The sequence below is a fragment of the Centropristis striata genome, chromosome 18 (genome assembly GCF_030273125.1).
Source record: "Centropristis striata isolate RG_2023a ecotype Rhode Island chromosome 18, C.striata_1.0, whole genome shotgun sequence".
Taxonomy (NCBI): Eukaryota; Metazoa; Chordata; class Actinopteri; order Perciformes; family Serranidae; genus Centropristis; species Centropristis striata.
Window position 1 is genome coordinate 31809465 of NC_081534.1, and position 72089 is coordinate 31881553.

General features: G+C 36.1%; 2 protein-coding genes and 1 long non-coding RNA gene across 3 annotated transcripts; 1 reads left to right on the forward strand and 2 right to left on the reverse strand.

Moving 5' to 3' along the window:
• Positions 1 to 13359: 13359 nt before the first annotated feature.
• On the reverse strand, positions 13360 to 26718 carry LOC131991281 (paired box protein Pax-1-like). The gene is made up of 5 exons (XM_059356632.1): positions 26662 to 26718; positions 22639 to 23220; positions 18640 to 18776; positions 17438 to 17684; positions 13360 to 13683 (listed from the first exon to the last, which is right to left on the reverse strand). The coding sequence occupies exons 1-5, from the start codon at positions 26663 to 26665 to the stop codon at positions 13625 to 13627; spliced, it is 1029 nt and encodes a 342-aa protein (XP_059212615.1). The 5' UTR covers positions 26666 to 26718; the 3' UTR covers positions 13360 to 13624.
• Positions 26719 to 37947: 11229 nt separating this feature from the next.
• Positions 37948 to 40052, forward strand: LOC131991398 (homeobox protein Nkx-2.2a-like). Its single transcript, XM_059356801.1, has 2 exons — positions 37948 to 38517; positions 39217 to 40052. The coding sequence occupies exons 1-2, from the start codon at positions 38106 to 38108 to the stop codon at positions 39735 to 39737; spliced, it is 933 nt and encodes a 310-aa protein (XP_059212784.1). The 5' UTR covers positions 37948 to 38105; the 3' UTR covers positions 39738 to 40052.
• Positions 40053 to 53683: 13631 nt separating this feature from the next.
• LOC131991587 (uncharacterized) lies at positions 53684 to 54673 on the reverse strand. The gene is made up of 3 exons (XR_009396149.1): positions 54567 to 54673; positions 54453 to 54481; positions 53684 to 54290 (listed from the first exon to the last, which is right to left on the reverse strand). It is a non-coding gene; the product is annotated as an uncharacterized LOC131991587 (long non-coding RNA).
• Between the last annotated feature and the right edge of the window lie 17416 nt (positions 54674 to 72089).

The window sequence follows — 72089 nt, forward strand, 5'->3', positions numbered from 1 at the left end:
CTATGAGCAGCTAAGATTTTATCAAATGTTAATCCCTGAATCAAGACTAACAATTTACATTTTTACATATTTTTGATTCACAAATTCATTACTGTAATGCATCTAGATAAAAATGTCATGGTTTCCCCCACACACTTATATACAATAAATATTTAGTAAACTTAATAAAAATAAATATACATTTGTTTAAAAACGTATAATTTAACAGAATATAATCAAACATAATGGTTTCTAACAATGTATAAAGAACAAAATCGGAATGAAAATGGATGAAAAATGGTTAAATGTTACGGTAATGATAGAATTTCATTAAAATATGTGAATATTTTAATAAAATACATTTTGGTGATACCAGCTACCTTTGAGCATATTTAAGGGCTTGCCAAGGAAAAAACAAAACAAAAAAAAATCTTTCGTTGTTTTTTATTTTAATTTTAAAATATGTTATAGTAATGAATTTTGCTCACAGTGTCTCTAAAATGTCAGAAATTACCTTAAATTTTTAAAAATAGATAATAAATTCATATTAACAGTGACTTTAGATGGTATATGTTATAAAGGGTCAAAGAAAATATGTATTCAATGCTCTTGGATTATTTCTATGAGCTGCACATGTTCAAGAGAATCACCCAAATGCTGCTTTCATTTGCATGACAATTCTTTCATTTATTGTAATTGTAAATTTTTCCTGATTATTTATCTTATATAACAGTTACAAGTCACAGAGGACACATCAGTCATGCTTTCAAGGAGTAACTAACCATTTAAATTACACATTATTTTGAGTATTAAACCCTGTAAAGCCGTAAAGGCATTAATATCTTGTTTTTGTTAACAACAGATCATTATTTCCATTTTGCGTCTCATACTTTATGAAGAATAAAAGTTTTTGTATTATTAGCTAAGCTAACTACTTAGCCAAGAAGTGAGCTAGGTAGTTAGCTTAGCAAGCTACTTAGCTAACTACTTGGTTAAAACAATAAGCTAACTACTTAGCCAAGAAGTTAGCTAAGTAGTTAGCTAAGCAAGGTGCTAAGCTGACTACTTAGCCAAGAAGTTAGCAAGTAGTTAGCTTAGCAAGCTACTTAGCTAAAAATGGATATGGGTCAATTTTGACCCATGTTGTGCATTAGAGGAGTAGTGACACAAAAAGGGATGATTTTATTAAAAAATAAATAAAGGAAAACATAAAAATTAGGATGTATGATGATCAAAAACAAACTAATTGAGGAAAACCTGGAATTCTGAATGATGAAAATCATTTATTGCAAAGATATAGAACATAAAAACTCTGTCACTGGGTCACTTTAGACCATGTTGTTGTGCATCAAAGGGTTAAACGCTCCGTTTCCTCTTGTTAAAGGCTGATTAAAGGCCGTTTTCTATCAGCAGACGGGACGTTAATGTAGCGATTCACAGCGACGTACAGTACATTCACTCTCACATTTAATCTGTTTTATTCCTGCTAATGAGTGCCGCTGAGCCGCTTTGGTGCAGAGGAGGAATTTTTATTGTTTTTCCAGACTTTGGATCAAGTTGACAATACAGGAGAGCTGGAGAGCTTTTAAACGGAGCTAAAGCACAAAGAGTGATCAGCTGAGATTTACTGTAGCATCAACCAGGAGGAGGAGACGAGATCAGCAACTAATGAAACACTTCCAACCCTCCGTTTCCTCACAAGCATCACACAAACATTTCTCTGCTGTGAGACTCAGATATTCTTCTATCCTGATGACTAAGAGTGGAAACTTATCAACTATTTACCTACATTAATGCAGTAGTTCTCAACCTTTTTGAGTTTCGACCCCCAATCTAACATCATGTTGAATCTCACACACAGTTCAGATCAGACAAACTCAGTTGATACGACGAATTTTGGACAAATAATGAAGCAGACAACAACTAAAACATCTCTCTGTCTGTGCATTTATATATATTTTTATATTTTATTGTTACTTTTAATCTAAGTCCTTTGCTATCAGTTTAAAGGTCCATTCTGACCTCCTGAGTGTGTAACAGTCAGCTTCAAGCCAGAGACTGCTTGGACAGTAAGAACTTGATACTTTGGGATTTGTCAGAAAAGACACAAAATTACCCAAAAAGGACTCAAATTGACCACAAAATGGCACACAATGATAAAAAAAAGACACAAAATGACCAAAAAAATTACATAAAATTAAGCAAAAAAGGACTCAAGTTGACCAAAAAAGACACAAAGATGACCAAAAAAAGGGAAAAATGACCAAAAAAAGACACAAATTGACCACAAAAAGACACAAATTGACCAAAAAAGACACAAAATTATCAAAAGAAGACACAAAATGATTAAAAAAAGACACAAAATGACCAAAAAAGACACAAAATGATAAAAAAGACACAAAATGATCAAAAAAAGACACAAAATGATCAAAAAAAGACACAAAATGATCAAAAAAGACACAAAATGATCAAAAAAGACACAAAATGACCAGAAAAGACACAAAATTATCAAAAGAGACACAAAATGACCAAATAAAAACACAAAATGACCCCAAAAAAGACACAAAATGACCAGAAAAGACACAAAATTATCAAAAGAGACACAAAATGACCAAAAAAGACACAAAATGATCAAAAAAAGACACAAAATGATCAAAAAAGACACAAAATGACCAAATAAAAACACAAAATGACCCCAGGAAAGACACAAAAAAGACCAAAAAAGACATTAAATGACCCAAAAGACTAAACACTTTAACACAGTGGAGACAAAGCTGACTTCCAAAATGATTTGGCGACCCCCAGAAATCATCTCGGGACCCCAATTGGGGTCAGGACCCCAAGGTTGAGAATAGCTGCATTAATGTCTCAAGACAAACTGTGTGGTCTCGTTTTTTCTAATCCACTGGAAAACATTTTACTGATGAGTTTGCAGCCAAGAACGCAAGAGAAGCCTCATTTATTGACATGGCTAATTACTAATTATCATGCAGAATGATGTAATCAGACTCCAGGTTTTAACGAGGGATGAACTGGTCCTGGTTGGACTCATAAACATGTTTTTTTTCTCCTCATATTCAGAGAAACACAGATTTTCCTCCAACAAACAGACCAGGTTTTTCTCCCTCAGCTGATGTTTTAACGGCTCGGAAACGGAAAAGCTTCTGAAAACAAGCACGGTGATGTTAACGGGAGCTGAGGGACTCTCAGCATGAAGAAGCTGTGTGACATGTGTTTCCTCTCCTGGTGACCCCTGGGAGGTCACGGCGGGGTCACGGGCACCAGCACAGGTCACAGCCGGGAGAACCACCACAGCAGACCTCCATCACCTCCCACAGGTGGAGGTGTTACTAGTGAACTACACACAGATACACAGACACCAGCGCTACAGGAAGGACTCCGTTTTTAGTTTAAATGGGCTGCATTTATAGTTATGTTGACGGGATCATTTGTTTGGGGGATGGGCAACTAAAATTACCTGGGGGCTGCTGGAGGCAGTGTCAAAATGGCCAAAAAAGACACAAAATTACTAAAAAAAGACACAAAATGACAGAAAAAAACCCTAAACTACTTAAAAAAGGCACAAAATTACCAAAAAAGACACGAAATTACAGAAAAAAACCCTAAACTACTTAAAAAAGGCACAAAATTACCAAAAAAGACACGAAATTACTAAAAAAAGACACAAAATGACAGAAAAAAACCCTAAACTACTTTAAAAAACACAAAATGACAAAAAAGACACAAAATGACTGAAAAAACAGTAAATTACTTAAAAAAAGACACAAAATGACAGAAAAAAACCCTAAACTACTTAAAAAAAAGGCACAAAATGACCAAAAAAGACACGAAATTACTGAAAAAAAGACACAAAAAGACAAAAAAAAGACACAAAATGACTGAAAAAACACTAAATTACTTAAAAAAGACACAAAATGACAAAAAATACACAGAATTACCAAAAAAGACACAAAAAGACAGAAAAAAACCCTCAATTACTTAAAGAAGAAACAAAATGTTATTACTATTTAAATCATCTTTTATTTGTAAACCTTATTATTATTGTTTCAATATTTGATTTGACTCCACCTAGGTTTTTGTTTGTTTGGGGGTTTTCTTTGCTTTTATTTTTCTACTATTGTTCTGTTCTTTCGTGTTGATTTGAAGCATAAATTAACATGTTTTTTCTTTATTTTTAGAAAAAAAAAACCAATAAAGAGAAGTTATAAAAAAAGAAAACATCTGATGAGCTGCCCAGTGACTCCGCCTTCCTCTGCTGGGAGCTTTTAAACGTCAGACAGACTGACGTGAAGTAGAGAAACGTCTAGTTTTGACCTGTGTGGTCCAGTTTATGCACGGCTCCTTTTTTTTCTTCTTCAAACCCTCAGGGAACTTAAAAAACTATTCTTTTTTTTTTTAATTGGCTGCACAAATTAAACCATTTTGGCATTAAAACATTAAACTTTGAGCTCCAAACACTGAAATAAAACAAAAAACCAAGAGTATAGTCACCACAAAGCTTAATACTGACATTAAACCCAAGAGGAGTGAATGTAAAGAGCTACCTCGGCTCTTCTTCTTCGTGGGTCCCGACCGGCTGCAGCACGCCTGGAGAGCAGCTGATCACGCTCCACTGCTCCTGTAAAGAAGGAAAACCTGAGCAGGAGAAGAAAGTTTCATGCTTTTATGGTTGTTGAAGGGAAAAGGAAAGTCTGGGATGAAAGGCAGAACAAATTCACTGCCAGTTATCTCCACAGTGATACATTCAACTGTAAACAGGGAAGATACTGTAGGCCAGGGGTCTCAAACTCCCGGCCTGCGGGCCAATTGTGGCCCTTGTGACGATATTTTGTGGCCCCCACCTTGATATGAAAGTTTAATGTGAGTTTTATATGAATGGCACTTTACCGTGTTGTGTGTGGAAGGTCCCTTTAATTACTTTTTTGGTAATGTTGTGTCTTTTTGGTAATTTTGTGTCTTTTTTGGTAATTCTGAGTATTTTTTTGGGTAATTTTGTCTATTTTTGGTAATTTTGTCTTTTTTTTAGTATTTTTGTGTCTTTTTTGGTAATTTTGTTTTTTGTGTGGTAATTTTGTGTATTTCTTGTCATTTTGTTTCTTTTTTAAAGTAATTTAGTTTTTTCTGTCATTTTGTGTCTTTTATGGATCATTTTGTGTCTTTTTTAATAATTTTATTTCTTTTTTGGTAATTTTTGTATTTTTTTGGTCATTTTGTGTCTTTTTTGTCATTTTGTGTCTTTTTTTTGTCATTTTGTGTCTTTTTTGTCATTTTGTTTCTTTTTTTAAGTAAGTTAGTTTTTTTCTGTCATTTTGTGTCTTTTTTAATAATTTTGTGTCTTTTTTTGGTAATTCTGTGTATTTTTTGGTAATTTTGTGTCTGTAATTTTATGTCTTTTTTAGTAATTTTGTGTCTTTTTTAGTCTATTTGATACTGCCTCCAGCGGCCCCCAGGTAATTTCAGTTTGAGACCCCTGCTGTAAGCTGAGGGCTTGTCAGCAGCGTGATGCGTTCAGGGACCCAGGGAAACGTCCATCACCTCTATACTTCACTGTGAAACCTGAGATTTTTACTCAACCGGAAGAACCACTTCCCCCACCCCACCACCACCTCTGCTGAAGTATTTTAAAAGCCTTTCTGTGTTAATCCTCAGGTCAAATATTGTGAGAGTTTCTGTTGATGTGTATCCTCCTTTTAGATCTGAAAGATTAACAGATCAACAGGTAAAAGATCAGGTGAACAGTAGAGATCCAGGCTGCTGTTGGAGGCGTAATGTGAGCTGTCAAACAGTCAGACAGGCTGTCAATAAAACAGGATTAACCTAATTAAACTTACATGGAAATAAATACAAAGACACAATGAAACAGAATCTTTAAGCCAGAGTTGAAACAGGATGTACTATCAACAGGAGAGAATGTTGTAAACTAACTGTTGATTTAAAAAGGTTTCTTTAACATTATAATCTGCACACAGGACTGATGTATTATTGGAACCAGAAATGGTGCCCATTCATTATTATCCCACATACAAACATAAAGTTTATTTGATTTGCATGTCTTTCTGTCAACTTACCTGCTTGTCCACTGGACTAAAACACCTGATTCTAATGTTATCAGACAGCTGAATAGACGTTTATCAGCCGTTATCAGACAAATCCAGATTTTCTCCCAGGACTTTGGGATTTGTGTCCCATGCAGGCGGCAACCTCCGTGTCTGAGCAGGGAGGCAAACCAGGAAGTGCCTTAAACTGCATTCTACCAAAAATTCCAGCAGGGGGCGCTAATTGTGGCTGCAAAAGCATTTCTGTCCATTCATTTCAATATATGATGAGAAAACTTCTCACTTGAATTATTACCTCAGAATTTTTTTAGGACAACACTATGGTCTCAATCACTAGTAAAAAATCTTCTTCAAGACAATTTGATGTTAATAGTGTAAATAATGGCCCCATTTAGAAGAAAATAGAAGATAAAGAATCGTATGATTTGGGGCGGGGCTACCTTTGATTGACAGGTCACTAACAAGGCGAGCCGTCATCAGGAGAGAAGCAGAATAATGCGAATCCACGCCAACGTGTCAATAAAGTTATATATAACGTTATATAGATATAAACGTTTAGCGGTTTGGTCTCATAACTTTGACCCTTTCACTGTATTTTCACTTAATGACATCTTATTTGAACGTTTTGTTCATTAAATGACTTGTTCAGCGTTTGGTTGGACTAACAGGCACTCCAAGGAGTCGCTGCTCAGTTTTCTGAGGTAAGTAACGTACATTTTGTTGTTTTTTGCCAAAACTAACATCAGTTAATGCTCCAGTTAATGCTAACATGAGTCAGTCAGGTGGAGGTGTTGCTCACAGTCCAGATATGGTCTGCTCCCCGTATCGGAAACGAGATGGCAACGAGTGTAACGCTGAATTCGATGCTTCCAACGGGCCACAAACCAACGGGTGACTTCACGGTGACTACTTCTATTATTTATGCACAAAAGACTTTCACCCTTCCATTGCTTGCATTATACCTTAACTAACAAAAAGTTGATCTTAGGGCGGGAGGAAGGGTAAAACAAATCAAGGACTTTCAACCAAGATACTGCCGTTTGTGTCCCATGAGTAGAGACAAACGTCGATGATGTTATTTGAAGTAATGCCTGTGCGTTATTTTTTTGCCGTGGTCCTCGTAGCACCTTAACTTCCAGCATTTACTTGCATTTCTTTTACTTTTTAAACTCTCTTTTCTAACGCCTAACTAGGACAGTTTTTGCCCTCACCTTAGAGAAGTATTTGTGTATTGTAATCTTAAGGAAACTGCAGCCTTTTAATTACACATAAACGCTTTGTTTTCAGCAAGCTGCCATTGAACGTGCTGATAACCTTCTCTACCTGCTGACAGGTGGAACAGGCCCCTACTGGCCCATTCTTCTGATCTGATAACCGCTGATAACGACTATTCAATTGTCTGATAACATTTGAAAACTGGTGTACCTGATGAACTTAATCTCCACAGTTAATTTTAAAAATACATAATTCTGGGATGAATAAAAGTTGAAACTCCTAAGTAGTATCGACTATTTTGTTTTGCTGCAGCACCAGAACTGACCCACTGTGTTATGTATAGCTCTTTTAACCCATTTAAGGCAGGAAAGCATCACCGTATTTCTACCATTAAAACCAGGAGCATGTACACCGTCCATTGTCATGACAATAAAATATTGTAAAAAAAAACAACAAAAAAACCCCAAAAAAACTGGGAGCACTGTTGCGTTATTCTACCATTAAAGCCGGGAAAGCGGATAAAAAAATACACAAAATTACTAAAAAAAAGACACAAAAAGACAGAAAATTACTAAAAAAAGACAGAAAATGACTAAAAAGACACAAAATGACCAAAAAAGACACAAAATGACTAAAAAAGACACAAAATTACTAAAAGGACACAAAATTACCAAAAAAGACACAAAAAGCCACAAAATGAGAATACATGTATGAGTGTTGCAATGCATCATGGGACTTTTCCAGAACTGAAATCATGGTGGAAGACGACTATAGCGGAGGGAGCTCAGATATAACTGCTATAAGCTCTCAAATAATTTTTGAATTTCATTTCTATCTTCTACAGAGGCTGAAAAATCTATTATTTAGTAGGAAGAGTTGACACTTCTGTTTAATTTACAGAAAAACTTCAGGTTTTAGGGGCTGATTTTTAAATCACCCAGAGGTTTTACAGGCATTTTTTCCAGGCCTAGTTCTTTTTCTACAATCTATAAGAGGTGTTTCTTTGATTCACACCAGCATGTTTTTCTGCCTTCTGCTGTATCTTTGCATGCATCAGACAGACATCTGATGGAGATCTGCTCACTATCACTGGCCGACATCAAAAACAACACAAAGACAAGAGTTGACAGGGTTTGACTGTCGAGCAGCTGAATCTGAATCTGGACGGTTAAACTGAACTATTTCATGGGATTGTGCGATTAAACATGGCATGTCAGCAGGGTGTGTGGAAGACAGTCAGAAGGTTAAGATGGCATTCGCCCACACAACACCAACCTGTTTTTCTGACTGCTTTGTTAGTGCGTCTGTCAGCGAGCCATTCATGAGAGATGCTATCAGATGGCAGAAGGCAGCAGGAGGTGAGATCTGTGGGAACCATCTCCGATCTGACGCTGAGCCAGTTTGGCTTTTTGCAAACTCATTGTCTTTCTTTGATGTGCAGAGTCAATACGCCACAGACGAACGTCACGTCTTCTTTTCCTTTCTGGCTCTTTAACTTTATAACTAGCTGTGACTCTTCACTGGGACGGTCCCGCAACAGACAAACAACACATATTATCTTTAAGATTGTATCTAATGGTTTCACAGGGCGACAAAACATGTTTGTTCTGCAAAAGCAACAAGAGAGGAGCTGTTAACTGTCACAGCAAAGGACATTTTTCCTACTTTTGTTGTTCCAAAGAGCCAGATGATGACTCACACATCACCAGTTTCATCTTGAACCATGTAATTAATCAGCCCTAACCCTAACAGTGGTAATATATGACAATATGAGATGATAAGAGCAAGTTTTCCGGAAGTGAGTGGAGGGATTATAAAGTAGTATTAATTGAATTTTAATCATGATCATTATTTCAGCCTGGATTGCTGATTGGATAGAACGCTAAGCAGGATGTGACGTAGTACTCGACGCCATAACAAAACACGCCATTTGTAAAAGCAGGCGAAGCAGTGTTGCCAACTTAGCAACTTTGTTGCTATATTTAGCCACTTTTCAGACCCTCTTAGCGGCTGGTTACAAATCCAGCGACTTTTCTGATGTTATTGGAGACTTATTCATACTCTTTAACGAGCGGCGAGGGCGGTTGCTCGTCTTAACGAGCCGCGGGGGCCTGTGGCTCTTCTTAACGAACCGCGGGGGCCGATGGCTCTTCTTAACGAGCCGCGGGGGGTGGTGGCTCATTTTAAGGAGCCGCGGGGGCCGGTGGCTCTAGCCGCCAGTAAGAGTAAGAACGAGTCGAATCGGCACAGTCCTCCTGCAGCAGTCTCTCAGTCAGTCCCAGCTGCAGTGCCGGAGGGGATGTTAACCCCTTAGTGTCCGGTCTGCAAATTGCTAACAGGCTAACAGTTAGCTCTGTAGCAGTACAGTGTGTATGTGCTAACAGGTTAACAGTTAGCTCTGTAGAAGTACAGTGTGTATGTGCTAACAGGCTAACAGTTAGCTCTGTAGCAGAACAGTGTGTATGTGCTAATAGGCTAACAGTTAGCTCTGTCGCAGTACAGTGTGTATGTGCTAACAGGCAAACAGTTAGCTCTGTAGCAGAACAGTGTGTATGTGCTAATAGGCTAACAGTTAGCTCTGTAGCAGTACAGTGTGTATGTGCTAACAGGCTAACAGTTAGCTCTGTAGCAGTACAGAGTGTATGTGCTGCTGCTGCAGGAGGTGTTCACTTAGCGATCTCTGTTTGTTTACAACAAGCACCAGACACTAAAAACTGTTCCTATTGTTTGTTTAACAGTAGTGCAATAAAAATACAGATGTTTTCCCTAACATGATGGATAATGGTGATGAATAATCGTGATTACAATATTGATCAAAATAATCAAGATTATAATTTGGCCATAATTGTGCAGCCCTAGTATAAAGAGCGACAGAGTCCGTTCTTGGTTGACGGGTCATTCAAACAAGAGTTCTGTGTCCTATGTGCAACAAAAGTCAATATTTAGTTATTTGATTGTATTATATGAGTTTTTTTTTGTTAAGTGGTTACATAACTCACATAGATATATCGGTCTGATGGCCCAATAGTCAAAATATACACAGTAGAGTCCAGTGACTGCTGACGTGCTTCTTAAGTTAAAGATTAATAATGTTTTATGGTGTGACAACGCTGCGGTTAAGGAATGGCTACGTTAAGGAACAAAAACCACTTGGTTAGGGTTAGAAAGAGATCACTTCTTTGAACTATTGGCCACCCCAATGTGGATCGCGCTCGCATCACTGTGGCTAATTAAGTTAATCTCAAACAGATATTTCCGCCCATTGACCAATCGATTGGTTAAAGAGTAGATAAGTTGACTACAGCCTGAGAGGAAAGTCTCAAACTGAATATTCAAACCTTCATTAAGGATTTCTTGCAAACTGTATGGGCTGTACCTAACAACCTGGCAACCACGTGTTTATAAATGGAATATTTTGAAGACAGGGATGTCAATTAATTGAAATGGGCCACACAGAAAAAATCAAATAAAAGTTTTAGTTGAAAACTTCCGTCACCAGATAGAGAGAAGGGAGACTTTCTGTCTGACACGTTAAGCCGTCATAGCTGATTGGTGATGGTTGCAACACGTTGTGTTTTTGCAGTAATTAGCTCAGTGACACGCTTCATATCAGGTCACGGTCCGCTGACTGGGACTGCAGCCGAGCGTTCTCATAGAACCATACGGCGTGCAGTCACGAAGCTGCAGCGAGAGGTGTTAACAATGAAAGATTCAGCTGTGATTCATAGAGATAATGTTGGATCATTAACAAGACGAGACAGAGTGGAAGAAACTTCACATTCACATCTATTGAAGACAGAACAAAAAGCATCTATTGGAGTCATTTCTCTTCTTCTGTCAGCAGGACGATATTGCAAAATTTCGGTTAATTTGTTCAATTTGTTGTTTGGGACAGTTTGGCAGGAGTGGAAGAAGAACTTTAAAAGTACAAATCAGCACTCAAAGTGTATTATGTATATATGCTTATATATCATACTTATATTTCTTTCTCTTCATCTCTGTCATATTGTTTGTGTGTTTTATACGTTTTGGACGGGTTGATGGCAAATCTCGTTGTACTAGTACTTGTTACCCTGTGCAATGACAATAAAAGCTTCTGATTCTGAAAATAATTTGGAATAATTTTGGAAGTCAGCTCTGTCTCCACTGTGTTAAAGTGTTCATGTGTTAATGTGTTTTAGTCTTTTTGGTCATTTAATGTCTTTTTTTCTTTCATTTTGTGTCTTTTTTTGTTCAATTTGTGTCTTTTTGGTAATTTTGTGTCTTTCTTTGATCATTTTGTAGTCATTTTGTGTCTTTTTTTGGTCCTTTTTCCCCTTTTTTTGTCATTTTGTGTCTTTTTTTTGTCATTTTGTTTCCTTTTTGTGGTCATTTTGTGTCTTTTTTTGATCATTTTGTGTCATTTTGTGGTCAATTTGATTCTTTTTTGTGTAATTTTGTGTCTTTTCTGACAAATCCCAAAGTATAAAGTTCTTACTTTCCAAGGAGTCTCTGGCTTGAAGCTGACTGTTACACACTCAGGAGGTCAGAATGGACCTTTAGACTGATAGCAAAGGACTTAGATTAAAAGTAACAATAAAATATAAAAAATATATATAAATGCACAGACAGAGAGATGTTTTAGTTGTTGTCTGCTTCATTATTTGTCCAAAATTCGTCGTATCAACTGAGTTTGTCTGATCTGAACTGTGAGATTCTGTTCAGTGAGACAACATGATGTTAGATTGGGGGTCGAGACTCAAAAATGTTGAGAACTACTGCTTTAGAGGATCCTTTAAAGTCCCAGAAGTGACTCCAGGTGGATGTGTGCAGACTGAAAGTCTCCCTGAGTGACTCAGAGCAGATCACAGAGAGAATCAGGACTTAACGGGCTTCCTAAATGACTCCAACGCTTCCTAAAGAGAGTTTTAAACAAAGAGCTGATGTTTGTTCTGTCAGACCCTTCACCTGGTAATGGACCACCTGTTTACTTTGAGGATCTTCTTACACCTTCATGTTTGCTTTCCTGCAGGAAGCTTCGTCTTACCTGCAACAGCTCATGACGTCAAAACTAAACGGTTTTTTTTCAGGTTTGGATGTTTTTTTGATGATGTTGTGTCTTGTTTTAAGTGTTTTAAAGAAACACGTTTATATTTCATGTGTAAAATATCACACAAACATCAATTTCATACATGTGAGTGGCTGTTTCAGGTGTTAAAAACATTCATAATAGAGCGTGTGTTTGGGACATTTAACAACAAAATATAATATTTAGCATGTGAACATGTTTGTACAGGATTCTTTCAATTTGGTTAAACAAAAAAAGGTTTAACTCCATGGAGTTTTGGGCTATTTTGCCCATTGTTGAATCCTTTTCATCCTGCCTGTATTCACCACTTAAAATATGTTTAAATGCCATGTTGGTATATTTATATTATATTATATATATATATATATATATATATATATATATATAACATTTAGAACCAAAAAGAAACAAAGAAAAACCTGTTTTTCCTTGTAGTGTGACTGTATTTTATTTGTGTCTTGTGTGTTTAGCGTAACAATTTTGGTCATTTTGTGTCTTTTTTTAAGTCATTTTTTTTGCCATTTTGTGTCTTTTTTTTTGTCATTTTGTGTCTTTTTTTTTGGTCATTTTGTGTCTTTTGTGTCTTTTTTGGGTCATTTTGTGTGTGTTTTCTGGTAATTTTGTGTCTTTTTTAGCCCTTTAGTCCAACATAAAATTTGATTTTGAATCTTTTTTTTAATTTCAAAACACTATCATGCTCAATAAAGAATTTTAAATGTTGCATATAAAAAAAGATCCATATTACCATCACAGTAATTAGCCTACACCATAAAACATGAGACTTTGAGGAGTTTAACTCGGTGGTGGAGTAACAAAATGGATTTAATATCCATCAACTCTGTCTCCAGAAATAGGTTCATATTGGGCGTTTCTGCAAAACTTTGTATTACTTTTACCGTGTATAAACGCTGTATATTTAACAGTTGAAGTTTATATTAAAATTATACTTTCATTGGACCATCTGTTATTGCTTTCTGCTCTGAAAAGATTAAAATAAAACACTGACATACATTTTCCATCGCATGTCTTTATTAAGCACATTTATAGAAAAATATATTTACAGCTTTAATGTTCCCTTTCAGTACAAAAAGATGGGAAAAAAGATTTAAGAGCTTAAAGCAACAGTTCAACAGAGGGAAGAAGGAGATGCGTTTGTTCGTTTTCTAGTCTTCAGGCTGAATCTGCAGCAGTTAAAGTCACTTTGTCTCTTCGACTCTGCAGGAAGAAAAGCTGATTTTCAGACTTTCAGCGTCCCAACAAACCTTCTGCTGTTTCCTCAGAGTCGTCACGAGGCTGAAGACAATCTGTGGTGTTTGTAGAGAGGACTCAGAGGTTTACGCTCCTCTGCAGACAAAACAACAAGTAGTTATTTATTTATTCAAAATTACAACAATCTCTGCAGAACAGAACAAGCACCGTGTTGTATGTTAGAGACAGAGACAGGTCAGTAAGGTTTTTGTGGTATTTTCGTTTGAGTTTGTCTAGGTTTCATGCTGTTTTGTAGCCGTATGGGCATTAAGTAGACTTGTAGAATAAGGAAGTGACTTAGAGCTTGCTATGTCACCGATTGGCTAATTCGCTTGAGTGACGCGAAGGGGCGGGCTCTTCTGCCGCCTCTTAAGAAGTGTAGCAACAAACATTTTGTTAGAACAAGCACTGTGTTGTATGTTAGAGACAGAGACAGGACAGTAAGGTTTTTTTTTGTTTGTTTGAGTTAAATGTGATGTGGATTTAGACCTTAACGCATATATAGATATAGTTCAATTTGTTTCTTTCTTTATATATAAATGCTGCCCTTACTAGGGTTTGTCATATTTAGTTCTTTTGTAATGTTCATTATCCTTTTGCCATATAAATATATTTATTTCAGAAAAAGATTGGCCTATTTTATTTCATAGGCTAATTCAATTTTTTAATTTAAATGTGCACTTTATAGAGCTTTGATTCTTTCTCCTCTTGTTATACAGTATTTGTGTTCACTTAAATTAACAGTTTTAATAAAACTACTTGTGACATGTCATATTTGGCTTTGACTGAACATTTGCTCTCACTTTGTGATAAAAATATCAGGATCATTTTATACACTGAGCTCAAGTTTCACTCACTAACATCATCACACATGAAGAACATTGGGCTCATTGAATCCACAAGAGTCTCAGCTTTACACTCAGACCCCATTTATGCAGCTCACAGACTGTTTAGGGACCCCAGGATGCAAGAATACTCAAATACAATAGGTCGAAATAACAGATTTATAAAAAAAAGAACTTCATGCTCGGCAAATTGTTAAACTAAAAGAATAAAAATAACTATAAGAGAATAAGTAAATTGATGCAAGAAGTGTCAAGAGAATAAGTCTCTTTTGTGTTTTTTTCATAGGGCAAATAATTGTTACTTTTTTATTGTTTTTTTAGCTTTTCTTGCCCATATTTCTTTTGTTATTATTTGATCGTTTATAAGATAAAACATACTTATTATAGTGACATAGAGTGTATTCAGAGTGTAGTAGTGAACGTGTTGAAGAACTGGTTCTACCTGCTGTGTGTTTCTGAGCTGCTGTAATGAGGCGTGAACGGCTGGTTGGAGATCAGATTAGTATCTTTATTTTTAACTTTTACCTGTTTAAATTACGGCTGCTGCTCACAGTTGTTTTTCTGTCTGTAAAAACTGAAATGTAATAATGTAGATTACAGAAGAAACCTTTAACTTAAATCCCCTATCATTTTTTAATCAGACACGTATAGAATATATCTATTAAATGTATGCAAATAACTTTTCTGCACCTCTCATAAACAGTCAAATTAATTTTACGGGACACTTTTGTGTCTTTATTATGCAATTAAACAGAAGACTTTCAACGCTGCACCAAAAACCAGATTTTAATGAAAAACTATCATAACTGCATGTACAATTGCAGGTTTGATTGCAAGAAAAATAAATTGTTATTAAATATGCATTAGGTTTTGATTGAAAATTAAGAAGTTCTTTTTACACTAAAGAACTTTTTCGTGCACATTTTTAATCATACATTTTTTATCTGCATTTTAAAAAAAGAGTCAAATCTATTTTTGATCGTATGGAAAGTTTTCCTGTCTGATTGCATGATAAAGAAACAACACTAAGCCCACATATGTTCTCTATGTAATTTGGGACCATTTTAATCTGAACGTGTCTCTTAAAAACACAAACATCAGCGGTTGCTGAGTAGAGAAAATAAATCTGTTTTTATAGTTTAAAAACACTGGATGGAAGCGCTGCAGCTTTTTTCAGTCCGGCCACAAAGTTAACCTCCGTTCAGTGTCTCAAGACTGAAATACGACTGAATATCAGCAGGAGGCCGGAAGGAAATGTGGTGCTGGAACTTTGAAATCATCACCAAAAAAAGACACTAAATGACCAAAAAAGACACTAAATGACTAAAAAAGGCACAAAATGACCAAAAAAGACACAAAATGACTAAAAAAAAGATGCAAAAAGACAAAAAAGACACAAAATGACTAAAAAAAGACACAAATTCTGGGGAAATTCTGAAAGGGCCACGGGGGCTACTGCCGGTGTGTGTACACTATGATGAGATTCTTCAGAGATTTATAACTACGCCCTTTAACCTCAAAATGTGTGTGTGTGTGTGTGTGTGTGTGTGTGTGTGTGTGTGTGTGTGTGTGTGTGTGTGTGTGTGTGAGTGAGTGTGTGAGTGCGTGTGAAACGTGTATCTGTAGTAGTGTGCACGCTTAAGCGCGCATTTGTGTGTGTGTAGCGGAAATCGCATAGTTACCTGTGTGTGTGTGTGTGTGTGTGTGTGTGTTTGAAGCATGTGTATGCATGTGTGAGGAGTGTGCGCGCTTACGCGCATGTGTGTGTGTATATTTGTAACTGTAATCACATCAAAGATCAAAAGCAATCAGATCAAAGCAATCAAAAGAATTAACTACCACCTGTTCCGGCTCAGTGACAGCAGAGGTAGACAGACTGAAATTTCTGGCCTCGAACAGAAAGCATTTTTGGCAAAACCATAATACCTATTATTGATCCGACTTCACTTTGAGCGTCCTGAGTTCTTCCTGAACAGCTACATATGTTTTTTTTTTAAAGAAAAATGAAAAAATAGCTTTGTTAGAGCGATCTAAAAAAACTGTTCCATCTCCCTTTTTCAGAAATCTTCCAGCGTTTTTAATATGGGAGCAAATGAGGCTGTTGGTGGTGTTGGTGGATCATCTGTGCGTCGTACGCCCAAACTATAACTCTGACAGCTTTACCAGAGGATTGTGAGGGAGAAGACTAATTTTCCTACGTTTCTATGTATAAATTATTTCTGTAGAGTGGAATTTGCGGCCTGGAGCGCAGTTTTCAAATTTATTTTTTGACAGTTTTTTCTCTCCCTCTACACTCTGGCGATGATGTCACACACTGTGACACGAACATTCCGTGCAATACACACCCATTATAATCTCAGAATTTCTCCAAAAATGATCATGGTCATTGAACAGGGATTAATAAAAAACCATATGACCTATCGAAACGTGGATTAATACATTGATACACAAGACTTGTGTCTACTGTTTAAAGTTTAAATGGAGTCTCTAGGTGAAGTTATGCCGGAGAAGTAGACCTTTAAAAATCTCCAATTATTGTTCTTTTTCGCTCATTTTTTTTGGGCCGTCCCATTCATTTCAGTGCAAAATTTTGACCAAAAAGCCACAAAATGAGTTAAAAAACAGACACAAAAAGACACAAAATGACCAAAAAAAGACACAAAATGACCAAAAAAGACACAAAATGACAAAAAAAGACACAAAATGACCAAAAAAAGACACAAAATTACTAAAAAAAGACACAAAAACACTGGATGGAAGCGCTGCAGCTTTTTTCAGTCCTGCCACAAAGTTAACCTCCGCTTCAGTGTCTCAAGACTGAAATACGACTGAATATCAGCAGGAGGTCGGAAGAAAATGTGGGGATTTGGAGCCGAAGAAATACCTTTTTAAAGTCCCTGATCTCTGTATGTATGGTGTTAAAAACATGGTAATGCTGTTTTTGTGTAAATAATGAGGATTTGACAGGTTATAATTAGGGAAACAAGTGTTGAAATCCATCTCACCGTCTCTTTGTAGAAGTTTTAAAGATGCTGCAGGGTGGAAACCTGCAGCCTGCTGTGGTGCTGCAGGGCCGGGATGAGTCTGGCTCTGAGTCAGACTGGGAGACAGACTGGGAGACAGGCTGGAGGACTGGGTCTGCCAGTGGTGTCCGGAGCTCATGTAGTTTGCTGCTGGACCTCCGTAAACGCCGTACTGGTTCGTTGGAGAATACGCACAAGCTGAGAGGTAACCAGGCAGACTGGACGAGGACTGAGGGGAGAAACTCCATTAAGTTAATATAAAAATATAAAAATATAATTCCTTTGTTATTATCAGCTGTGCTGTCTCTCTTTCTGTCTGTATTTTACTTCGACACCAGCTGGAAAACAGGAAGTGGGCCTTGATGACGGCCAGTCACAGAAACATTTTGGTGTGCCACAAAATAAAAACAGATGTAAAAATACCAGCTGGTGAACAGAAACGCAGAATGAACAAAAAAAATCCTGTTTTTCAAAATGTCTTTGTTTGTAAATTAATCCATCGTTTCCTCTTCGTCAAACAGCCTTTAATTCCAACCGATTCCTTTAAAAAACACTTTAAATTCACTCGTTTGCTGATTTATTTGTTTTTCTGTTAGCAGTCCTTGTTTTTATTGTCAAATTAAACACATAAAATGAATAATTCCTGCAGCATGACATCATTATTTCCTAATTATAACAGGAAACACTAATGATGATAATTGAGTTTTTATTCTAGTGGGACTCTATTTTATTTGTGTCTTGTGTGTTTCGCGTAAACATTTTGGTCATTTTGTGTCTTTTTTTAGTCATTTTGTGTCTTTTATTGGTCATTTTGTGTCTTTAGTCATTTTGTGTCTTTTTTTTTAGTAATTTTGTGTCTTTTTTAGTCCTTTAGTCCAACATAAAATGTGATGTAGAATCTTTTTTAAAAACGCAGAATGAACAAAAAAATCCTGTTTTTCAAAATGTCTTTGTTTGTAAATTAATCCATCGTTTCCTCTTCGTCAAACAGCCTTTAATTCCAACCGATTCCTTTAAAAAAACACTTTAAATTCACTCGTTTGCTGATTTATTTGTTTTTCTGTTAGCAGTCCTTGTTTTTATTGTCAAATTAAACACGTAAAATGAATCATTCCTGCAGCATGACATCATTATTTCCTACAACAGGAAACACTAATGATGATAATTGAGTTCATTTTATTTACCTGTTGTTGGTATTTGAGCTCCGGCTCGTTGTTGGTTTTCTCAGCAGGAAACGTTCTGCCGCCACTCATACTGGTCATACTGGTCATACTGGTCCAGTCCTCCATCTTGGCTGGGTGTCCATCAGATCCACACAGGGCTGGATATGAAAACAGGGACACTGAATTAAAACTAATTTAATCCTCTGGGCTCTATGATAACGTGGCTTTTTTTCAAAGCGTCGTAACAAAAAAGAGTGCTGAGGTCGACTTCACTCCAGATTACCGACTTGAAACTTTCTCCAGTTTTTTGTTTGCATGTTGTTAAAATAATAGATTATTTTCTATTTTGGAGGCAACAGATTGCACACAATATTATTAATTAAATCTAACTACGTTACAAGTTGAGTTAATAACTTAACAGGAAGTGTTAAGTGTCAATTAAAAACGGACTAATTCTATTTTGTTGGATTCATTAAAAATTCTCTTGATTTAGAAATACATACACATAAAGATTATTATTTAATGTGAAAATCAAAATAAGTAGATTCTATCTCAAACATGTTTATATTAAAGTTACTTAAACAACTGCCTTTAAAATCAAGGACACATTTATATTTAATACATTTTATCAAATATATTGAGTAAAACAAAGTGACTAGAACAAGTCAAATAATCACCTTTGACTGTAAAAATAAAATACAATAAAAACTGAGCAGGTAAAATTTTAACCAAAATAGAAGCTGGCAAAGCTGTTTTACTGGACATGAATATTTCATTAGACTGTGCAGCTGTCCCAATTATTTTATTACAGATCTGGAATAGTACTTTTCAAATATGTAGTGAAAACTTATAACCCTCTTTCAACATTCATTTTAGAAATCACACACACAGAAACTCTTTAACTTTGAGCAGTGGTGTGAGGATGATTCATACCCTTATTTAAATGGAAATCAAACCTGAATCACCTGAAACATCTAAACCAAAGATATGATGGTTTTAATTTGATAGTACAAAAATATTTATTCAAGTGTAAAAGTAGTATGGGGTGCGGCAGACGTGGCATTCAGGAAAAATGGAAAAAAATGGGTCTAATCATCTAAAACTGTTCCTATAAATAAACATGTTTAATGGTAGTTTTTTGCTTATAGTTTTATTATATTTGAATTTTACCTTTATATGTTCATATTTGTAACCTTTGTTTAGATTTTTCAGGTCTGAAACAGTTCATTGAGCATATTTGAGGTTTTTTATTGTCATAAATAGTAAAGTTTTATTTCAGATTTCATGATTTTTTTGTCTTTTTGGGCTCAATAAGTTAATAAAGTGGGTTAAAGTGAAAAAAATAATAGTCAGATCATGTTGAAGTTGTGCTGAGAAAATACCAAATACCAAACATGAGTATAGTAAATATGATGTGGTTTATAAAGAGCAAATAGGCTCAGACCCCAGAGGGTTAACTGCTAATAATTTAATAGTTTTGGCAAATATCTGCAGCTGTTTGTGTGGATTTTTAACACAATTCCACCTTAAATCCGTTTGATTCGTTGTCATTAGAAATTAAAGCAGTTAGTGAAGTGATATCCTGTTTTTATAAAGGACGAGCCCCAGTTCAACTTGGGAAAATTATGATGAAGTAAAAAGAAAATATTTGTTTTTCAATAATCAGAACTAACATGCAGATTAATCTGGATGTTTTTGGAGTTCAGAGCAATTATATGTATAAATAAAGTGAATTTAATCACGTTTAAGTGGATATGGCAAAAAAAATAATTGTATTGCATTGTGTTTATACATTTTAGTATTTTCTTATTTTATTTTTTAAGTTTTTACCCTACAGCACTTTGGTCAACCCGTTTTTAAAAAATGTGCTTTATAAATAAAGTTTGAGTTGAGTAAAAGTAGATGTTAATTTATTAAAACTTTCTCCATATCTCATATATATATATATATATACACACAACTTAAACAAATATTATTGTATAATAATAAAGCATTATATTAATAATTATTATTGTTATTATCATGAAATTATGGCAGAGGAAGGTTAATTTCAAACCTAAAAGGTAAATAAAATGACAAAAAAATGCATTAAAACAATGACGAAAATATCTATAAAATAAAGCTTAGATATAATAAACTGAATTATAAACAGTTTAAAAATAAAAAAACAATCTATTCAATAAAAACACTTTATTTACAGGCTTTTTTTTGGTATGTTGATCAAACTCTGGAAACTTTTTTATTTTTATTTTAATGTTTACAAACTATTTTTATTTAAACAAAGATATATGCTAAGATATGTGATTGTAAATTTTACTAGTATTCAGTGTGCAATAAATAATAACTGAATGTTAATTTACTGGTATTCAATGCACAATAAGCAAAATCTGCATGTAAATGTTGCATAAATAATTAGTATAAAAGCATCATCATGCTGTTAGATTAGCAGTAAAGGACGCTATAATCTACAACTTTAAAATGTTTTTTTGTTTTTAAATTACTGCAGTTTTAGGATGTAAAATGTACAAGTTGTTCTGTAAAGTTGTTTACATTTGTACTGTATTTTTTGCAGAATTATTCTGGTAACCACAGCTGACATTACAGAAAAGATAATTACAGAAAAAGCAAACGTTTCATCTTCAGTCAAACTTAGAATCAGGACTTTTTTAGAGTGTTTTCACCGACCTGCCGGCTCCATGAAGCTACCTATATGACCTAATACTACTAATAATAATAGATTTTTTATTCTGACTTATTGGAAAGAAACAAAGAAAAACCAACATAAATGTGATCTTGTGATTGTGTGTGATCCTGTCATCAACTCTGGTTTTTATTCTAGTGGGACTCTATTTTATTTGGGTCTGGTGTGTTTAGCGTAACAATTTTGGTCATTTTCTAGGCATCTTGTGTCTTTTTTTTGGTCATTTTGTGTCTTTTTATTTTTTTTTTTAGTAATTTTGTCTTTTTTTGTCTTGTTTTAGTCATTTTGTGTCTTTTTTTAGTCATTTTGTGTCTTTTTTTTGTCATTTTGTGTCTTTTTTTTTAGTCATTTTGTGTCTTTTTTTTTAGTCATTTTGTGTCCATAAAGATTATATTTAATGTGATCAAAATAAGTAGGATAATGTTTAGTTATAGGAGTATACACATGTAAAGATAAACATGATTAAGCTTAACTGTCCCACTTTAACCATATTCACCCTCGGTTATATCTCAAACATTTTTATGTTAAAGTTACTTAAACAACTGCCTCAAAATCAAGGATGCATTTATATTTAATACATTTGATCAAATATATTAAGTAAAATAAAATGACTACTAAATAATTTATTACAGTGTAGTCCAACATAAAATGTGATTTAGAATCTTTTTTTAACTTTCAAAACACTATCATGCTCAATAAAGACTTTTAAATGTTGCAAATGTGAACAAAGGTGTCAAATATAACTTAGAATCAGGACTTTTTTTAGAGTGTTTGGAAAGAAACAAAGAAAAACCAACATAAATGTGATCTTGTGTCATCCAACTCTGGTTTTTATTCTAGTGGGACTCTATTTTATTTATTTGTTGTCATTTTGTGTCTTTTTTGTTATTTGTGTCTTTTTTAATAATTTTGTGTCTTTTTTTAAATCATTCTGTGTCTTTTTTAGTAATTTTGTGACTTTTTCCTGTCATTTTGTGTTTTATTTTGGTCATTTTGTGTCTTTTTTAATAATTTTGTGTCTTTTTTAAATCATTTTGTGTCTTTTTCAAATCATTTTGTGTCTTTTTTAAATCATTTTGTGTCTTTTTTTAAACCATTCTGTGTCTTTTTTAGTAATTTTGTGTCTTTTTTTTAGTAATTTTGTGTCCATTTTTAGTCCTTTAATCCAACATAAAATGTGATTTTGAATCTTTTTTTTAACTTTCATAACACTGTCATGCTCAATACAGAATTTTAAATGTTGCAAATGTGAACAAAGGTGTCAAATATAACTCTTTAATATATAATATAACACTTTATAAGTGTTTTCCTGCACCGACCTGCCGGCTCCATGAAGGCCCGGATGCCCAGGATGTTGTGCCAGCTCCGCGGCAGGCCGACCGGCCCGCTGCCGCTCCGGGTCCCGGTGTGGGTCCCCCCGGGCCCGCTGTAGGAGGAGTAGGCCGGGTACCGGGCCCCGTACTGGAGCTGCACCGGGGCCGGTTTACCGTCCTGCTGCTGAGGAAACCCGCCCACTTTATTCCTCAGGATGCGGCTGATGGAGCTCACCGACGGCACGTTGTACTTGTCGCAGACCCCGTCCGCCAGCAGCCGGTCCCGGATCTCCCAGGCGAAGATGCCCGGGTCTCCCTGCTTGTAGTCCCGGATGCTGCTGACCACGGCCGGGGTGGTGACCCGGGGCTTGCTGCCGCCGATGGCCCCGGGCAGGATGGAGCCGGTGTCGTGGTAGCGCGCCAGGATCTTGGACACGCAGCCGTGGGAGACGCGCAGCTGGCGGCTGATGTCGCAGGGCCGCATGCCGAGCTGCGCCAGCTCCACGATGCGGAGCCGCACCGGGGCGGGCAGCGGGCGGCCGTTCACGAACATCCCGCCGAGCTGGTTCACCTCCCCGTAGCTCTGCTCTGCGGGGCGGGACACGCACACAGCCCGTCACCCGTTATTATCAGTTATTATCATTGATCAGGTCATGATTAGTTATCATGTCCCGTCTGTTAGTGCAGAAAGAGTGCATTGAACCTGAAAGTCATCGATTGTTGCAGCTTCTCTAAAGAGATCTGGATTAATTTGCAGAAAGATACCGAGGCCTACATTTTATTTATTCTTCTTTACTGAAAAAAAATGGAGTGAGATTTACTTAAAAAAAAGCTAGGCATGTTTTTCCACACAGAAAGTGTTTGCCATACTAGTAAAATGTACAATAAATAATAACTGAATGTTAATTTACTGGTATTCAATGCACAATAAGCAAAATCTGCATGTACATTTTGCATAAATAATAAGTATAGAAGCAGCATCATGCTGTTAAGGCAGTTTTAGGATGTAAAATTTACAAGTTGTTCTGTAAAGTTGTTTACATTTGTACTGTATTTTTTTGCAGAATTATTCTGGTAAAAACAGCTGACAGTCTTTTCTATAAAAGCAACAGACTTTTTTTTTTTTACAGAAAAATCAAACGTTTAGTCTTCAGTAAAACTTAGAATCAGGACTTCTTTAGAGAGTTTTCATCCACCGACCTGTCGGTGCCAAAATCTGCATGTAAATGTTGCATAAATAATTAATATAAAAGCAGCATCATCCTGTTAAATTAGCAGTAAAGGATGCTATAATATACAACTTTAAAATGTTTTATTTTTTTAATTACTACAGTTTTAGGATGTAAAATGTGCAAGTTGTTCTGTAAAGATGTTGACATATCTACTGTATTTTTTATGGAAATATTCTGGTAACTACAGCTGCCAGTTTATTTCTGTAAAAACAATGGGACGTTTTTACAGTGTGTATTAATTATTAATTAATTATTTCACAGTACCTACCCACAGAATCCTATCTGCACTGAAAAAAAATGCTCGGCAAGTTTTTCCACACAGAAAGTTTTCCTCAGGCTGTTTCTAAGTAATATTTATTAAATAGAACCACTTTTTTTATTTTTATGAAAATACACAAGTAAATTGCAGATTCACTGATGTCCCTCAATTACATTTTACTATGAAATATCAATTAATGAATCCAATGAACTGGTTTAGTGAATATTACTTGGAACGAATGATTCAATTTACATACAGAACTGAGGACACATAATAACAAACAATCACTAAGTAATGCACCACATGAAAAACTGATATTTCAAAGTAAAAGCACTGAATTCATATTTCTTTGTAGAATTTATATAGATGATTGAAATAATAATTACAGGGCCAAAACAATCTCTTTTTTTCAGTGTTGTTGTTGTTTTTTGTGCAAACCAGGAAATATAATGTAACTGGTGTTGGCTTGTTTTGATAAAATCTCTCTCTTTTTAAAATTATAATCATTTTTTTTAACTGTGCACTCAAATGAATATCAGTTAACCTGGTGATGGCTTAATTACTTTTGAAATGTATTTTATGCTTTTGCAAAACAACTATTTTTTACATAATACATTTCTGAAAATGTTTGAATATAATCTAGAAGCAGAAGAAATATATGACGAGAAGCAGCTGAGGATTTATTTAGGCTACATTTATAACACTGATATTAAATAAATTGATAAGTGATTGATTTTGTGCCTGTAAGACGCTAGAATAAAGTATAAACAATAGGTTTAATAATAATAAAAAATAACATCTTAAGAAAATAAATAATCTACAGGAACTATTGTCAGTAGTTTGTGTAAATAAACATTTTTACAGCAGACAGAGACTGATTATAATTTAATTATTGCTGTTTTTCTGTTTTTTCCGTGAAGTTTTAAACCTAAAAAATAAATAAATAACCAATATTTTAATAAATACAACTTACCTGTGTTTTTTTAGGAAGAAATACACATTTATATAATGCTATTAAAAACAGTGTTGTGCCAATTAGTGTTTGTTTTTTAATAATTCCAACTCAAGTTCATTACTGAATGCAAACACACATTTAACAGAATTTAACAGAATAAACTATAAAATCACATCAAATAAAAAAACAATCAATTAAGTCAATGTATTCAAGTTTAGGAGAGACTTTTTATCTTATCCAGCCAATCATCTATCTACCTATTTATTTATTTATTTAGACATTTAGAGCAGCAGCAGATGAAATTTAGGTATTTTTCTTCTTCTTTTTTTGATATTCTCTGAAAAAACATGCAACTGCACGCACAATTTTAATTTTATTCTAACTTATTTTCCTGCATTTACTGTATCTGACTTTTTTTTTAGAATGCTATAAATCTAAACAATCAATCCATGCAAGTAGATATTTTTTACTAGATAAAGAAAATTACACTCAATTTCCAGTCGGAGGACCAATTTTTCCATATAATTTACCTTTAACGAAGTTTAAATTCATACAGCAGAATAACAGAATAAACTCCAGACTTGTAGTTTTTTTTCCATCAGGCGTTTTTTTAAAAGCACCTCAGACATGAATTAATCTACAGAAATATAATAAAGTTCTTCTTTTTTGTTGTCGTTGTTGTTGACTTATGGCTTATTATTATTATTATTATTATTATTAGCTTTATATAAGCCCATATAGGGGTTTTTTAACCTTTGCCGCACTTACTATTCTTGATTAATTTCTGTTTTTTGTTATTGTCTTCTCTTATGGTGCAAAATAACTAAATAAAATAAATAAAAATAAAGTTAGTATTATGAAATGATATGTAACGTTGTAGTTGTAGCGGCTTAGAATTGGTTTATTAGGGCACCACTCTCTAAAAAAATGAGACTGGCTCAACTTTAAAAAGTTGTTGTAACAATTTGCATTTATCTTTTTAAGTAATTACAACTAAGACATTATTGAGACTTTTATAGCTGAAATAACTCTATTAGTCTAATACAACCAACATGATTAGTTTTGTCCTCTACAAGTTTAATTATGTTGAACCAACTCAAGTGGTCAAATGACTCTATTTAAGTTGCTATAACTCCTTTATTTTACTTTATTTCTACTCAACACAGTCCATGCAAATTGTTACCTCAATGTTATTGAGTATAAGTAACTTATTTCACTTAAGTCAGACATATTGTAATAAAATATTTAGTTTCATTACCTTAATACTTTTCCTTACTTAAGTGAAGGCAGAAATGCTTCTCCAAAATCAATATATTTCTGAGTTAAGACATCTTTTTGAAATAAGTTATCAACTTAATAAAACAATGGACATGTAACAAATTGTATTTTTTATGCTGAAAAAGTTCATGTTTTTAAGTCATACTAACCTCCTGAATCTTTTCTTACAGTGCAAATGTTTGTTTTTTTGCTGTAAATTCCCGCTGCTGATGCCTTAAAGGACTCTAAAATAGAAGCTTTTCACAATAAAAGCTTCTTGCTGACATGAATTCTCTCTGTTTAGAAGTTAAATCTCATCGTCTCACCCATCAGCTGCCGTCCACAGCGTCTCTCCGCTCCACCATCTCACTCTCCGACTGCAGCCTGCCCAGATCTGACTCATCTCCTCCTCCTCCTCCTCCTCCTCCTCCTCCTCCTCCTCCTCCTCCTCCTCCTCCTCCTCCTGTCTCTCAAGAGCAAAGGACTCTGACAGAGGAAAACTGTCTTTTCACTGACCAACTGGTTGACTATGTCCCTGATTCTGATCAGTTTCGAGCCTTTTTTTTCCAAAGAGAATGTTTTATTTTATATTAAGTGCTGTATTTATTCCTGTTATGTTCTTGAGAATTTATTTTTGTCAGAGAATTATGACAAAATTACTTTAAAAAAGACACAAAATGACTAAAGAAAGACACAAAATTAGCAAAAAAAGACACAAAATGACTGAAATACACTACATTACTTTAAAAAGACACAAAATGACCAAAAAAGACACAAAATTACTAAAAAAATACACAAAATTATTTTAAAAAGACACAAAATTACCAAAAAAATACACAAAATTACTAAAAAATACATAAAATTATTTTAAAAAGACACAAAGTCACTAAAAAAAAGATACAAAATGACCAAAAAAAGACACAGAATTACCCAAAAAATTATTAAAAAAGACACAAAATGATTTAAAAAAAGAAACAAAATGAACAAAAAAGACACAAAATTACAAAAAAAAAGACACAAAACTTCCTCCTCCTCCTCCTCCTCCTGTGGGCTGTGATGTCATGTTTCCTGTTTGCAGAGCAGGAGGATCATTTAGCGTCAGCAGCGCCCAGAGGAACGAGGGCTCCTGAAGGCCTCCTCGGTCCACATGTTGACACTGAACACGTCACAACAGGATGATGAAATGTTTGACTCAGTAATGCTTCAGTTGGGCTCTAATGAAAGTACAATATAAAATAATTAAGTGTTGCTTTAATTAAAGCCGTAGTTTCATAACAATCCAGAGCTGTAAGAGTCCCACCAGGGACTAGCAACTGAAAAGTAGACTATAGACTTTAAACTAGGGGTCTCAAACTCTAATTACCTGGGGGCCGCTGGAGGCAGTATCAAAATGACCAAAAAAAGACACAAAATTACTAAAAAAAGACACAGAATTACCAAAAAGACACAAAATTATCATTGTAAAAAGACACAAAATTATTTTTAAAAAGACACAAAATTACCCAAAAAAAGTAATTAAAGGGACCTTCCGCACACAAAACATTAAACTTTCATACCTTCGGGCCACAAGTTTGAGACCCATGCTTTAGTTTAGACTATAAGTATTACTTTCCTCATTTTAATACGTTTCATTATGAAATATATCGCCTACAAAGTGTTATTACGTGAACATCACCATCATGTAAAATTCCTTAGAACTATAAAAAATAAAAAATGTATCCTCACCTCAATGTTTTTCATGTCTTCCATAAAACGGCCAAGGAGAAATTTGCAGGACATCATGCAAAAATGTTTGATAACAACGATGAACGGTTGAGATTGCGAAAAGTATACTGAGTGAACCACTGAAAGTAATCATTAACTGTTGAAGCAGCTAAAAATAACAGGTGAAGTAGCTTCAAGTACTAGATAAACAGCTGAGCTAGCTAAAAGTAATGGATTTACAGTTGAATCGCTAACAGGAGCAGTTGAACCAGCTAAAAGTAACAGTTGAACTAGTTAAAAAGTAACAGTTGAACTAGTTAAAAAGTAACAGTTGAACTAGTATAAATGACAGGTGAAGTAGCTTCAAGTAACAATTGAACTAGCTAAAGGTAATGAATAAACAAGTGAACTAGCTTAAAGTAACAGTTAAACTAGAAGTACAGAACAGTTGAACTCCAAAAGTCGCTGAACAAGCCAAAAAATAATAGATCAACAGTTGAACTAGCTAAAAATTACATTTCAACTAGTTATAAGTAAAGATTAAACTAGCTAAAAGAAACCGTTTAAGTAGTTGAAGAAGCTAAAAGTAACAGTTGAACTAGTTAAAAAGTAACAGTTGAACTAGTTAAAAAGTAACAGTTGAACTAGTTAAAAAGTGACAGTTGAACTGGTTAAAAGTAACAGTTGAACTGGTTAAAAGTAACAGTTGAACTGGTTAAAAGTAACAGTTGAACTAGTTTAAAGTAACAGTTGAAGTAGTTAAAAAGTAACAGTTGAACTAGGTAAAAAGTAACAGCTGAACTAGGTAAAAAGTAACAGTTGAACTAGTTAAAAAGTAACAGTTGAACTAGTTAAAAAGTAACAGGTGAACTAGTTAAAAAGTAACAGTTGAAATGGTTAAAAGTAACAGTTGAACTAGTTAAAAGTAACAGTTGAAGTAGTTAAAAAGTAACAGTTGAACTAGTTAAAAGTAACAGTTGAACTGGTTAAAAAGTAACAGTTGAAGTAGTTAAAAAGTAACGATTGAACTAGTTAAAAGTAACAGTTGAACTGGTTAAAAAGTAACAGCTGAACTAGTTAAAAAGTAACAGTTGAACAGTTCAACTGTTACTTTTTAACTACTTCAACTGTTACTTTTAACTAGTTCAACTTGAACTAGTTAAAAGTAACAGTTGAAGTAGTTAAAAAGTAACAGTTGAAGTAGTTAAAAAGTAACAGTTGAAGTAGTTAAAAGAAACAGTTGAACTAGTTAAAAGTAACGGTTAAACTAGTTATAAGTAACGGTTGAACTAATTAAAAGTAACGGTTGAACTAGTTATAAATAATGGTTTAACTAGTTATTAGTAACTGTTAAACTAGTTATAAGTAACAATTGAACTAGTTATAAGTAACAATTGAACTAGTTATAAATAAAGGTTTAACTAGTCAAAAGTAACGGTTAAAATAGTCTTAAATAACGTTTGAACTAGTTAAAAGTAACAGTTGAACTAATGTTCGCCAAACGATTGATATATCAGGCTAAAAGTGTTGGAAAACGGCTGAAATATACAGTTTAAAGTAACGTTAATATGAACAGGAGTAATGAAAAAAAGTTGGGGTTATCTACCTGAGTCCACCTGGCGGAGGAAGACAACTGGGGGGAAAAACGGTTGAAAACAAAACATTATTTAGATATTTTCACCAAATATTTCTATGACTCATGATACAGTTGTAGCCCACTCACCCAGTTATGTGGGAACACAGTGACACCTGGAGTCAGAAACACAGCAGTCAGGTGATCAGACAGGTTATTTATAGCTTTATGACTATAAACTACATTAATAATATCACTGTTTGTCACATTAATGCAATAAGTAATTTGAATCATTATACAGTTATAAAGCAATATGCATGTCAAAATATAGGTAACAGCTTTAAGACGAGTGCAGTATAAAACAATAATTATACAAGTTAAATCTCCCACACTGGTTCCTTATGTGAAGGCATCATTTATAATGCAATGGCGCCTCCTATTGGAAGAAATCCTGCATTACAGTTTTCCTCCTCTCTGGTGAAACCTAATTATCATTTAACTCTTTGGAGTTTGGGGCTATTTTGTTGGTTCTTGACTCTTTTTCATTCTGCCTGTATATTCAGCTTAAATAATGATCACCATGTCATGCTGCTATCATCTTTTTCAGCACAACCTCACCTGATTATTATTTTGTCATTTTGACTTAATGGATCAACATTTTGAAACACAAAAAAACACACATAAAAACCACACAAAAACACGCCAAAATTTTCCAAAAAACACATAAATACACACAGAACACACATTAAAACACAAAAAATGACAAAAAACACATAAAAAACACACAAAAATACAAAAAAAACCCCACAAAAAAATGAAAAAATAATTTTAAAAAAACATAAAAACACAAAAAATGACAAAAAAAACACACAAACAATTGACAAAAAAACACATAAATACACACAAAACACACATTAAAACAAAAAAATGACAAAAAAACACATAAATACACACAAAACACACATTAAAACACAAAAATGACAAAAAAAACACATAGAAAACACACAAAAATTACAAAAAACACATAAATACACACATAAAACACAAAAAAAATACAAAAAATGACCAAAAAAACACAAAAAACACAAAAAACTGAAAAAATGATTTAAAAAAACACAAAAAAAATAACAAAAAACACAAAAACAATAAAAAAGCATACAAAAAATAACATAATATAAATATAAAAATGTAATAATAATATAAAATATAATATAATATAAAAATCCCACAAAAAACAACAACAGTAAACACAAAAGATAGCATTAAAAATGTTAAAAACGCACACTGCAAAATTTGAAAAATCTCTGCAAAAAAGTAAAATCATGTAACTAAACTTGGTCAAGGTGTTTTTTTCACCTTTGCAGAAAAAGAGTTGATGCATTGATTGGACATTTGTATTAAATGGAAACTTGTGGAAAAGCCAAAACTTTAGAGTTGAGCTGTCAGCAGAAACATGCTGCTGAACGTTTCTACTTGATGAATGAATCTTGCTCCGGTGCTTTTCTGGACTGCAGAGGGTTCACAAACTTAATATATTGTGGAATATTATTTTATTTGAAACGTTTTTTAAATAAAGGGAGTCAAGGGAGCTTCCTGTGAGGAACCATGTCATTTGATATTAATTAAGAGCAATTATTGCTGCTCAGCTACCGCACTTAAAATACATTTATTAAGGCCTATTTATTATACAATTACTCAGCTCACAGCACGTTAGTTGGGTGCTATCCACAAATGTTTGAATCTGTCTAGAGTCAAGCAAATAATTTAATATTCATGAAGACTAACTAACTAAATAATGATTTTGATAAAATTATAAATATCACTTTTGAGAATAAATGGAGCTGTATTAAATTGATAAACTAAATTAACTAATGTCTCACAACATTTTCTCTGTTTTCTCAATAATTTGCAACAAATACATAGATGAAATAAGAAATTTGGTGAATTTATTAAGATTTTTTTTGCAACTGCACACATACAAACAAAAAGATTTTTAAATTAAATAATAATAATAATAGTAATAATAATAATAATATTTTAAAAGATAGATAACACTTAATTTCTCAATTTAATCAGTGAACATTAAGCTTTAGGGAAGAATCTTTTTTTTTATTATTTTTTAAATAGCTACTAATAAAGAAATTGTGAGAAATAAATAAATTAATAATATATCCGAAAAACACCTTTATTTTTAGGCCAAATTTTGTTTGTTGATATATTTTTACACTATTCCTTTCCCACATATTTTTTTGTAAATATTATTTAAATGTTTTCAGGTTATGAAAGATATTACTAAACTGAATTATATTGATTTATTTGCATATTTCTTTTTTTAAAAACTTCTCTTTATTGTTTTTTTTTGTCTTTCGTTCACATAAAATGTTGTTCTAATAAAGAATGTATATGTTCATTTATGCTTAAAATCAACACGAAATAACTGAATGATAGTAGGAAAATAAAAGCAATAAAAAACACAAAAAACAAAACAAACAAACAAACAAAACAAAAAACCTAGGTGGAGTCAAATCAAGTATCAAAACAAAAATAAGGTTTACAAATAAAATAGATTTAAATATTAATAATACAACTCGGACGATGTCAAGTTTTCAAAAATTTACATTTGTTAATTTTTCATGGGGTTATATTTAGTATAATAATCCATAAATGGCTGCCATATTGTGTAAAATGTATTTATCTTACCTCTCAGGGTGATTTTTATTTTTTCTAACTGCAAATGTTTCATTATATCATTCATTAAAGTTTGATAGACTGGAGGATTTTTTTTACTTTTACTGCAGAGCTGCAGTTCCTGTGTTCGCCAGCAGGGGGCAGTGTGAGCTCAGGGTTAAACACAGATCAGTGTGTTTGAGCTGCTGGAGGGACTCAGGGAGGTTTTTACTCTAAAGTGTTTGTCTTTTCCTTTACAGGTTTTCAGGATAATCTGATTTTATTCATCTTTCAGAGTTTTCCCTGTACAATAACAAATAATAGTCTGGTTCATTACATACTGTTGCTATGCACTTTGTTTTTTATGCACACTGTTCATTGCACCTTATTTGTTTCATAGCACCAACATTTTTATACTGTATATTCATATTTATTCTGCACTGGAATTCTATTCTACTCCTTAATACATACTCCTTCTTTAGACACTTAATTTTTTATTGTATTTTTATTGTATTTTTATATTTTATTGCTTGAAGTATGCCTATGTTGTTCTTTTTATTATCTATCTATCTATCTATCTATCTATCTATCTGACAGAAAGTCTCAGAATAACAACTCTACATCACTTTATAATCTACTGAACATGTTCAAATTATGACATTTCCACCAACTGTTTTCAATCAAAGCTGCTATTTTTATATTCAAATATTATTATATATATTATATTCATATGTTGTATTTGCAGTCTGTAAGGAAGAAGATTCCAAACCCACTTAATGGGCAAATATCCAATAAAACCTTTATGTTTTAAAGGGTTTAAATAGAGCTGCAACAATTAATCGATTTATTGAACAATATTAAATTTTTTTAATTAATCGTCAACTATTTTGATAATCTAATAATTGGTTGGAGCAGTTATTTTTAAAGACAGTAAATCCAAATTCTCTGATTTCAGCTTCTTCAATGTGAATATTTCTGGTTTCTTTGTTCCTTTATGACAATAAACTGAATATCTCTAAACAAGAGATTCAACATTTTATGGACCAAACAACTAGTCGATTAATCGATTAAATAATCGACAGATTAATCGATAATGAAAATAATCGTTAGTTGCAGCTCTAGGTTTAAATAGTTTTGGAGGATTATAATTGTGCCAATTAATAGCAATTTAAAATGCACAGGGGATTTAAATTTTAAATAAAAGATGTAAAATAATAAACATAACTAATTATGACTACTAAGAACTTACAACTGCACCCTGGTTCTTTATTTTTGTTGCTGTTTTTAATATTATTTCTATTTATTTAATTTATTTCTCTCTGTTGTATTTTATTACTATTCGTATTTTGCTTTATTTTATTTTTTGTGTTATTATTTTATTTTTACATTTATGAAGTTTGATATTTTAATTTTTATTGCACAATAAAATGTTTTTTTATTTCCTGAATTTATTTTACATTTGACTGAAAATGTTCAAATTATGACATTTTCCCAAACAGTACACTGGTTCTTTATTTTTGTTGCTGTTTTTAATATTATTTCTATTAATTTAATTTCCATATCTTTATTTTTTATTATTATTATTATTTAGCTTCATTGAATTCCTTTTTTGTGTTTTTTTGATTTATTTTATTTATTTATTTTTCTTTCTGGGTTTCTTCACTTGATTTGCTTTTTTGTTTAAATATTTATAACTTATTTTTATTTGTATTATTCTGGATATATGAGGCAACAACTGAACAATTATTTTATTTTTACTTTTTTATTTATTAAGTTTGATATTTTAATCTTATTGTACTATTAAAAAAATGCTATTTCCTGAATTTATGCTATTTTAAATGTTCATGTTTATATATATTTTTTTCATATTTAAAAAATAGATTGCTATGTACGTTAACAACGGTGTGATTTTGTACGAATTAAGGAGTTTTTTTAAAGGATAAATCGACTCTGTGTGTGTGTGGTCATGAATATAGAAGACAGTCTATTGAAGGCAGCAGTCTGAATACCATGACAACTCCCAGCAGCCTCACATGTATTCACAGCAGTGTGTGTGTGTGTGTGTGTGTGTGTGTGTGTGTGTGTGTGTGTGTGTGTGTGTGTGTGTGTGTGTGTGTGTGAGCCATTATAAAGTGTTCAGGGGGAATAAATGGGATAAATGTGGAGGCTGTGAGGTCTTTGTGGCCGTCGGCTCGTCGTGTGTTTGTTTGCAGAGTTCGACCACCCAGCAGGATCCAACACACACACACACACACACACACACACACACACACACACACACACACACACACACACACACACACACACACACACACACACACACACACACACACACACGCAGCAAAGTGGAACTGAACCAAACATAGAAACTTTGCTGTAAAAATGTTCCAAAAAACAAGAATAATCATAAAGAAGCCTGGTTGGAAAATGTTTTTTTAAATACATTTTCTGTTCTTATCAAGTAATTTATTCTCATATTTAGCATTCAAGCCTTATTTGTCATTAAAATATAAGAATATTTTGTCCGTGTGGTGACATTATCTCCTGTTACTATCTTTCTGATGTGCACAAACACATACAAACCATAAAAACAGCTTCAAATAATGATTCATCTCTTTAGTTAACATGTCACATTAGAACACATGAAGTAGTTAAAAGCTTCATTTCATCATTTTTAAAGTAAACACTAAAATACTAGTGTTCATGCTCCATAAATATATATTTATAATATATTTTCACACACACACACACACACACACACACACACACACAGCAAAGTGGAACTGAACCAAACAGAAACTTTGCTGTAAAAATGTTCCAAAAAACAAGAATAATCATAAAGAAGTCTGGTTGGAAAATATTTTTTTCTACATTTTCTGCTCTAATTAAGTCATTTATTCTCATATTTAGCCTTCAAGCCTTATTTGTTATTAAAATATAAGAATATTTTGTCCGTGTGGTGACATTATCTCCCGTTTTTTGAGTCTTTTATCTAAAAAAAGACAGAGCCAGCCTTTATTTGATCAAAACATGCCAAAAATGTCCCTTTTTTTCAGTGAAAGTCAACTTTTCATAAAGAAATTTAAGACGTTTTCCATATTCTGATCAGTTCTCTTGTCTTCTTTGTGATAAACAACTCAAAAAACAGGAGATAATGTCACCACACGGACAAAATATTCTTATATTTTAATAACAAATAATGCTTGAATGCTAAATATGAGATTAAATGACTTAATAAGAGCAGAAAATGTATAAAAAACACACCAAACATAGAATCGCTGCTGTAAAAATGTTCCAAAAAACAAGATCTCCTGTTTTTTGAGTCGTTTATCACAAAGATCTCTCATATTTAGCATTCAAGCATAATTTGTTATTAAAATATAAGAATATTTTGTCCGTGTGGTGACATTATCTCCTGTTTTTTGAGTCTTTTATCACAAAGAAGACAGAAGAACTGATCAGAATATGGAAAACCTCTTAAATTTCTTCATGAAAAGTTGACTTTCACTGAAAAAAGGGAACATTTTCGGCATGTTTTTGTTTAAATAAAGGCTGGCTCTGTCTTTTTTTGTGATAAAAGACTGAAAAACAATGGATAATGTCACCACACGGACAAAATATTCTTATATTTTAATAACAAATAAGGCTTGAATGCTAAAAATGAGAATAAATGACTTAATAAGTGCAGAAAATGTATTTAAAAGAAAACATTTTCCAACCAGACTTCTTTATGATTATTCTTGTTTTTTAGAGCAGCGATTCTGTTTGGTTCAGTTCCACTTTGCTGTGTGTGTGTGTGTGTGTGTGTGTGTGTGTGTGTGTGTGTGTGTGTGTGTTTGTAAACACTTTGACTCTTCAGTTAATCTTTACAACAAACACTGATAATCATCTTAAATGCAGCGATTTCTCTGTTTGCATCGTGTTTGATGATCACTAATGTCTCATATAAAGTAAATACTAAATACAAGTTTAATATTTTTTATTTGTCTTGTAAAATATAAGGTGCAGAGGAAATTTACTCATTTATTTATATATTTTAGTGTGTTTTATTCCCTGGCTTTTTAACTTTGCGTGAGTTTTTTGTGTGTCTTTTTATTTATTTCACTATGTTTATCTGTTTGATTTTATTGTTTTATTTATAGCATCATTTTAGATTCATGCATTTAATTGATTATCTATTGCTTATTGTTATATGGAAATGTTTGTTTTATTGTTTTTATACAGCACTTTGGAAATGTTTTGTTGTATGTGTTGTTGTTTAAATGTGCTGTACAGATAAAGTGGATTGGATTATATATTTTAGGGTTTTAAAGAGGGACTAAAACCTTCTCATCGTGGGTGTTTTATGTTTATTTAAGCATTTTTCAACTCAAATTTGATTAAATTTGACACATTTTACAGCAATAAAATAATAAATATAGAGAGGAAGCCTTCTGCATTCCTTCACCAGTATTTTATTCCTGCAGTAAACAACAGTGTGTAAAAATACAATAAAATATAAATAAAATAAAATGTATATTTATTAATTTATAGAATAAAAATAAAGTATAATTGGGTTAACTGGGGTTCTCCATAAATCATCCAGTAAATATATAAATATCACAAAATTTGAGAGGAAAAAAACATTAAAATGAATCTTGTGTTATTTAAGTTTCTGATTTTACATTTATTGAATTTTTAAATATATTTGGAATAATTTATTTCTTATTGTTTTACAAAATATAAATTAAAAATAAATAAATAAAATAATGTAAATAAATATATTTTTCAGTTTAAAAAAATAACAATAAAACAGTAAGAATTTATATCAAAGAAACAATTAAATTATAAATACAATTTAAAATAATAATAATAATAATAATAATAATAAAGCAATATATCTTATAACTAAATATTTTTGATATAATTTATTTCGTATTGTTTTACAAAATATAAAAAATAAATTAAAAAGTGTAAATAAATATATTTTTCATTTTTTTTACAATAATAACACAGTAAGAATGTATATCAAAGAAAAAATAAATTATAAATACAATTTAAAATAATAATAAAGCAATATATCTTATAACTTTTTAAAAATGTATTTATTGCCTAAAATACTAATGTTTACACTCCATAAATATATCATACTCACATAAATAGTTACAAAATAATATATTTTTTCACTTTATACCTCTTGACATACTCCATAAATCATAAATTATCCTGGAAATATCACTAAATTTAAGAAAAGTATTATTAAACTGAATCTTGTCTTTGTATAAATTTCTTTTTACCGTGATATTAGAAAAATTTGCACCGTATTTGTTACGGTAAAGTTCTGGCAAGTTTTTTTTTTTTTTTACCGTAAAAACAACAACAGTGTAATCATGTTTATTTTGTTGCAAGTATAGCAATGATGATCTTTTTGTGTACAAATTTGATCTTGCTTCCAAACTTTTGGCCTGTAGTGTAGCCTATATATATTTCCTCACAAAAGTAGTTTAAAAATAATATTTTTTTTCATTTTTGGAGCTATTTTTGGATCTTTTTCTGTCTCTTTGGACGCACGTGAGAGCGAAGACAAACAGGAAGCGGATCAGTGACTCTAATAAATGTAAATGAGTCTCTTGTGTGTCTCTAATCCTCCATCATTAAACATTCTCCTCCTCCCTCAAGCTCCGGGGAGTGTTTTTTTTTTTTTTTTTTTTCACACCCTCAGCCACTTGACCCACGAGACCCGCCTCCGTCCTTTTTAACGGCTCTCACACACACACACACACAGCCAGCGGCCGTTAAAAGGGACGGAGGACACATGTCTCCGTGTCTCCCCCTCATGTATCCTTCATGCTGTTAGAGCCGCTCCGCTCGGCCCGAGCAGCTCCGGTTCACGGTGTTCATGGACCCCGAGGCTCCGCGGCGCGCTGCTCTCTGACGGGCTCAGAGGCTCTCCCACCGCGGGGCTCGAACCTGCGACCTTTCTGTCTCTTTGCCTCCTCCGGTGCGCGCGTCATGTCTTTTGGCACAAACACAAGAACGGGCTTCTCGGTGCGGGACATCCTGGACCTGCCGGACCCCGCAGGGAGGTGCGGCTCCGGGACCGAGGAGGCGGAGGAGGACGACCCGGAGGAGGCCCACGCGGAGGTTCCGGGCTCCGGGAACGCGCAGAAACTGGGATTTAGCGGCCGGAGTTTGTGCGGGCGCGGCGGGGGAAGCTACGGCAGGTGGAGCCGCGGATCCGGGAACCTGCACTTCTCACGTGAGGACACTTATATTTATTAATATTAACATTTAAAAGTTATCAGGCTTTATTTGCATCTATTGGCCTTTATTTATAATCCAATTTCTGACGCTAAACTCTTAAATCTGTTCGTGCATAATCACCAAATTAGTCCCCTTAAATTAAAAATTTGATACATATTTAAATATTGCACCCGTTTTTCAACTAAAATGATATAAAAATGACATTAAATCATAATTTAATCCTTATTTCAGCGCGCACAGCCGAAAATATCTGCGCGTAATAGGAGACAGTCTCTTTGTCTCCATCTTTTACATCATATTGTTATTGTTTTACATATTAAATCACAGCCACATTATTAATGTTACCTGATAAGCTAAATCATATAGTTTAAAATATTTATTCATGTCCTTTTTACCAAGGAGAGACAATTCTTCAGCTGAATTTTTTTTAAAAATCATGTTTTTGGTTCCCAGAGCAGCTTCAGGACATTTTAAGGAAAATATGTTGAGCATTAAACGGAATAAAACAAATATTTGCCGGAAATAATCGTCCAAGTTGAATAAACATGTAAATATGAATTGATTTGTGATTAAAAACAGGGAGATGACTTCAGTGTTTTTGCTGTTTTAGAGAAATAACTTGTTATGGAAGACTTCTGAGGTAACAGTCTGCTTTAAAAAAAGTAATCAGATTACCTGCTCTGTCTCCCTGCAGTACACGGGATCTCCTTAGAGTCCCGCGCGGAGCCCAAGTCCCCGGAGCTCTCCACGGACGAGTCCCCGGACGCGGCGGCGGGCGGCGCGGCGCAGAAGAGCCGCGGCAGGAAGCGGCGCGTGCTCTTCTCCAAGGCGCAGACCTTCGAGCTGGAGCGCCGCTTCCGGCAGCAGCGCTACCTGTCGGCCCCGGAGCGGGAGCACCTGGCCGGGCTGATCCGCCTCACCCCGAACCAGGTGAAGATCTGGTTCCAGAACCACCGCTACAAGATGAAGCGCGCCGAGCACTGCGGCTCCGACGCGCTGCAGCTGCTGCCGGCGCGCCGCGTCGCCATCCCGCTGCTGGTGCGGGACGGGAAGTCCTGCGAGCGGATCACAGCGCAGGACCTGGAGGTGACGCTCCGCTCCGGCCTCGGCCTGCCTCTGTGCGCCTACTCCCCGCTGCTGCACCCGGCCTACGGCCCGGAGCACGCCGCGCTGCCGCAGCAGCAGCTGGCGCACATGTACCACTGGAGCTGGTGAGGCGGACTTTCTCTGAGGGACAAAAACCTGAACCACCAACAAGTCCACGTTATAAACTCATGATCGGCCTTAACGTAAATGTTTAAATTCGCTAAAAAAAAGAAAGAAAAGAAAGCCCCCTAAAATGATTAAATGCCACTATTCAAAAAGCGACAAAATTCCATCTTTTTTTAATGGAGTTTGGTTTGATTTTCTAGAAAGAATGAGTGTTTTCAATGCAATTTAATAGATTATTTGGAGTTTGGTTTGTGACACAAAGTAAGACGGAATAAAACATGTTAGGTGAGAAAATTTAGATTTTAAAGTTAAAGTATTTAAGACTCACTTAGTTTGAAGTATTTCCTCTAATTAAAAAAAGTCCTAAAACACTAACAAGTCCACGTTATAAACTCATGTTCGGCCTTAACATAAATGTTTAAATTCGCTATAAAAAAGTCCCCTAAAATGATTAAATGCAACTATTCACAAAGCGACAAAATTCCTAATTTTTTTGATTGGAGTTTGGTTTGTGACAAAAAGTATTTTCCAGAAAGAATGAGCATTTAAGACTCACTTAGTTTTAAGTCTTCCCTCTAATAAAAAAACTGTTTTCAATGCAATTTAATAGATAATTTGGAGTTTGCTTTGTGAGTGACTGAGGGACACAAATCCAAAAACACTAACAAGTCCACGTTATAAACTGATTGCTTAAATTCGCTAAAAAAAAAAAAAAAAAAGCCCCCTAAAATGATTAAATGCATCTTTTCAAAAAGCGACAAAATATTCCATCTTTTTTTGATTGGAGTTTGGTTTGTGACACAAAGTATTTTCCAGAAATTGTCTTGAAATAAGACAGAATAAAACATGTTGCGCTGAACTTTCACTGAGGGACACAGATCCTGAAACACCAACAAGTCCACGTTATAAACTCATGTTCGGCCTTAATGTAATTGTTTAAATTCGCTAAAAATAATAATAATAATAAAAAAAAAAACCTAAAATGATTAACCCATAAGAACCCAGACCCAGCAGCTAATCCTTAAAGGAAAATGATGGGGGAAATACCACATAGAACACATTTATGATGTTTTTTTTTTAATTCTAGCCCTAAATGTCAAAGATCTGTGATGTGACATAAACGTTACATTGGGCGTTTATAGTATTTATGTTTAATTTAAAATTTAAAAAACTAAACACATTTTCTGCTTACAGAAACACAAGTTTGCCTTTTTCTCTGCATCTCCACAACATTTATCAAAGTTGTGACATTAATAGTGCTGTTTAACAATAAATTATCTTTCAGATTGGTTTTTAAGTAACAAAATAATAAGAAATCAATAAGAAACAAAAACAAATTTGCCTTTTTGTTTGCATCTCCATAACATAAATCAAAATTGTGATTTTAATTTGTTCAGGAAATCTGGTCAGAACAAGTTAAATGTAATAAAGGACAAACTATTAACGGATTAGAATTGTTAAATGGGTTTAAACTTAGCCTCGTAACAAAAAATAAGCTTTTTGAAATGAGCTACTTTTTCACATTTCTGTTTCCAGTCACACATATATCTTGGAGAAGTCCCTAAGCTACGTCTCTTAATGATTTAATGAGTAATATGGGAGATTCTAGAAGATTTAAAGTGTTTGTTACACTGGTGTCACCATAGGTTCCTATGGGTTAAATGCAACTATTCAAAAAGTGACAAAATTCCACCTTTTTTTAATGGAGTTTGGTTTGTGACAAAAAAGTATTTTCCAGAAAGAATGAGCGTCTTGAAACAATAAAACATGTTACGTGAGATGGATTTTAAAGTTAAAGCATTTAAGACTCACTTAGTTTTAAGTCTTTCCTCTAATTAAAAAACCTGTTTTCAATGCAATTTAATAGATAATTTGACTTAAAAATAACATTTTCTGTCTCTGCAGCTTCGAAAATGTCTTGATTTTCAATCTTATTGCCACTAATCAAAGCAACTTAAACTCACTTATTGATCAATCTGAAGATACTGAAGTGAAACTGATCATAAAACAAATCAAACCAAACTTTCTTGTTTTTTTTCTTCTTCTGGGGACTTTGTGAGTTTTTGTTGTTGTTGTTTTTATTGTGTTTTTTTCTGCAAAAGTGTCACTTTTATCGCGAGAAAAAATGTTTCCGCGTGTTTTATAAATCTATTTATAATGTTGACTGTTGACTTGTTTTGTAATAAACTGGATATTTATGATGGTGAATAAAAGTTGGAGCAGGTGTGAGCGGTCAATCTGTGGTTTCTGACAGGAATATTAATAATATTGTGCTTTACAGAGACACAATTTAAAAGAAAAGAATATTAGTTTTATCATTTATTTCATGCATTTCTCATGCAAGATATACACAAATGCTTCATGAATCAAATGATTGGCTACAATACATTAATCCTCACATGATGCATAATTAATATAAACTTTATTGAGGTTTTTTCCTATTTTATTTCCTATAATATTTCTATATTTTTCCTGCAGAAAAGGAGCATCTCTGCTGTTTAAAAGTCTCTATATTGAGCACAAAGGTATTGTCCTAAATAAAGACATCAATAGTCAATACAAGTTATATTTTATAATATATAATTATATATATATAATAATTTAAAGTTGTGTTATAACTAAAATAGCTCCCTTTTAATGCATCACTGCAAAAAGGGTCAAAATCACACCTTTTCTGATGGAGTTTGGGCTAAAAAACAAACCGATAAGTATGTCAAATTATGATAAATCTGTTTTCTAATAACTAATTTAATATTTTACTATGAAAGAAATATAAAAGGAATACAATTAGAGGCCTGGTTAAGAGATATGAAGTCATATTTTAGGATTAAATCTATGTTGTATGGCCAAAATACCCCCCTTAAATGACTAAATTCCACTTTTCAAAAAGCGACAAAATTCCCTCTTTTTTGAATGGAGTTTGGTTTATTCCATATTTCTGTCTTAAAACAAACAAACAAAAAAAAAACATATCATGTGAGAATATTTAAAGCTGCATCTCAAAACTTCTCTATATTGAGCATTTACAGTATGTCAATGCTTTTTTTATTTCTATTTATAATAATAATAATAATAATAATAATAATAATAAATCAGTTTCCCGTGCGTGACTTTAGACGGCAAAATAACTGATTTTATTGTTAAATGCACTAAATTAGAGGCCTTATAAGGAGATGTCAAGTCTTACAAGTCATATTTTTAGGAATTAATTTGTGTGATATTAAAGCTAAAACAGCCACCTTAAATAAAAAAAATGCCATTATTTGAAAATTAACAAAATTTCCTCTTTTTTTGAATGGAGTTAAGTTTATGTCAGGCTTTATTTTCCCAGAGAAAAACAGTATTTTCTGGAAAGGACAAATGTCTTGAAACTAATTAAAATAAAGCAAGTTATGTGAGAACATTTAGTCTCTGAACCAATTATAGTATAAATATGTCACTTTATCAGAGATTTATATCCTGCAGGGAGTCTTATTTATTTAATATGTTACCATGACAACATGAAAGGGTAAAAAATAAATACAAGCTGGATAATTTAAGACATGTGAGGTCATTGAAGTAATATCTTGGAATACATTTATGTTAATAAAGCTAAAAAAAACAGCTTTACTTTATAAATTGCAACTATTAGAGAAGAGATAAAATCCTTATTTTTCTAATGGAGTTTGGTTTATGACGTCTTGTATTTTTTTCCTCCAGAGAAAATAACATTTTTCTTTGGAAACAAGACAAAATGTTGCATGACTAAATGTAAAGTTGCATCCCTGTCGTTGCTTTATTCTTTATATTGAGCAATTAAAGTATGTTTCTCTATCTGTTTCCTGCAGCTACTGCACAGAAAATTACCAAAAAAAGACACAAAATTATTTTAAAAGAGACACAAAATGACAGAAAAAAAGACACAAAATGACAGAAAAAACTAAATTATTTAAAAAAGGAACAAAATGACCAAAAAAAGACACAGAATTACCAAAAAAGACACAAAATTATTTTAAAAAGACACAAAATTACCAAAAAAAGACACAAAATTATTTTAAAAAAGACACAAAATTATTTTAAAAAAGACACAAAATGACAGAAAAAACGAAATTACTTAAAAAAGGAACAAAATTACCAAAAAAGGACACAGAATTACCAAAAAAGACACAAAATTATTAAAAAAAGACCAAAAAAAATACACAAAATTACCAGAAAAGACACAAAATTATTTAAAAAAAATACACAAAATTACCAAAAAAAGGACACAAAAATCTTAGAATACATTTATGTTAATAAAGCTAAAAAAAAAAAAAAGAGATAAAATTCCTCCTTTTTTGAATGGAGTTTGGTTTATGACGTTTTGTATTTTTCCTCCAGAGAAAATAACATTTTTCTTTGGAAACAAGACAAAATGTTGCATGACTAAATGTAAAGTTGCATCCCTGTCGTTGCTTTATTCTTTATATTGAGCAATTAAAGTATGTTTCTCTATCTGTTTCCTGCAGCTACTGCACAGCTAAATAACTGATTTAATATTTCACTATGAAAGAAATAAAAAAGGGACAAAATCTCATTCCTAATAGAGAGGTGTTATGTAATGCACCTGTATGCTCTCCCTCTATATATATTATTTATTTTAGGGTAAAATGTGCCAAATTTAATCAAATTTGAGTCAAAAAATGCTTAAATAATCTCACAAAACACCCACCATGTCCCTCTTTAAACCCCCAAATCATATTAAAATGAATAAATATGTGCATTTATTTTTTCTTGTATAAGTTTTACAAGAAAAATAAATAAAATAAAAAGCATGCAAACCTGTTATATGGACATTAGTGATATTTTAGGAATACATTTATGTTGCAAATACATTTATAATACTCCTTAAACTGTTAGAAAAGTGAATGGAGTTTGGTGCATTTGCAGACTTGTTATATGATGCACTTATAAGACTCGGGCTGGTTTATTTTATTTTATTTTATTCTTTCATGTAGTTTGTTTTCATCCTCTGAATCATAAACAGTCACATCAAACTCAGGATTAGAGGCAAGAAACAAAGAAAGACAACATTTTTTCTTTGATTTGGAGCATTTTTCTTGTGAATTATTCAATATTTTCGCCCTTTCTGAGTCTCTAAAAGTCCTTAAAAGGCCATAAAGCAGACAATGCCTCATTATAACAAGCTGAAACACTGTGAGACAGAAGACTGAAGGCTTTTGTGCCGAGTTCTTTTGTTTTCTTCAAACTTTAAAGTCAGACTGGATTCATTTCTTTGCAAACAAAAGCTTTGAGTTTTGACTCATTATATAACTTTGTTTGGGAGAATTTAAAGTAAAAAGGACTTCTTTTTACAGAACATGATTTTTTTTAGGCAGTGCATCATAATCTGCTTCAGACAGACGGTTTATCATGCATATTCCTTATTTATTGTGTAGTTAATCAGATTATTCACAATAAAACTGGGGATCATCAAGGTTTGCTGGAATGATGGAAACAATGCAGAGAGAAGAGGAGAACCACGTTTTTTTTTACCTCAACAGGTTCATCTTAAAGCAGGGGTCTCAAACTCAAATTACCTGGGGGACGCTGGAGGCAGTATCACAATGACCAAAAAAAAGACACAAAATTACTAAAAAAAAGACACAAAATGACAGAAAAAATACCTAAATTACTGAAAAAAGACACAAAATGACCAAAAAAAGACACAAATTTACAAAAAAGACACAAAATGACCAAAAAAAGACACAAAATGAAAGAAAAAAACTAAATTACTTTAAAAAAAAGGAACAAAATGACAAAAAGACACAGAATTACACCAAAAAGACACAAAATTATTAAAAAAAGACACAAAATGACCAAAAAACTACACAAAACTTCAAAAAATACACAAAATTACTTAAAAAAAGACAATTACCAAAAAAGACACTAAATTATTTTAAAAGACACAAAATTACCAAAAAATACACAAAATTACCAAAAAAGACACAAAATTATCTTTTTTAAAAGACACAAAATGATTAAAAAAAGACACAAAATTACAACAAAAAGACACAAAATTATTAAAAAAGACACAAAATTATTAAAAAAGACAACATTATTGAAAAAAGACACAAAATTATTTTAGAAAAGAAACAAAATTACCAAAAAAGACACTAAATTATTTTAAAAGACACAAAATTACCAAAAAATACACAAAATTACCAAAAAAGACACAAAATGATTTCTTTAAAAAGACACAAAATTACAACAAAAAAAGACACAAAATTATTAAAAAAGACAACATTATTGAAAAAAGACACAAAACTACCAAAAAAAGTAATTAAAGGGACCTTCCACACACAACACAGTAAAGTGCCATTCATATAAAACTCACATTAAACTTTCATATCAAGGTGGGGGCCACAAAATATCGTCACGAGGGCCACAATTGGCCCGCGGGCCGCGAGTTTGAGACCCGTGTCTTAAATGAATATTTTGGGAAAAAATGTTCACGTTCTTGCAGAAAGCTGATTCATGGTTCATGTTTGTATTTATCTCTCGCTGATGTTTGATTTACAGTTGGAAATGAAGATCTGAAGATGGTCATAAAACAATTATTAAACATGTTTTTTAAACAGTCTAACTTTATCAAACAGTTGGTTATCAACAGGTTGATTGTTTTTTACATGCAACACCAACAATAACGGGACTTAATAAAATATGAATACATCTCTAGAAAAGATTAAGCCACCACTGTGTTGGACAGAAAAGACTGAAGGGACTAACTTTATTATTATTAACGTTATTATTATTATTATTAACCTTATTTTATTAACGTATCATGACTGATCCGGTTCACAGAAGGTCAAAAAACTACTTTTAAACACGTCTATAAAACAAACTCTTTAACGAGAGATATATAGATTAAAACGTATTCAAATTATAAGCCAAAAACATGTCAAATTGCACTGACATTAAGAGGATCTTCCGTTTTCTATCCCCCCAAAAAAAGGTTATTAAGGGTTATTTTCTTTGTAATTATGTGACTTTCAGATGAAAATGTGACGTCCACAGCTGAATATTCTCCGCCATGATTTCTAAATTTCCACGTCACCTACGGAACTTTTTCAGTCCTACAAAGGTAGATATTTTAACTCAAACCCTGATCTTATTTTCTCAACTTAACCGAGTGGTTTTGTTGCCAAAAACGAACCATTTTCACAACGTTAACCATGTGTTGACAGCGGCCACTAGAGGGCGCCACTAACTACACACAGGGCATTATTAGATGCAGCATCAACACAAGAAATATAAAAATACACAAAAACGTCACTGAAAACTCTTAAAAACTATTATTTATTTAGCTTTTCTCCTGAAGTTTGTTATAAAAAATAAATTACTTAAAAAAGGAACAAAATGACCAAAAAAGACACAAAATTACTTAAAAAAGAAACAAAATGACAAAAAAGACACAAAATTACTTAAAAAAGGAACAAAATGACAAAAAAGACACAGAATTACTAAAAAAGACACAAAATTATTAAAAAACACACAAAATTGTTTAAAAAAGACACAAACTGACCGAAATAGACACAAAATAACAGAAAAAGACACAAAATGAAAAAAAAACTAAATTACTTAAAAAAGGAATAAATGACAAAAAAGACACAAAATGACCAAAAAAAACACAAAATTATTAAAAAAGACACAAAATTATTTTAAAAAGACACAAAATGACCAAAAAAATAGACAAAACTTCTAAAAAATACACAAAATTTTAAAAAAAGACAATTAGCAAAACGACACAAAATTATTTAAAAAAAGACACAAAATGACCAAAAAAAAAGAAACAATTATTTAGCTTTTCTCCTGAAGTTTTTTTTTTTATCATCTTTACCCTGAATATTTTTGTTTTCTTTTTAAACATCCGACAGGATTAGAAAAACCTTCAGACGACTTCATTCACAGACAGAAAAACCAGCTATTTACTGTGTTGTGACAAAAGAAAGAAAGAAAGACCCCCCTCTGTGTGTGTGTTGGGGGGTCTCAGTGTTCAGAGGGGTCAGAGGTCAGCTCATCTCAGAGGGATGATGTCATCAGAGCTTTGAGACGGTTATAATGAGTCAGCTGCAGCTTTAAAAGAGGAAACTGATCCGAGAGCTGCAGGTGAAAGTCCAAATGAGATAAGAAAGTTTAGATGGTCACAAATCACAAATAAGACAATAATTTGCTAATTCTTTCCACATGTATTGGGGGAAAATAGGGGGAAAAACATATATGTCATATACAAATGTTAATAAAAAAACAATAGGGCTACTTTTTAATATGAGTACATTATATATGTATTTTTTTAATTTGCATTTTAACTTGTATTGTAAATAAGCAAACTCATTCTGAATACACTCCAAAAAAGGTGGAACCGGAGAAGATTTTTATTTTTTGCATTTATTTTATTTATTTCCAAAAAATATATATATATTTTTTAATTAATGATATTTAATTCAATGTGTGCTTTATTAAAATTCTAATTTAGTCTATTTACTGTTAACTGTGATTTATATAGTACTATTTTTTTAAAATATTTTTTTTTTACATTCTCTCTTTAATAATTTATTAATTTATGGTTTGTGCATGTACGAAATATGCAGAATATTATTCATTTTTACTCATATAATTTAATTGTTTAAAATGCAGCTGACAATATACCTGCAGTTCATCCTGCAGCCAGCAGGTGGCAGCAGAAGCCTGATCAAAATATGCTATTGCCAACACACACACACACACACAAACACACACAAAAACACACACACACACACAAACACACACATTCTTGTACTTCTATCTTTGTGAGGGCCCTCATTGGAATAGTGAATTCCCTGCCAAGGTTATAATAGTTTAGAATTATTATTATTTTTTTTTTTATCAGTTTAAGTTTTAATTTTGTTGGGAATTTTTGTTTTCAAATCCAGTTAGTTTTAATGAGTTTTTAGAGTGAGTTTGCTAGTTTTAGTTTAGTATTTATTTATTTTAAATGCTTTTGTTTTAGTTTAGTTTTTATTAGTTGTAGTGTTTTGTAATGGGGTATTTGTTGGGTGGGAGATTAAAAGAAGTCACAGTAAATTTTGCCTTTATTTCCTTTGTCTTATCCATCTTCATTATGTATGAAAAAAGTTGACAAAGACGAAAACGAAGGACATTTTCGCTATAATTTTAGTTAGTTTTGTAACCACACAATACAGTTTCAGTTAATTATCATTATCATGTAACCTTTAACCCTTAAAACAAAGTCTGAAATCTCAAAAAATCCTTTAAAGAAGTGAGGACCGGCAAAAATGTCCTCACTTGGTAAAAACATGTTCTGGTCCTCACTATGTAGGAAGTACAAGTACACACACAAACACACACGTACTGTTACTTGTGAGGACCCTCTTTAGTCCAGATTTGCAGCTTCCAGTCTTTGATCGGTTGCAGCTCCTGGATGATCTCCAGCTGTTTGAACTTCTCTGCGTCTCTCCATCTGCAAGCTGCTCTGAGCACAGATGCATCTGATTCTGTCACAGTTTGTCACAATATAAACGCGTCGCCCCCTGCAGGCCTGGAGTGGAAATGCACAGATACAACGCTGGGTACTTGCTGCATGTTTCTTCTTAAGTTTAAGTCCATTCTGCAGCAAACTGTATGAGGAATTTACTGTTACAGCAGTATGTTAACAACTGGGACTTCATCATCGTAACACTGTGTCTTGAACTTTGACCCCCTGGCTCACGTAAATGCTGCACAAAGGATTGTGGGTCAGAATAGCTAGAGAAGCATGTTGGCTAACAGATTGCAAAATGTGACCGGATGCTGCAGGACATTTTGGTATTTTTGCTGTATTACATTTGATATACTATGTATTGGGACAGACTAAATCTTTTTCTGGCAAGCTTAATAGTCGCTTAATAGTAGAATATTTTTATGCGCACTTTCTTGAATAACCCTCATATAATTTTTGTTGACTAACCAATGATTTGATTTAATCAGCAAATCTGTAAAGCTGAGTTTATCCACAATCATTTTAAATGTTGTGTCTAGCAGAGATGCGCTTATAAGTTTCTTGGAAATAAGTCATTTAGCTTGAAATAAAACATGAAAAATTTTACATCTACAAGAAATCTTAGTGAACCTTCAGCCACATCCTTTGAATCTAAATTATAATAAAAACATTAGAAACATTTTGGCTGCAGCTCTCTGTTCTATTCAAAAACCCTGTAACTAAAAGAGAATCAACATGAATATCAGATTTTCAAGTAACAAGTACTAGGACAACGAAATTAGCCATCAACCCGTCCAAATGTATACTTAACCCTCTGGAGTCTCCAAAAGCGCCAAAGCATGGCTTCTTCATCACATCCAGACGTAAAAACAAAGCAGACCAAAAAAAAGACACAAAAAGACACAAAATGATGAAAAAAAAGATCCAAAATGACCAAAAAAGACGAAAAATGACCAAAAAAACCCAGCAAAATGACCAAAAAAAGACACAAAATAACTAAAAAAGACAACAGAAACAAAATCACCAAAAAAAGACATAAAATAACTAACAAAATGACCCAAAAAGTACACAAAAAAGACACCAATGACCAAAAAAGACACGACAACAAGCACACAAAACTAGAAAATTTCCTCTGGGGAAATTCTGAAAGGGCCACGGGGGCTACTGCCGGTGTGTATACACTATGATAAGATTCTTCAGAAATTTCAAACAATTAATACTAGTAATGTTATAATACTATATAATATACAAGGAGCACACCTACAACAAGCATTCCTTTTCAAGTATTTATTTATACAGCAACCTATGACCTTTAACCTCAAAATGTGTGTGTGTGTGTGTGTGTGTGTTTGAAGCATGTGTATCTTGAGGAGTGTGCATGCTTACGCGCATGTATGTATGTATGTATGTGTGTGTGTGTGTGTGTGTGTGTGTGTGTGTGTGTGTGTGTGTGTGTGTGTGTGTGTATCTGTAACTGTAATCACATCAAAGATCAAAGGCAATCAGATCAAAGCAATCAACAGAATTAACTGGCACCAACTGCCAAGGTCCCGTAATAGAGGTGGACAGACTGGAATTTCTGGCCTCGAACAGAAAGCATTTTTGGCAAAACCATAATACCTATCATTGATCCGACTTCACTTTGAGTGTCCTAAGTTCTTCCTGAACGTCTACATATGTTTTTTTTTTAAGAAAAATTAAAAAATAGCTTTGTTAGAGCGATCTAAAAAAACTGTTACATCTCCCTTTTTCAGAAATCTTCCTGCATTTTTAATATGGGAGCCAATGAGGCTGTTGGTGCGTGTTGGTGGCGCATCTGTGCGTCCTACGCCCAAACTATAACTCTGACAGCTTTACCAGAGGATTGTGAGTGAGAAGACAAATTTTCCTACGTTTCTATGTATAATTTTTTTCTGTAGAGTGGAATTTGCGGCCTGGAGCGCAGTTTTCAAATTTAATTTATTTTTATTTTTTCTCTCCCTCTACACTCTGGCGATGATGTCACACACTGTGACACGAACATTCCGTGCAATACACACCCATTATAATCTCAGAATTTCTCCAAAAATGATCATGGTCATTGAACAGGGATTGATAAAAAAACTATATGACCTATCGAAACGTGGATTAATACACCGATACACAAGACTTGTGTCTACTGTTTAAAGTTCAAATGGAGTCTCGAGGTGAAATAATGCCGGAGAAGTAGATGTTTGAAAGTCTCCAATCATGTTCTTCTTACGTCGCGAAAAATTCATATTCTGTAGAGAAAAGTAATAGCACACCGATCCCGATCAAACCGCATGTTTTGATATATAATTTGTCCTGCAACTCTTCAAGTTGTAGGACTAGTAGCGGGACGAAATTGCGTCCGGAAGAGGAAGAAGAAGAAATCCACAGTATAACAGTAGTGCTCGGGGCTGGTCCCTACAGCTATTGTTGTATGGGACCAATGGTAGGGCCCCGTGGCCCTAATTACCAAAACACAAAATTACTTACAAAGACACAAAAAGACATGGAAAGGATTCAAAATTGGACAAAATAGCCCTATAAGACTCCATAGAGTTAAAACACACATAGAATATGACAGAGGTGGACAGGACAGGGAGACAGAGATGAAATTGTCTTGCTGAGGGAGGGAGCGTCGAAGGACTGGGTTGTAGATGTTTGCATATCTGTATCTGTGGGAGTTTGAGTGTGTAAACCTGAGACCCGCCTTTGCCCTGCACCTTATCAGTTCCCCGTCTCAGCTCGCTGGAATGTAAAAAATCGATAACAACAGGCTTCTCGTCGAGAAGATGGTGTCAATTGCATTGAGACACCAGTTGATCAAATCTCTGCAGTGCAGAGCGAGTCTTCCAAAGTATAAGACGGAAGACAAGACGAGACAAGAGGAGCAAAGCAGGAAAAATAGGGGAGGGAGAGGGAAAGAAAAGTGCAACCGCCTCCATTGAGTCAGAGAAGAAGAACATGCCTCCATCCAGAGCTAAAGAGAGACAGAGAGAGAGAAAGGGAGGGGGGGTTACCATCAAACAACCACTGAAATGTGTGTTTACATTCATCATATGTAAACACATTGCACTTCAAGGTAGTTTGATTACCGTTCTGTTCTTCATAGACTGGTGAAGATGGAGATATTATAAGACAAAAGAGAGAGAACAGTAACACTGTAATCATGATTAATATAATATCTCGGTATGTTATTCTAACAAGACAGTTTGAGCTGAAAACACTATGATGTAAATACTCACTGTTAACAGACAGAACAACCAGAGCATCTCCACCTTGATGTTGTCCTGCTCTGTTGAACTGTCTGCAGCTGTAACGACCAACATCCTGATATGTGACGTCCTTTATAACCAGAGAACAGTCTGCTGTCACACTCAGTCTGTTGGATTTATCTTCAGCCATCTTACTTTTACCAATCTGACCGAGACTAATCAGCTCTACTGCTGACCTTCCTTTTTCAGGACTGTAAAACCAAGAAGTTTGGTCACATTTGTGTTGATTTTCTATCACACTGTCACAAGGCAAAGTGACCTCGTCTCCATGTCTGGCCATGATGGAGGATACATTTAGTCCAGTTACTGTTGAAGATGAGAGAAAATATCAAAAATGATCCGTGACAAGAATATGGCTTTCATAGTTATAGTTAGATGTGAGCATTATCTGAAAAACAGCAGACTTCCTTTAACAAGAATTCACTCAACACACTTTGTTCAAAGCAGAGGGAGAGAGAGAGAAAGAGAGATTTTGTTGAATATGATAAGAAATGACAAAACAACACAAACAATGATAAAATGCATCATGTTTGCCATCTGAAATTAGTAACAATATTATAATCTTCAAATACAAAAAACATCAAATAAGACTAAACTTGCCTGTTTTCTCAAGTGAAGACTGGAGGAGCAGCATTTCTCCACTCCTGTTATCTCTGACACTGCACTCCAGAGACTGATAGAACTTTGACTTCTGACTAGGATGAGGAGTTGGAAATGTCACGCTGGCTGAACAGTAACCTGCTGTTGTCTTCACGTCATTAAAGTTACCATCAAACCACTGAACTGTGTGTTTACATATATACATATATCTAAACACAAAGCAGTCCAAGGTAGTTTGATTACCGTTCGGATATTCTTTGACTGGTGAAGATGGAGATATTGTATGTAATGTGGGATATCTTCCTGATTTTAGTGAGATATTTAGGTCATTTTTTGGCTAAATACACTGTAGTTGGTGTGAGAACTTAAAAAGGAGAAGCCCGACAATCAATCCCTGCGGAATGCCACATCATTTGTAGTTGCTCCTTGGTTACAAATGGACATAAAGGATTCTCTTTAAATTGGGAATGTGCCAGAAAATTCAGCCAGAAACAATCTGAAGTGCAGCAGCATCACTAAGATTAACTATAACAGGTTACTTCTCTGCTGTTTAGTGACAGTAAAGACCACGTTACATTCTGTTTCCATATCATTTTTTATGCAGAGTTTAGGAAAGAATATATATAACTATTTCATAGTATGTGTGATACATTTATACAAAAAACACAATGCATTAGTGGTTATCAAGCAGTTTAATTTGCAGATTATATAATTCTAACAAGACTCTGTTAGAGTTGAAAGCTCATTCAAGCGCACACAGCAAAGCACATCAAACATATTAGACTTCCAATGAACATGTTTACAGAAAAAATGAATCTTCTAAAAAAAATATGGCAGTTATATCACACTTCATACCATGTAGCCTATGTGTTTAAAGAAGAACTATAAAGTGTAAATGATAATGATGAAAAAAACAACAACAATCTGTTGATCTTTACAAATCAAGATTTAATAGTTAAACAATGGCGTAGCTGTCAGTGCTGAATAGAAAATGATTAAATCTGAAAGAGAAGTTTGATATTATCTAGCAAAGCACTTCAAATTATGTGATGCGTTTCTTTTACGACTTCATGCTGATGATGAAGTTGTTGATCAGTGGAGTCTGATAGAAGCAGAAGGTTCTCCAACGTTTTCAAACTTCACTGTACCTTCATCTTCATCCTCATCCTCATCATTCAGCACCTGTGGAAAACAAACAGAACACACCTGAGATTCTGAGATAAAATGGAAAAAAGTAAATCACCTGTTACTGCAGCCACTTAGATTAAATATAATACAATCAGTTCTATTTACCCCAGCTGTAAACAGTCACAAGCTTTTAATAATGACAGTTTTATTACTCACAACATTGTCTTCTCTCAGTGTTTGGTTTCCTGATAGGACAAAAAAAGGACTGAGCTTTAGTTTTCACGGTAAAAATCCAGGTTTCATAAAAATAACATCTGTGAATATTCTCACCTTTAGTTCTTATCCATATGTTGACCACCACAACAGCTGCTATGAGAGCTGCTAAACCCACAAGCACAATGATGATCCACCACCAAGGAGAGACAGACCCTGTAGCTAAAAGAGAATCAGAATCAACATGAATATCTCCATCCACAGCTAAAGAGAGACGGAGAGAGAGAGAGGGAGAGAGAGAGAGAGAGAGAGAGAGAGAGAGATATGTTGTTGAATACGATAAGAAATGACAAAACACAAACAATAAAATATATCATGTTAAGCCTCTGAAATGAGTAAAATTATTATAATCTTCAAATATAAAAATAATCAAATAAGACTAATGCGATGCTACACCGCGAGAGTTGGAAAGTCGTTCCTGTACCTGCTGCTCCTGTGTTCTCCTCCTTCGAGTACTCTGCCTCACTTCTGCCTGGACCCTCTCCCACAATTATTGCCACCATCTACCGCCCACCAAAATACAACAAGGACTTTATAAATGACTTCTCCCACCTCCTCACTCATCTGTCTTCTCTCTCCCATAACACCATTATCCTCGGGGACTTTAATATTCATGTGGACAATAATACAAACTCTCTCTCAAAAGACCTCTCATCCTGCTTAGATTGTTTTGGTTTGCAACAATACATCAACTTCCCAACACACAGTAAAGGACATATACTGGACATTTCATCTCCAAAATCACCGAAATCCACCAACACCTGACCTCAGCTGCAGTCTCTGGAGTGGATGTTCCTGGCCCCCACTCATCCCTACACAGCACATTTTCTAGTTTCATTCTCCCCTCTGTCCAAGCCATTTCTCAACTTATTCTAAAATCTAAACCCTCCACCTGTCCGCTCGATCCACTTCCCACTACTCTAGTCAGAACTTGCCTTCCTTCCCTTGCTCCCCTCATCACTAACATCATCCATTCCTCACTTACTTCTGGAACTGTCCCCCTCTCACTAAAAACAGCTACTGTCACACCCATTCTGAAAAAACCTGGCCTGGATCCCACAAATTTTAATAATCTGCGTCCCATTTCCAATCTACCATTCATCTAAAAAATCCTCGAAAAATCTGTTGCATCTCAACTACACAACCACCTTACCACCAACAATATCTATGAGCAGTTTCAATCCGGTTTCCGTCCCCTCCACAGCACCGAAACAGCACTCCTCAAAATCACGAATGACCTTCTCATAGCCTCTGATTCTGGTTTACTCTCCATACTCATCCTTCTCGATCTCACAGCCGCTTTCGACACCATCTAACACAACACCCTCCTGGACAGACTTTCATCCATAGGCATTACACACACACCCCTCGCCTGGTTCACTTCTTACCTTTCCTGTCACACACAATTCATCCAACTGAAATCCCACAAGTCCCACACTTTCCCTGTTCCTGCCGGTGTGCCCCAGGGATCTGTCCTGGGGCCCCTCCTCTTCATTATCTACTTACTCCCTCTCGGTCAGATTTTCCGCAAACACAACATACATTTCCACTGCTACGCGGATGACACCCAGCTCTACCTCTCTACCAAACCCTCCTCATCACTTCCACCTACCTCCCTTACCCTCTGTCTGCAAGAAATTCATTCTTGGTTCTCCTCCAACTTCCTCCAACTTAATAGCTCTAAAACTGAAGTCCTCCTGGTAGGCATCTCTTCCACTCTCTCCAAATTTGACAGTTTCTCCATCTCCATCAACAACTCCATTGTCCCTCCCTCCCCTCAGGTAAAGAGTCTGGGTGTCATCCTCGACAGTACTCTCTCTTTTCACTCACACATCAATAACTTAACCCGGTCTGCATACTTCCACCTACGCAACATCTCTCGTCTCCGTCCCTCTCTCACTCCACACACCACTGCCATCCTCGTCCACAGTCTCGTGACCTCCCAGATTGACTACTGCAACTCCCTGCTCTTTGGTGTCCCTAACAAATCCCTCCAGGAACTGCAGCTCCTCCAGAACTCCAGAACTCTGCGGCACGCATCATAACCAGGACTCCCACCAATCACCACATCACCCCCATCCTGCAAGAACTCCACTGACTTCCAATAAAACACCGGATCAACTTCAAAATACTCCTCATCACCTTCAAAGCGCTTCACAACCTGGCTCCACCGTACATCTTGGACCTCCTCAACGTCTCCACTCCTGCCCGCTCACTCTGCTCCTCCTCCACCCTCCAGCTCTCTGTCCCTCCTGCTACCTCGTCACCATGGGCAGTAGAGCCTCCAGCCGCTCTGCTCCCCGGCTCTGGAACACTCCTGACCTCCGCACCATTGACTCCTTGCCACTTTTCAAATCCAGACTCAAAACTCATCTGTTCAGACAAGCATACACCACCTAGTCACCCACTCACCATGTCAATACTGTTCGATGTTTTATTTTGTTGCCACTGTTTTTAAATTATTTTATGTTTTCTCGTAAAGTGACCTTGGGTGTTCTGAAAGGCGCTTATAAATAAAATGTATTATTATTATGAATAAACTTGCCTGTTGAAAACAGCAGCGTTTTCTCACTCCTGTTATCTGTCAAGTTGCACTTCAGAGACTCGTAGAACTTTGACTTCTGACTAGGATGAGGAGTTGGAAATGTCACCCTGGCTGAACAGGTGAACTGTGTTGTCTCCACGTCATTGTTGTTACCATCAAACAACCACTGAACTGTGTGTTCACATCCACCATATGTAAACACAAAGCACTTCAATGCAGTTTGATCACCGTTCTGATCTTCATTGACTGGTGAAGATGGAGATATTATGAGAGAAAAGAGAGAGAAGAGTGAAATTAACTTCATCATTGTAATCATGATTAATATAATATCTCGGTATGTTATTCTAACAAGACAGTTTGAGCTGAAAACATTATGATGTAAAAACTCACTTCTAACAACAGACAGAACAACCAGAGCATCTCCACCTTGTTGTTGTCCTGCTCTGTTGAACTGTCTGCAGCTGTAACGACCAACATCCTCAGATGTGACGTCCTTTATAACCAGAGAACAGTCTGCTGTCACACTCAGTCTGTTGGATTTAGCTTTAGCTCTCTTACTTTTACCAATCTGACCGAGGCTAATCAGCTCTTCTGCTGATCTTCCTCTTTCAGGACTGTGAAGCCAAGTAGTTTGGTCACATTTGTGTTGATGTTTTATCACATTGTCACAAGGCAAAGTGATCTCGTCTCCACGTCTGGCCATGATGTAGGATACATTTAGTCCAGTTACTGTTGAAGATGAGAGAAAATATAAAAAATGATCTGTGACAAGAATATGGCTTTCATAGTTATAGTTATGTGAGCATTATCTGAAAAACAGCAGACTTCCTTGAACAAGAATTCACTCGACACACTTTGTTCAAAGCAGAGAGAGAGAGAGAGATGTTGTTGAATATGATAAGAAACGACAAAACAACACGAACAATGAAAAAATACATCATGTTTACCCTCTGAAATTAGTAAAAATATTATAATCTTCAAATATAAAAATAACCAAATAGGACTAAACTTGCCTGTTTTCTCACGTGAAGGCAGGAAGAGCAGCGTTTCTCCACTCCTGTGATCTGTCACGTTGCACTTCAGAGACTCGTAGAACTTTGACCTCTGACTAGGATGAGGAGTTGGAAATGTCACCCTGGCTGAACAGTAACCTCCTTTTGTCTCCGTGTCATTAAAGTTACCATCAAACAACCACTGAACTGTGTGTTCACATCCACCATATCTAAACACATAGCAGCTCAAGGTAGTTTGATCACCGTTCTGTCCTCCATAGACTGGTGAAGATGGAGATATTATGAGAGAAAAGAGTGAAATATACTTCATCACTGTAATCATGATTAATATAATATCTTGCTATGTTATTCTGACAAGACAGTTTGAGCTGAAAACATTATGATGTAAACACTCACTGTAAATATCAGACAGATCAACCAGAGCATCTCCACCTTGTTGTTGTCCTGCTCTGTTGAACTGTCTGCAGCTGTAACGACCAATATCCTCAGATGTGACGTCCTTTATAACCAGAGAACAGTCTGCTGTCACACTCAGTCTGTTGGATTTAGCTTTAGCTATCTTACTTTTACCAATGTGACCGAGACTAATCAGCTCTACTGCTGATCTTCCTCTTTCAGGCCTGTGAAGCCAAGTAGTTTGGTCACATTTGTGTTGATGTTTTATCACATTGTCACAAGGCAAAGTGACCTCGTCTCCATATCTGGCCATGATGGAGGATACATTTAGTCCAGTTACTGTTGAGAGGAATGAGAGGAAATATAAAAAATGATCCGTGACAAGAATATGGCTTTCATAGTTATAGTTAGATGTGAGCATTATCTGAAAAACAGCAGACTTCCTTTAACAAGAATTCAGTCGACACACTTTGTTCAAAGCAGAGGGAGAGAGAGGGAGATGTTGTTGAATATGATAAGAAATGACAAAACAACACGAACAATGATAAAATGCATCATGTTTACCATCTGAAATTAGTAACAATATTATAATCTTCAAATATAAAAATCATCAAATAAGACTAAACTTGCCTGTTTTCTCAAGTGAAGACTGGAGGAGCAGCATTTCTCCCCTCCTGTTATCTCTGACGCTGCACTCCAGAGACTGATAGAACTTTGACTTCTGACTAGGATGAGGAGTTGGAAATGTCACGCTGGCTGAACAGTAACCTGCTGTTGTCTTCACGTCATTAAAGCTACCATCAAACCACTGAACTGTGTGTTTACATCCAGCATATGTAAACACAAAGCACTTCAAGATAGTTTGATCACCATTCTGTTCTTCATCGACTGGTGAAGATGGAGATATTATGAGAGAAAAGAGAGAGAAGAGTGAAATTAACTTCATCACTGTAATCATGATTAATATAATATCTCGGTATGTTATTCTAACAAGACAGTTTGAGCTGAAAACAGTATGATGTAAATACTCACTGTAAATAACAGACAGAACAACCAGAGCATCTCCACCTTGTTGTTGTCCTGCTCTGTTGAACTGTCTGCAGCTGTAACGACCAACATCCTCAGATGTGACGTCCTTTATAACCAGAGAACAGTCTGCTGTCACACTCAGTCTGCTGGATTTACCTTCAGCTATCTCACTTTTACCAATCTGACCGAGACTAATCAGCTCTACTGCTGATCTTCCTCTTATAGGACTGTAAAGCCAAGAAGTTTGGTTACATTGGTTCTGATTTTTTATCACATTGTCACAATGCAAAGTGACCTTGTCTCCACGTCTGGCCATGATGTAGGGTGGATTTTGTCCAGTTACTGTTGAAGACGAGAGAAAATATAAAAAATGATCCATAACAAGAATATGGCTTTCATAGTTCTAGTTATATGAGCATTATCTGAAAAACAGCGGACTTCCTGTAATTACACCGGTGAAATCAATGGCCACGATTCATATAGAAGTCTTGAAGGTTTATTTTTGTCTCTCTCTATGTACTTCTGCAGACATTGAGAAAACTACAATAAATAAAGACATACAAGTTTCAAAAAACACATGCAACTGCCACTCACTGTTAAGGCTCATTGTAAGTCTGAAGCACATAAGCACATCAGACATGGCTGGACTAAATGAACTTCAAAAACATCACAAATGTCCATAATAGGGCACATTAAGAGCGTTATACATTACTGTAAAAATATTGTGTGCGCCACTTGGACCATGTGTAGAACTATCACTCTGTAGTTGCATGCTCTTCTCTACATTCACTGAATGTATTTGATGATTTATAAAAAATCATCAAATAAGACTAAACTTGCCTGTTTTCTCAAGTGAAGGCCGGAAGAGCAGCGTTTTCTCACTCCTGTGATCTGTCACGTTGCACTTCAGAGACTCGTAGAACTTTGACTTCTGACTAGGATGAGGAGTTGGAAATGTCACCCTGACTGAACAGGAACCTGCTTTTGTCTCTGTGTCATTGTTGTTACCATCAAACAACCACTGAACCGTGTGTTCACATATATTTGTATCATGTGTAAACACAAAGCACCTCAAGGTGGTTTGATCACCGTTCTCATATCCATCGACTGGTGAAGATGTAGATATTATGAGAGAAAAGGGAGAAGAGTGAAATTAACTTCATCACTGTAATCATGATTAATATAATATATTGGTATGTTATTCTAACAAGACAGTTTAAGCTGAAAACATTATGATGTAAATACTCACGCCAAATAAAAGTCAGAACAACCAGAGCATCTCCACCTTGTTGTTGTCCTGCTCTGTTGAACTGTCTGCAGCTGTAACGACCAACATCCTGATGTTCAACGTCCTTCATAACCAGAGAACAGTCTGCTGTCACACTCAGTCTGTTGGAGTTATCTTCAGCTATCTCACTTTTACCAATCTGACCGAGACTAATCAGCTCTACTGCTGATCTTCCTCTTTTAGGACTGTGAAGCCAAGAAGTTTGGTCACATTTGTGTTGATGTTTTATCACGTTGTCACAAGGCAAAGTGACCTCGTCTCCATGTCTGGCCATGATGTAGGATACATTTAGTCCAGTTACTGTTGAAGATGAGAGAAAAATAAAAAATGATCCGTGACAAGAATATGGCTTTCATAGTTATAGTTATGTGAGCATTATCTGAAAAACAGCAGACTTCCTTTAACAAGAATTCACTCGACACACTTTGTTCAAAGCAGAGAGAGAGAGAGAGAGAGAGATGTTGTTGAATACATGGGCGAGGCTAGCCCATTTTTAGGGAAGCACCCCTAAAACTTGGAGTAAGAAATGTTGTTCTAAAAATGTTGTTCTAAAGATTTTGTTCGTCTTTGAAAAACTTAAATGATGCCCAAAACAAACTCCGTCGTTTGTGGTTTAAATGTACGTATATGTTGAGGATGAAAATGAAAACACCCCTGCTTAGCAAATGGTATCATCCTCCTCTCACCCGCTCCTTCTGCACCGCTCCGCTGGCCGACCGGCATCCAGCGACACACGCAGAGTGAGAATCCTTTAGTTGTAGTGTTGTGAATCAACTAAGTAAGTTGCTCCAAAGCTGTGTCTTATAGTTCTTTCCTTTTACCTGGAGTTGTTCAGATTCAGATACCATATCGGCGAGTACAGGAGTCCAGGCACCGTTTTCCAGTTAGTTTGGTTGGCCCGGTTAGCTTCGTTAGCGCCATTAGCGCAGCTACAGTCAAACTGGAGTCCGTTTATTAAACAAAAGGAGCAGTGCGACAGATTAACTGTGTAACTGTTAAGTGCGTACTTGTGTCTCCGTTGTTAAAGTTTATCGTTATTTAGAGACTCATTTTAACAATCGTGAGTCACATAAATTTGATGTCACGCACGTCTTTTTCTGGTCCGTCGTCATGGAAACATGACTCCCTATCAGTGCTGCGGCATTCGGACCAGAGTGAAAACAAACGACATAATCACTGTATAATACCAGTATGTGTGAAAACACTCACTGTTTTTTTTTTAAATGAATTTTTATTCTTAGATTTATGTTTGATATTTTTCAGTTGTGTCTTACTGTCAAAGTAGACAATAAAAAATAGTTAAATGTTTTCCTTTGCTGATTTTATTCATGTTTTACAGAGGATTTAACCTGAACCAGACTTTGCAACAATAATAATCACATTACATTCATGCAGGCGTAGTAGTATATACTACACACACACACACACACACAGTAGGTCTATATATGTAGGCTATTTATAACACACAGGTATGAGATGGGTATGGTATGAGATGTGTGAAAGATAACTCCTAGCCTCTCTCTCTGTGTGGCCTGCCAGTGACCAATGGACATACGACAGTTCTTTAAAAGAAAAAAAGACAGTTTCAGGTGAGAGACTAGGGACAGTCCATAATGATCTCTGTCATGTTTTTTTTTTTCTTCTGAAGAGTGTTAAGCTAAAGTAACAGATAATATAAACCAGCTATCTGTATGTTGTATCAAATTACTTGTGTAGGAAATGGTCTGCTACAATATATTTGTGCATGATTGTCAGTGCCAAGGGAAAGAGAGAAACAAGGAGAAAGGGAAAGGCAGAGCACGCAGGAAGAACCAGGTGAGAAAACAACAATAAATTGATATAGAGTGAAAAGTGGCAAGAAAAACAGTAACAGGGTGATTCTCATGAATATGTGCAGCTCATAGCAATAATCCAAGAGCATTGAATACATATTTTCTCTGACCCTTTATAACCTATACAATCTAAAGTCACTGTTAAATATGAATGTATAATCTTTTTCAAGAATTTTAAGGTGTTTTCTGACATTTTTAGAGACACTGAGCTAAATTCATTACCGTAACACATTCTTAAATAATAATAAAAAACAATGAAAGATTTTTTTTTCCTTGGCAAGCACTTAAATCTGCTCAAGGGTAGCTGATATCACCAAAATGTATTTTATTAAAATATACAAATGTTTAATGCAAACAATTCTATCATTACCGTAACATTTAACCATTTTTTTTCATCAATTTTCATTCAGATTTTGTTCTTTACACATTGTCAAAAACCATTATATTTTATTATATTCTGTTAAATTATACATTTAAAAAAAAAAGTATATTTATTTTTATAAAGCTTATTAAATATTTATTGTATAGAAGTGTGAGGAAACCATGACATTTTTATATGGACGCATTACAGTAATGAATCAAAAATATGTTTAAAAATATAGAAAATATTATTTGAACACAAAACAATGAATTGTGCCTCATTTTGGCTATATTGTCAATTCATATAAAAGTGAAATATATTTAGTTTAATAAAGTATCTCCTTATAATCTTCACAGACAGAATTTAGACTGGCTTCATGACAATCACCCAACAACTCATACTCCTATACTAATTTATTGGCATTGCATTCGGTCTCCTCCAAAGAATCGCCACCTTATCGTGGTGGAGGGGTTTGTGTGCTCCAGTGATCCTGGGAGCTGTGTTGTCGGGAGCAATAGCTCCTGGTAGGGTTTCCCATGGCAAAGTGGTCCCAGGGGAGGGGCCAGACTAAGAGCGATTCAAAAGACCTCTATGAAGCGGATCACGAGAAATCTGTGTACCTCGCCTGGCACGGGTAAACCGGGGCCCCCTCCTGGAGCCAGACCCGGGAGGGGAGCACGCAGGCGAGCGTCTGGTGGCCGGGCTTTTGTCCATGGGGCCCGGCCGGGCTCAGCCCGAAGAAGCGACGTGGATCCGCCGACCTGTGGGCCCACCCCCCGCAGAGTAGGGCATAGGGGTCGGGTGCAGTGGGAGTCGGGCAGCAGCCGAAGGCGGGTACCTGGGCGTGCTGACCCCCGGCTCCAGCGGCTAGCTCTGGGGACGTGGAACGTCACCTCGCTGGCGGGGAAGGAGCCCAAGCTTGTGCGGGAGGTGGAGCGGTACCAGCTAGAAATAGTTGGGCTCACCTCCACACATAGCGTGGGCTCTGGAACCAAACTCCTGGAGAGAGGCTGGACTCTCTCCTTTTCCGGAGTTGCCCAGGGTGAGAGGCGCCGGGCGGGTGTGGGGATACTCACAAGCCCCCGGCTGAGCGCCGCTGTGTTGGAGTTCTCCCCGAGGAACGAGAGGGTCGTCTCCTTGCGGCTGCAAGTCGCGAGGAGAAGGTCTCTGACTGTTGTTTGTGCCTACGCACCGAACAGCAGTTCGGAGTACCCGGCCTTCTTGGAGTCTCTGGGTGGTGTCCTGGAAGGGGTACCGCCTGGAGACTCTGTAGTTCTTCTGGGAGACTTCAACGCTCACGTGGGCAACGATGACGGTACCTGGAGGGGGGTGATTGGGAGGAACGGCCTGCCCGATCTGAACCCGAGCGGTGTTTTGTTATTGGACTTCTGTGCTAGTCATGGATTGTCCATAACAAACACCATGTTCGAACATAGAGTTGCTCATAAGTGTACCTGGTACCAGAGCACTCTAGGCCAAAGATCGATGATCGATTTCATTATCGTATCGTCAGATCTGCGGCCGCATGTTCTGGACACTCGGGTGAAGAGAGGAGCAGAGCTGTCAACTGATCACCACCTGGTGGTGAGTTGGATCAGGTGGCGGGGGAGGATGCTGGACAGACCTGGCAAACCCAAACGTGTAGTGAGGGTGAACTGGGAACGTCTAGCGGAGGCCCCTGTCCGCAGGGTCTTCAACTCACACCTCTGGAAGAATTTCTCCAACATCCCGGGTGAGGTTGGGAACATGGAGTCCGAATGGGCCATGTTCAAAGCCTCAATTGTTGATGCGGCTGGTAGGAGCTGTGGCCTGAAGGCCGTCGGTGTCGTGGCGGCAACCCAAGAACCCGCTGGTGGACACCAGCGGTGAGGGAGGCCGTCAAGCTGAAGAAGGAGGCCTTTCGGTCTTGGCTGGCCGAGGGGTCTCTGGAATCAGCAGACAGGTACCGTTCAGCCAGAAGGGCTGCAGCTGCGGCAGTCGCGGAAGCAAAAACTCGGGTATGGGAGGAATTCGGGGAGGCCATGGAGGAGGACTTTCGGTCGGCCTCAAAGAGGTTCTGGAAAACCGTCGGGCGTCTCAGGAAGGGAAAGCAGGGCTTGGCCCAAGCTGTGTTCAGCGGGGGCGGAGACCTGCTGACCCGACCTGTGGATGTCGTCGGACGGTGGAAAGAACACTTTGAGGAACTCCTTAATCCAGCCAACACGTCCTCTGTAGAGGAGGCAGAGTCTGAAGACTCAGGGGAAGACTCACCAGTAACCCTGGCAGAGGTCGCCGAGGTAGTCAAAAAGCTACCCGGCGGCAAGGCGCCAGGGTTGGATGAGATTCGCCCTGAGATGCTGAAGGCTCTGGACACTGTTGGGCTGTCATGGTTGACACGCCTCTTCAGTGTCGCGTGGAGGTCTGGGACAGTGCCAGTGGAGTGGCAGACTGGGGTGGTGGTTCCCATTTTCAAAAAGGGGGACCGGAGGGTGTGTTCCAATTACCGTGGAATCACACTCCTCAGCCTCCCCGGAAAAGTCTACTCCAGGGTGCTGGAAAGGAGGCTCCGGCCGATTGTCGAACCTCGGATTCAGGAGGAACAATGCGGCTTCCGTCCTGGCCGTGGAACAACGGACCAGCTCTTTACCCTTGCGAGACTTCTGGAGGGGGCATGGGAGTTTGCCCATCCAGTCTACATGTGTTTTGTGGACTTGGAGAAGGCCTACGACCGTGTCCCTCGGGGAGTCTTGTGGGGGGTACTGCGGGAATATGGGGCACCGGGCTCGTTGCTACGAGCTATCCGGTCCCTATATAACCAAAGTGAGAGCTGTGTCCGCATACTCGGCACAACGTCAAACACGTTCCCAGTGGGTGTTGGCCTCCGCCAGGGTTGCCCCTTGTCTCCGATTCTGTTTGTGGTTTTCATGGACAGGATCTCAAGGCGCGGCCGGGGGGAGGAAGGGATTCGGTTTGGTGACCTAAGAATTGCATCTCTGCTTTTTGCAGATGATGTGGTTCTTTTGGCTTCATCAAGCCGGGACCTCCAGCACTCATTGGGGCGGTTTGCAGCCGAGTGCGAAGCGGTTGGGATGGGAGTTAGCACCTCCAAGTCTGAGGCCATGGTTCTCTGCCGGAAAACGGTGGACTGCCCCCTCTGGGTGGGGAGAGAGGTACTGCCTCAAGCGAAGGAGTTCAAGTATCTCGGGGTCTTGTTCACGAGTGAGGGTAGAACGGAGCGTGAGATGGACAGGCGGTTTGGTGCAGCGTCAGCAGTGATGCGGGCGTTGTACCGGACCGTCGTGGTGAAGAAGGAGCTGAGCCGGAAGGCAAAGCTCTCGATTTACCGGTCCATCTACGTTCCAACCCTCACCTATGGTCACGAACTTTGGGTAGTGACCGAAAGAGCAAGATCGCGGATACAAGTGGCTGAAATGAGCTTCCTCCGTAGGGTGGCTGGGCTCAGCCTTAGAGATAGGGTGAGGAGCTCAGACATCCGGAGGGAGCTCGGAGTAGAGTCGCTGCTCCTTCGCGTCGAAAGGAGTCAGCTGAGGTGGTTTGGGCATCTGGTAAGGATGCCTCCCGGGCGCCTCCCGTTAGAGGTGTTCCGGGCACGTCCAACTGGTAGGAGGCCCCGGGGAAGACCCAGAACACGGTGGAGGGATTATATCTCTCTCCTGGTCTGGGAACGCCTCGGGGTCCCCCAGGAGGAGCTGGACGTTGTGGCTGGGGAGAGGGACACCTGGAATGCCCTGCTTAGCCTGCTGCCCCCGCGACCCGGCCCCGGATAAGCGGAAGAAAATGGATGGATGGATGGATGCATTCGGTGGCCTATATTTTGCATTTTGTTGTCCAACTTGCTGTTACTTTGTTCAGTGACAATAAAGTTCAACCTAATCTAATGACTGTTGATTGAGGGTGGGGGGTGGCAGAGGGGCTCAATGGGTGCTCAGCACCCCTAAAGCTCTGACCCTAGAATCACCCCTGGTTGAATATGATAAGAAATGACAAAACAACGGCATCAATGATAAAATACATCATGTTTACCATCTGAAATGAGTAAAAGTATTATAATCTTCAAATATAAAAATCATCAAATTAGACTAAACTTGCCTGTTGCAAACTGCAGCGTTTCTCCACTCCTGTGATCTGTCACGCTGCACTTCAGAGACTCGTAGAACTTTGACTTCTGACTCAGATAACGAGTTGGAAATGTCACCCTGGCTGAACAGTGACCTGCTGTTGTCTTCACGTCATTGTTGTTACCATCAAACAACCACTGAACTGTGTGTTTACATCCATCATATGTAGACACATAGCACTCAAAGGTAGTTTGATCACCGTTCGGATATTCTTTGACTGGTGAAGATGGAGATATTATGAGAGAAAAGAGAGAGAAGAATGAAATTAACTTCATCACTGCAATCATGATTAATATAATATCTCGCTATGTTATTCTGACAAGACAGTTTGAGCTGAAAACATTATGATGTAAAAACTCACTTCTAACAACAGACAGATCAACCAGAGCATCTCCACCTTGTTGTTGTCCTGCTCTGTTGAACTGTCTGCAGCTGTAACGACCAGCATCATATGTGATGTCCTTTATAACCAGAGAACAGTCTGCAGTCACACTCAGTCTGTCGGATTTATCTTCAGCTCTCTTACTTTTACCAATCTGACCGAGACTAATCAGCTCTTCTGTTTCGTCCCGTTCAGAACCACTGTGAAACCAAGAAGTTTGGTCACATTTGTGTTGATGTTTTATCACATTGTCACAAGGCAAAGTGACCTCATCTCCATCTCTGGCCATGATGTAGGTAGAATTTAGTCCAGTTACTGTTGAAGACGAGAGAAAAATATCCAAAATGATCCGTGACAAGAATACGGCTTTCATAGTTATAGTTATATGAGCATTATCTGAAAAACAGCGGACTTCCTATAATTACACTGGCAAAATCAATAGCCACGATTCATACAGAAGTCTTGAAGGTTTATTTTTGTCTCTATGTACTTCTGCAGACATTGAGAAAACTACAATAAATAAAGACATACAAGTTTCAAAAAACACATGCAACTCCCACTCACTGTTAAGGCTCATTGTAATGTCTGAAGCACATAAGCACATCAGACATGGCTGGACTAAATGAACTTCAAAAAGATCACAAATGTCCATAATAGGGCACATTAAGAGCGTTATACATTACTGTAAAATTACTGTGTGCACCACTTGGACCACGTGTAGAACTATCACTCTGGAGTTGCATGCTCTTCTCTACATTCACTGCTCTGACTATGGGTCATATTCAACTGAACCCTAATAAACTGACCCGGCTTCACAATTCAACCTCAACATTTCCCACAATCCCCTCAAATCAGACTTCAATCAAAACAAATCAAAACTTTTTATCCTTTAGACATGTTTATAAACCTTCTCAACATATTATAATTTCTAATCACCTTTTATTGACTTTATGAACTTGAATGATTATGAATTTGTATGAAACAAAAAACAAGCACAAATAAAACTCAGTCTCAAAGACAGTTACACTTCCCTTCACAAGAATCAAGAACACACTTTGCTCAAAACAAAATTTTGTTTCCTTACCTGCAAACTGCAGCATCACAAAGAAAATCATCCATCTCAGTTCAACCATTTTGTCTCCTCCGTCTCCGTCTCCCGTCTCACCACCTCAACTGTCTCTGACCCACTGATGTTCGTCTTTAAGAGAGGTGCAGTTTTAACTTCCTCTTATGGGCAAAGTGTTACGTGAACATTTACTTCCCTTCATTGAAACAGATCAGCTTGTCATCTCTCTGAGTTTCATGTTTGTATCTAAACAGTCAAAAAGCCAGATGTGGATCAGTGTGCAGATAAAAAACATGATGTGCTTTTCATATTTCAGACCCATAGGGGATGTTGAGGAATCTGTTACTCTTTCTAATGAACAAGTCAGAGTTTAGTTAGCTTCAGTTCAGAATGTGTCTTAATAGTATCTCAATGTTTTGAGTCCTTTTCATCCTGATTTCTCTCTCCCTATCACTGACTGCCCCTGAAGAAATCATACATGACGTTTGGTCTGAAATAATATTAAGTCAGAAAAGCACTTTCCTTAAACTGAAACACACAGGATATGTTATAAAAATTAGTATTAAACTGGGTTTTCAAATGTTTTAATCATACTAAGTGAATGTGTTCCTGTCAGTTGCGTGTCGTAATTCTAAAAGTGTTTTTGCTGAGGCTGGCAGGGTAGAAAAGGGTCAACGTTATGTATACATAGGAGAAGTTCCTAACAGGGTGAGGGTCAGACGTTTTTCTGCTGACTACAGATTAGGGAACTGGGAAAGATGGCATAAGGTTATCTAGAGAAAGGTTATAAACCCCCCATTGTAGAATGTATAGGAACCAACTGTCAGAGCTCCTCAGGGAGCCTTTTTCTCTGTAACCTCCTTGTTGTGTTGCTGTTAAACGCTCCTTCTTGTATAAGAATAATAAATTCAACTTGACTTTGATACTCCGAATCCAATCTTCTTTATTGAAGGGTCCCTCTAAAAAAATCTTATAACAGCATAGGTATCACATACAATTATATCATCCTCTAATGACATGTTACAGCAACTCCAATCCGTCTTGTTTGCACATGTGTATCATGGTAATCGTTTTTGGCTAATTTAGACATAGTAGGCTGTTTTATCATCATTCTAAGGCTCAAAATAAGGTTTGCGTCTCCATTCAGATTTTTTTTTTTCTGTTATTTTGTCCGACAATGGCCCTTCTGATAGTAAATGTTGTCGACCCCTGGTTTAATGGCTATCCTCCACATTAAAAAAGCCTCCACAGTTGTATTTTATGAAGCACTTTGTAACTTTTGTTTGAAAGGCGACAGACACGCACACAAACATACACAACATGCTCACACACAGTGTGTCTTTATAGTCCATTAGTCTAGCTTGGGCTTGCTGTAACGTTTGTTTTTTTCCTCCTTGACCGGCGTAGGCTAATGTTTCCTATAGACTTCAATTCATTACGCTAAGCTAGTGCACTGTCCTAACTCTAGATACGACTTAATTATCAACTTATTTTAAACATTTGCAAATCATTTAACACTATACATTGTGAGTGACTGTTTACTTACCCTCTTTTTCTTCTTTTAAGGTGATCTAGTTCAAGCTAAGTGCAAGTCTGAATGAGAGTTGTAGTGTGACCAGACCAGATAGAAAGCATAACTCATAGATGAACGCCAACAGAGCTGTCAAGACATTTTTATTTTCAGGCCAATTTTATTTTTTTGTTAACAAAATAATGCTCTCTCTCTTAAGGTTTGAATGATATTTAATAATAGCAAGGGTGAAAGGGATAATTAAAATAATTTAAGCCTCTTAAAAATAAAAATATCCTCACAGCTCTGTTGGGGCTTGGTGTTCATCTATAAGTTATGCTTTCTTATAAGCAATCCTGTATGAACCCGAGACTCTGTCCAGGCTGATCTGTGTAGATCTGCTGCAGAACATAGAAAATGAATAACTGTCAGGTCCTGATGATCCAGTGGACCTCTTGCGTAAATGCACACAGCCTCTTCCTCAGTTTGACTCCTGAGCAATGGTACAGTCCTGATATACTGTAATAGGCGTACACGCGTTATAGGTGTTAACGCGTGTGTTGTTGTCCTAAAGCCAATGCTTTAGACGCCGAGGCGTTCCCAGGCCAGGCGAGTGATATAATCCCTCCACCGTGTTCTGGGTCTTCCCTGGGGCCTCCTACCAGTTGGATGTGCCGGGAACACCTCTAACGGGAGGCGCCAGGAAGACCAGCGTGACTGTTCTACATGAGCGTACAGGCACACGCCGTGTAGTGTTTGTGGAAATCATATAGCGAGGGGTCATTTGTGCCGTGCCACGAGCAAACGGAGCGGACGCCTAACGCTCGTCTCAATGTAGAAATAATAATTTACTTTATGATGACAAATTTTGAGTTTAACAGCTGCTTCGCTTCACAATTCAAGCAGTCCATGTGTTACGCAGGTCACGCACCTGTCACGTAGGCCGATGCGCAACAACGTGTGTGCAGCGTCTCAGCGACATAGCCGCTGGTGGAGTCCGCGAACCCCAGTACAGGTGCTGTTGTCAACCACTCAATGAGGGTTTTGAATGCCTCCTCACATAAGGGTGTCCATTTGTCGTTGAACGGTTTCTTTAAGTCGGCATTGGAGAATGACTTTTGACCTTTTGATGTGTTCTCATGTTTCTTTTTCTTAACAGGGACGTGTCCAGCCGTCAGATCTTTTAGAGGCTTTGCAATCTTCGAGTAGTCTCTGACAAACCTTCGATGGTACCCTGTGAATCCGGCAAACGTATTCAACTTGGAGATGTTGTTGGGGCGGGGCCATGAGGTGAGTGCTGTGATCTTATCACGGTCTGTCTCCACACCATTTTCTGACACTATGTGCCCGAGGTATCTCACAGTCTTCCTGAAGAAATTACATTTCTCTGGTGACAATTCGAGACCGAAGTCTCTCAGTCGGTTCAGCACCCTCAAAAGCCGCTCCTCATGTTCTTCCAGGGTGTTGGAGAACACAATGAGATCATCTAGGACAGGCATGGCCAAACTATTCCACAAAGGGCCGTGTGGCTGCAGGTTTTCGTTCCAACCAAGCAGCAGCACACCAGACTTGACTCAGTTAATCAACTGATCTCAGTCTTCAGACAGTTGATTGGTCAAACTGTGTGCTTTTGCTTGGTTGAAACAAAAACCTGCAGCCACACGGCCCTTTGTGGAATAGTTTGGACATGCCTGATCTAGGAATACCAGCACTTCTCTGTGATTGAGCGAGCCCATACACTTTCCCATAACTCGCTGGAAGGTGCTTGGAGCATTGGTCACTCCCTGTGTCATCCTATTGAACTCCCAAAAACCCATCGGTGTGACAAAGGCGGTCTTATGTTTATCCTCTTCCTCCATCTCCGCTTGATAATAGCCTGACTTTAAATCCATGACAGAAAACCACTTTGCTCCTGCCAGAGATGCAAAAGCCTCCTCGATGTGTGGCAAAGCATAAGCATCTTTAATCGTCTGGCTGTTCAGTTTTCTGTAATCCACACATAGGCGAATTTATCCATTTTTCTTTTTCACTACGACAATT

What these genes read in the sequence shown, in the direction of transcription:
- LOC131991398 (XM_059356801.1), top strand. Translation starts at nt 38,106, where the DNA reads ATGCTGTTAGAGCCGCTCCGCTCGGCCCGAGCAGCTCCGGTTCACGGT. An exon ending in CGGGAACCTGCACTTCTCAC is followed by an intron (nt 38,518 to 39,216) that starts GTGAGGACACTT and finishes GTCTCCCTGCAG; the next exon opens with TACACGGGATCTCCTTAGAG.
- LOC131991281 (XM_059356632.1), bottom strand. An exon ending in GGCCTTCATGGAGCCGGCAG is followed by an intron (nt 18,777 to 22,638) that starts GTCGGTGCAGGA and finishes TTTCATATCCAG; the next exon opens with CCCTGTGTGGATCTGATGGA. An exon ending in AAAACTTCTACAAAGAGACG is followed by an intron (nt 13,684 to 17,437) that starts GTGAGATGGATT and finishes TTTTGTCTGCAG; the next exon opens with AGGAGCGTAAACCTCTGAGT.